This window comes from Aedes albopictus, chromosome 1, assembly GCF_035046485.1.
Source record: "Aedes albopictus strain Foshan chromosome 1, AalbF5, whole genome shotgun sequence".
Lineage (NCBI taxonomy): Eukaryota > Metazoa > Arthropoda > Insecta > Diptera > Culicidae > Aedes > Aedes albopictus.
In genome coordinates this window covers 61,038,922-61,109,867 of record NC_085136.1, presented here as the reverse complement: position 1 = coordinate 61,109,867, position 70,946 = coordinate 61,038,922, and the positions used below count along the sequence as shown (strand labels likewise).

The 70,946-nt window shown below is 42.6% G+C and overlaps 6 protein-coding genes across 6 annotated transcripts; 2 read left to right on the top strand and 4 right to left on the bottom strand.

Moving 5' to 3' along the window:
• Positions 1 to 614: 614 nt before the first annotated feature.
• On the bottom strand, positions 615 to 3,717 carry LOC109406867 (cell division cycle 5-like protein). The gene is made up of 2 exons (XM_019679869.3): positions 3,480 to 3,717; positions 615 to 3,399 (listed from the first exon to the last, which is right to left on the bottom strand). The coding sequence occupies exons 1-2, from the start codon at positions 3,522 to 3,524 to the stop codon at positions 730 to 732; spliced, it is 2,715 nt and encodes a 904-aa protein (XP_019535414.3). The 5' UTR covers positions 3,525 to 3,717; the 3' UTR covers positions 615 to 729.
• An 8,946-nt stretch (positions 3,718 to 12,663) lies between these two features.
• Positions 12,664 to 38,684, top strand: LOC115259454 (protein cramped). Its single transcript, XM_062844638.1, has 6 exons — positions 12,664 to 12,902; positions 28,478 to 29,118; positions 34,137 to 35,813; positions 35,874 to 35,981; positions 37,264 to 37,953; positions 38,061 to 38,684. The coding sequence occupies exons 2-6, from the start codon at positions 28,480 to 28,482 to the stop codon at positions 38,163 to 38,165; spliced, it is 3,219 nt and encodes a 1,072-aa protein (XP_062700622.1). The 5' UTR covers positions 12,664 to 12,902; positions 28,478 to 28,479; the 3' UTR covers positions 38,166 to 38,684.
• A 1,222-nt stretch (positions 38,685 to 39,906) lies between these two features.
• LOC115259485 (activating signal cointegrator 1 complex subunit 2-like) lies at positions 39,907 to 64,574 on the bottom strand. The gene is made up of 5 exons (XM_062844636.1): positions 64,383 to 64,574; positions 64,216 to 64,293; positions 64,002 to 64,159; positions 44,946 to 45,330; positions 39,907 to 41,495 (listed from the first exon to the last, which is right to left on the bottom strand). Exons 1-5 carry the CDS (start codon positions 64,401 to 64,403, stop codon positions 39,975 to 39,977), a joined length of 2,163 nt encoding a protein of 720 aa, XP_062700620.1. The 5' UTR covers positions 64,404 to 64,574; the 3' UTR covers positions 39,907 to 39,974.
• LOC115259486 (probable cytochrome P450 6d5) lies at positions 45,377 to 47,307 on the top strand. Its single transcript, XM_029860087.2, has 2 exons — positions 45,377 to 46,276; positions 46,347 to 47,307. The coding sequence occupies exons 1-2, from the start codon at positions 45,617 to 45,619 to the stop codon at positions 47,238 to 47,240; spliced, it is 1,554 nt and encodes a 517-aa protein (XP_029715947.2). The 5' UTR covers positions 45,377 to 45,616; the 3' UTR covers positions 47,241 to 47,307.
• Positions 48,052 to 49,812, bottom strand: LOC109406864 (probable cytochrome P450 6d5). Its single transcript, XM_062844637.1, has 2 exons — positions 49,070 to 49,812; positions 48,052 to 48,995 (listed from the first exon to the last, which is right to left on the bottom strand). The coding sequence occupies exons 1-2, from the start codon at positions 49,691 to 49,693 to the stop codon at positions 48,093 to 48,095; spliced, it is 1,527 nt and encodes a 508-aa protein (XP_062700621.1). The 5' UTR covers positions 49,694 to 49,812; the 3' UTR covers positions 48,052 to 48,092.
• On the bottom strand, positions 61,955 to 63,974 carry LOC109406865 (probable cytochrome P450 6d4). Its single transcript, XM_019679868.3, has one exon. The coding sequence runs from the start codon at positions 63,590 to 63,592 to the stop codon at positions 62,090 to 62,092; it is 1,503 nt and encodes a 500-aa protein (XP_019535413.3). The 5' UTR covers positions 63,593 to 63,974; the 3' UTR covers positions 61,955 to 62,089.
• Positions 64,575 to 70,946: the final 6,372 nt, after the last annotated feature.

Sequence of the window (70,946 nt, the reverse complement as noted above, 5' to 3'; positions counted from 1 at the left end):
CACAAGCAGCAGTGCGAGATAGATGTACCAAGTGCATCGATCCAGCTGCGAAAGGGCCCGCTGGTACGCAGATTGCCACGTACAAGCTCCCCGTAGGAGAGGCGAACAAGGCGATAGCAGTTGGCAAGATCAAGGTAGCTTAGTCAGTGTGCCCGCTCAGCTCATACGAGCCGCCAATGGCTAAAGTCCTGACTTCCACGGTGAGAACTTCTGACACGCCTGCGGCTTCGATGAACAGCTTCACCCGATAACACCAGTTCGGGAACTCGCTTTCATTCCCGCGGGACTGCTGAATTCCGTGCGCCAGCTCTTTCTGTGTGGTGCCCATAACCTATTGGGATTTCGTTACCGGGACTCGGGAAGAAAAACGGGAAAACTTCTAGAACTATCTAAGAGCTTTATTTAAACTCGACTATATAGCTATATGCTATATAGCACGAAGTGCAAACTTAAAGAGAGTGAAAAAATTCAAATTCAGTCGTGGCTTACTACGACGACCTTCTAAGGTTGGTTGCTAGGCAACGAGCTTCGCCGCCCAGAGCCAATTGCTACTTTGATCCCTGAAGAGCACAATTGTCTAAGAATATACGGGAGATTTCTCTGAAATGCACTCATTCACCATTATCCTAATGAAGATTTAATGTTCGTACAACTATTACAAAGTAATTATTACAATTAGTCGATAATTATAGATTTCAGCCGTAGACTGCCTCCACTTCACCGCCCTTACTATTGTTCCTCATCATCCCTTTGGCAGTCCATCGGTTCTCCATCCTCTTGAGGTTGCTCTTCCTGCTGCTCCGGTTGCTGCTCCCCCTCTTCTACCGGTTGTTCCCTCTCCTCAGCAGCTTCCTGCTGCACCACTTCCTCCTGCTGGGGCGGCTGCTCCTCCGCTACAACCTCCTCCTCCACCTCCGCCAACACTTCCTCCTTCCTACCGTTCTGCATCCTCGGGGGTTGCTGCTCGTGTCTCTGTCGGCGCTGGCGCTGCTGCGGTTGCGACTGCGGCTGCTGCACCTGCTGCGGTGGTCCCAACTCGTCCCTGAACAGCTCCCGGAATTCCTCGGTCAGCTGTGCGTAGCGCTTCTGGAGTGCCTTCTCACGCTCGGTTTGCCTCATCACGTCCTCGGTGAGCGACTCGAGGCGCTTGGGAATGGCCAGGTCCTCCTGGGACGCGAGAAATTTGAACGTGGACAGGGCCAGGTTGTTCTGCTCAATCTGCTCGTTGGTGTCCTGGAACTGCTTGACGAGGGCCTGGGCACGAGCTTGGTAGCCTCCGGTGAGGATTTTGAGCTTCTTTTCGATTTTGCCGCAACGTTTGGCCTCCTTGGCCATGTGCTTCCGGTTGATTTCGAGACGTTTCTCAGCGGATTCAATGCGATCCTTTTTGCTGGCCAAATTGGCACGGGTGTAGCGGTTCTGGCTGGGGAGATAGAGGACCTGGGAGAGACATTCCTGCCAGACTTGGGTGTAGCTTTCGAGCGAGAGATCACCGTGGGCCATTCCGCCCTTGACGACGCCCATTTCCTCTTTTAGGAGCTCTTTGGCGGCGTCCAGGTCCGATTCGTCAATGTCCTCATACGGATGTTGTTCCAGATAGGCCAGATGCTGGGTCAGGGGGTTCTTTTTGACGGGTGGAGCTTGTGGGTTGACCACCGGATTGCGGATGGCGTCATAGTTGAGAATTTTGACCATTTCCTGCTTGACCAGCTCTTCGGCGCGTTGGAGTTCGGTCAGGCCATGCATTTCGTTGGGAGGACGGAGGACGGTCATGTTGATTTCCAGGGGACGAGGAAGTTCCCGTTGAATGACCTGCGATCGCAAGGATAGTTCCTTGGCGTCCCGGGCGCGTTGCTCTTGTTTTCGAAGGGCGTCAACATCGGCTTGATCCGCCACCAATGGTTCCCCTCCGGTGCCATCATCCGCCAGCTCATCCGTTTCGTTGTCCGGGACTACGATTTCGTAGTCGTTCCTTGGAGTTGGCAGAGAAGCAAGTCCTTCTTTCAGAGATGACTTGAGCTGCTTTTGGTAGTTCTTGTAGGCAGCAGGAGTTTCTGTCACGGACATCGATTCCTCCGCGTTGATGTTCAACTTGTCCCGGACGAAATTGGGGGTCGCTCCCGGCTGCGCTGGAGTAGCTCCAACCGGAACCAATGCTCCGGAGCCCGGAGTTAGGAATCCTGCTGGGGTGGCAGCTCCATCTGGGCCACGAGTCGACCTGAAAGGCGTGGCCAGAACAGTATTGGGAGTGGCAACGACTAGGCTCTGGGGAAGTGCCCCGGAGAAATCCGATTGGGTCAAAGGTGTGTTAACCCCGCCCTTTAGGGGCGTGTCCACGTGTGTCAACGCCATCATATTTTGAGCTTCCTGCAAAATGCGATCCGTCACCGGAGCTGGAGTTCTGGGAGTAGCCGCCACCTGAGGAGTTATACTGTAATCTGCCAACAGGGCATCCGTCGTTTCCACTCCTGATTCTGAAGCCACTTCCTTGGCAATCTCACTGGCCCGGCCCAATTTCACGACCTGCTGCAGCTCCTGATCGGAAATCTGTGGTTCCGGCAGTACCAGCTTAGAGCGCTTCTTCGCCGGTTCCTGATTCTGCAGCATCGCCAACGGAACATCATTCTCCTTCTTCTGCTTCAGCTTCTCCTTATCTTTCTTGCGTTCTCTCGCTTCTTTCTCCGTCCTCAGCTCCCCGTCCAACTGCTGCTGCCTCAAGCTCGAGAAATCCGCCGCGATCGGAACCACAAATTCCTCCGAAGTGTCGTAAAATCCCGGCGCCGGAGTCTTCTCGAACGGAACCTCCGAGTTATAGTCAATCCCCTTCAACTTTCGTTTCCGGTTCCCCAGTCCAATACCCGCGGCTCTCAACTCCCTCCTCTTCTGCAGCGCGGCCAACCTCCTCGCCTCCTCCAGCTGCTTCTCCCGCGCCTTCCTTTTGGCCTTCTTACCCTGAGTATTGGCCAACCTAGCCCTCGCCTCCGAAAGCATCTCCAACTCGTCCTCGTCCATATCCTTCGGATCCGGTCGCGCCGGCTTCGTCTCCGGATTCGGATCGATCTCGCCCGGCTTCAGCTTCCTCGGATCATCCATCGACCCGTCCTCCCCTTCCTCCTTGCGCTGCGCCTGGTCCAACAAGTACTCATACCGCTCCAAGCACTGCGCCGCCGTCCGCCCGATGATCGGCGCAATCGTCCGCCACTGCGTCGGCATCAGCTTCGCCAGGTGCAGCAGCTTCTCGTCCTCCTCCCGGGACCACTCGGTCTTCTTGATGCTCGGATCCAACCACTCGTACCACCGCGCCTTGCACTGCTTGGCCGACTTCCGGTGCAGCAGCGAGGCAATTCGCGACCACTGATTCTTGCCATATTTCATCACCGCCGCCTTGAGGATTTCATCCTGTGGGAAGAAAAATCGATTTCCATCATGATGATCCGCATCCAAACGATTGCAAGTGGGAGTGCCGGCGGTTCACTTACCTCGGTGTTTCGCCAAACACCACCCTTTATCATAATTCGCGGCATGGTGCGGGTTGTTCAATCACTTTTGGCACTATTTCAAAATCAATTTCTTTACGTTTTCACCACTTTTTCCAGGAAAATTCAAGGAAATTTTCCTTCGCCCATACACGAGATGCGAGGAAAAACGCAAAAACACGATTTGTTTTGAGGATGGATCTGTCAAAAGTTCTCTTCGCCAGCAAGTGGTGTTGGATTGTGTGTGCCCGAGAGCGATATGTGCCCAAGCAGCGAGAAACGTCAACCGATGTTCATTTCCTTCCAGGATGAATCTTGCGATTTTCCGATGCTCGCACACTTGGCAAAGCTTAAGCTTAATTGAAATGACAAAAATAAAAATGGGAAAACCGCCATTTTACGAGACATTTTAGTACAGATCGAAGCTGCCGCGCCAACTGACTGTTTTGCTGAAAGGGATCGTCCATAAATTACGTCATGCTTTTGGGGGGAGGGAGGCTTCAGCAAAGTTTGACAACCCATACAAAAATTTCAGAGGTATCATACAAAAGGCACAGAGAACAGACATCCAAGTCCAGTTCCGAAACTGTGTAAGGAATTTAACGGCTATTTAAAATCGGCAACACAAGTGGCAATAGCGTGGCGCTGCAATCGGTTAATTTCCCATACTAATTAAATTCACAACTTGAAATCCCGCATAATCACAAACTGAAAGTGCAACGTTTCTCATACTGTAGACGACTATTAGCAATTGACATTCAACTATTTCTCAGACTGTCCGAGATAACAGTAAGATAACCATCCCATGTACAGATTCGCCAGTTTCACAAATGGTAATCCGCCAAATTACAGTATGTGCAATAGGCGGTTAAGATTGGTTACCATAAAAAATTGCTCGTTTTCTCGAACAAATTTTTCGCAATACAGTAAAGGATATGGTCAATATATTTTCCAGTTTTTCAGACAATTTACTGACTAGCAAATGGTTAGAGAACAGTTTAACAATAAATCTAGAAGAATAACGTTCACTGTATGAGATATTATTGAATTTTGGTATTCCATGGTAATTTAAGCTTATGTTAAATGGTTCTGCTATATTCGAACTGTTCAAAAATAAAAAAAAGGAGAAATGAATTCATCGGATTTTTATTCAACAAATTTAATGCCCCATGCTAGGCTCGGTAGCACCATGTAAATTAAATCTTACTGTAGACCTTCCTGCGGTGGGAGCGGGTTTCGAATCGCAAGGGACACCCGATTTTCGCCCGCAGCAGATCAAATTCTTCGCAATTTCCTTTTGCGGAATTCCTCGCAGTCACAACATCAGACCGGATCAGGATCCTCTAGCTGACTTCAGGTTCGCGAATTCTGTAAAATAATTTACATCCGTTGAGATAGAGCACAAAAAAACAAATTTATAATTCATGAAAAACTTACCCTTGTTCCACAGACAAACAGACGTAACACCTTGAACGATTTTCATGGAAATCCATCGTCCAGTTCACACTACCATCATCTGGTGGAAAAGTTGCACGAATCACTGTGTTGTGCAATATCGTCAACAGATGGCGCTAGTGTGAACCGTCAAACGCATAGAAAAACGATGCGCGCGCCACTGGTTGTGAAAGACACAACTATGAAAATTTAAAATGAACGTTAAAAGCGTGGTCAACGAAAATTTCGCAAGTGTTACGTCTGTTTGTCTGTGCTTGTTCCATCCAGACTGCTCCAAGCGAATCAAACCGCTTAACCGAGACAATTTTTCCATTTGTTGATGACTATCAGCTCGCGGGCGGAGATTGAGGTGGGACGTGAGGACGTGGGACGCGGACGTGAGGTGGGGTTGAAAATGAGTAATTTTTGCGTGACGTAATTTATGGACGCTCCCAAAACACGTGTCATTCATGTACTTAGGAAACCCTAGCTGATCTCGACGAAGCTGAGTAGCGCGCTGCCATGAAGGAGGAGATCAAGTCCCATATCGAGGACCGAGGTTGTAGCTGATAGAGCCGAGGATAGAGTAGCCTAGGAATACCAAGGGTTAACTAACACTCCAGGGCACTTGAGGAAATGCTACAATCAATTGAATTAAAAACATCGTTTTCCCAAACAAATTTCAAAGGTCTTGTGCAGTTTTAATTTTCAACCAAATCAGCTCAATTTTTGGGAGAAGGCTTAGAATGTGGTTACGAATCGAAAAAGCGGTGTGCTTAGCTTAGCTTAGACTGACTGCACATATCTATGGTTGCTACTCCGTGATTTACCCGAACCAATGACAGTTGCACAATGAATCAACTGAATAATTGACTGGGAGTGGTAAACATTCTCACTGTGCAACCTTCAGAGGCTCTCTATAACGGTACAATAACGGCACCGGCCACGTCCTTGCAGTCAGGTTGGAAGAGGGATGGAATGTTACTCACAACCTTTGCAGTGTGACGTTTACCGCACGTCTCCACCACCAAAGGCTGTAGGAAGGAGTGCCTGTTAATAGGGAAGGTATCGTTGGGTCGGGATTCATTTTGATAAGTAATATGACCTTTGATTCACAATGCCTACCGTAGTGCCGCGTTATTGTTCGCTTCACGCGGAAAGTAAACAATCGATCACCCACGATGGGTGGGTGCTCAATATTTACTACAAACGCCGTTACACAATTTACAACATGTCTCGCTATTGTTCGCTTCACGCGGTAAACAAACAATCGATCACCCACGTTAGGTGGACGCTTAATATCCGAAGATTCTCACGCACATACACCAATATTCTCGCGCAAACTCGGGATACATGTACAGCAACTAACAGCACAATACCAAACAGTAAACATCCACGCATCTATTGTTTTCGTTTCCGCGTGAGAATAATTACGAACGCAATCTATTATGCTGCGATACTCGTCCCATACAGGAGCGATGCATGCACAGCAAGAAACAACACAATTCTTTGCCGTCGCATAATTATAAAACGCGAAAAAAAACTAACACACGCGCACCGACTGGGTGGCTTTACGATACTGACTCGACTCCAGTTGGATAAGTGCCAAGGTACCGCCGGCACAGAATTATAAAATGCGGGAAAAACAGCAAATATACGCGCGCCGACCGGGTGCTTAACGAAACTCGACGAGTGTTACAGTGTTTGTTGAGTGAATACACAAAATATGAATACAGATATATAGCAAATAATAAAAGGCCAAAATATGTAATTGATTGTAAGTTTGCAAGGTGCAGTCTCAAAAATTGACATTCACAAAATAGGATGAAGAAAAAAAAATACAATAATAATAAGCCGAGACTCATGGTGACGAACAATCCATATCTGTTGGAAGAATACATAATAGATACATACACAAAATAGACGCAAATTATCTCTGGAGGATGACTGAGCTTATCCACTTATCCGCGAGCGGAAATGGCGGCGGCGGGCACAAATAACCGTTTCGAATTTTGACGTTTCGTGGGGATCGCAATCGGTTGGCGCCAACAAACGGTGGGTGAAGGGGTGAGGAGGGGAATGAAACTGTTTTGACTTTCACCCAAGAAACGTCAAAATCCGAACCTGTTGGACATGCCCGCCGCCGCCATTACAGCTCGCGAATGGATAGAAAAATGAAGATAACCGGAGTAACATTTGAAAAGAGCTTATAGAAAAATGAAGATAACTGGAGTAACATTTGAAAAGGGCATACAAGCATTGATAAACAATGACTTCACACATCGCTCCTGAGCCCCCCCTCGGCATATTCACACAAACTAAGCCCTTTATCAGATAGAGCAAACATCGATCTTTCCGATAAGGGTGTTCATCTGCGTGGGTGGGCTGCTGTTAGGCCCTACAAAGCGTTTTCGAAAAAAGACACAAGACCTCTTGGCAGGCTTGACAGAAACTCCCTCGCGAGAAAATGAGGAAGCGATTGCGGCGATTTTCTGAGGAGTGAAAATAAAACTCAGAAATCACAACGCAAATCCTCAACAGCAGCGAGCGCGAGCTTGCCGCGCAGCGAGGAGTTCGTTCAACACTCATAATTTCTTGTTGTGTTTCTCACGTCTACTCACACTCAAAAAGCTCTCGCGAGTTCCAATCCCATACAAAGAAAGACTCTCGAGGCGAAAATCGCACTCAAAAACCCGAAATAATCATCGGTTTTTTTTTTCGTTCCCCTCTTCCTCGCTCAATTTGTATTGCCTCTCTGTTTGGGGTTCGTTCGCTCCCTCGAGACGAGGCAAAAGCAAAACACCGCTCTAGAACATGTTGCAAAACTCTTTTGATTTCGAGGAGGATTATCAAGCCTGCCTCTTGGGCCCTTTTCAAATGTTGGCCCAGATAAGATCGACATACAAAACGAGAACAAGGAACAAACTCACCGGATGATCTCATTCAGCTGACTCTGCGTGGTCATCACCGACTACAGGACCAACACGTCCATTCAGTCAGTTACGAATGTTCAACCCAGGCCAAATTTCAATAGGTCCTATCTGCATTTGAGAGGCTCTCTTTGTTCACTTTCTCTTTAAATTATTGCAATGTAATAGTACACTTTTCAACTATTTTTGCAGTACAAATCAAAAGTCAATTGTTTTGATCATCGTCCAATGCAAGGAGACAATCAAAATACAAATAAGCAGCTGAGATATTAACGAAAGAGAGGGAAACCAAAGAGAGCCTCTCTTCTGCAGATAGGACCTTTAGACTTGTTTGGCTTGAAATATTCCCGCATAGTGAAATACAATTTGTATTACAGTCCACACAGTATGTCTCTCTTATCTGATACTGTTACTGTACCACGAACAGTTGCTTTTCTGTTGAAACTATAAAACTCAGAGCATTCGATCATAAAAAACGGTTTATGTAACCCATTTCAAGTTGTAACAGATTATCATATTGTGCAAAAATGGTCAAATAATATAAGAGCGAAAACTCGGAAGGCATGGTGGCAATATACAATGACCTTTTCTCAAACGGTTTGTGATTATTTTTGCGCAACACACTTACACTTGCGTATTTCACTGTATGCCACTTAAATTCGACAGTTTACCAAATAGTAGCTTGCATTGGTATCTGTACCAACTAAACTTTTTGCAGCTTTCAATTTTGTAAAAAAAGAAAAACAAAATCTTTCGCCCGCAAGTGGAGCGACAACAAACTGAAAATTGGCTCGGTAAACGGTTTCAAGCGCATGTAGCGGTCTGGATTTTTCTGGATGAAACAAAGGTAAGTTTTCAATAACTCCTAAATTTGTTTTTTTGTGCCATATATCATCGCATGTTAATTATTTTGCAGAATTCCCGAACTTGTGTGTCCGTCTTCGAGTGGTTCCCCAAAAGGTAGGAGAAAAGGGTTCGTCATGCTGCGAGCGAGAATTGTGTGTCATTTGAGACAAAAAATCTGCTTCTACCGGAGGAAGGTGCACAGTAAGTTTTAATCGCCGTAGGTGCTGCTGGGGTTAGGATGGAACACCGCGCAAGTCGGAGAATTCCAGCAGACTTCGACATCTCATTCGATCGGAATGACCCGAGACACAGGTTGCGCTGCTCGGTAGGGTGCGTGAAAGTCTTTCGACATAGTTTAAGCATTTTGGAGATGAATTCGAGGAGAATATTTAGTGAATAAAAAAACTTGTGATTATAATGCATAACCATCTTTTTTATTTTTAAACGGTTCAAATATAGCTCAACCATTTGCCATAAGCTTCAAATACCGATGAAGACCATAAACCAATAATAACACATACATTGTCCGTTTTTCTTCCAGATTTATTGTTAAACTGATCTCTAACCATTTGCTATGCAGTAGATTATCTCAAAAACTGGATTGTATATTGACCGTATCCTCTACTGTATTGCGAAAATTTTGTTCGAGAAAACGGGCGATTTTTTATGGTAACCTATCTTAACCGCCTATTCCACATACTGTAATTTGGCGGCTTACCATTTGTCAAACTGGCAAATCTGTACATGGAATGGTTATCTTACTGTTATCTCGGATAGTCTGTGAAATAGTTAAATGCCAATTACTAATAGTCATCTACAGTATAAGAAACATTGCATTTACAGTTAGCGATTATGCGGGTTATTAACATATGACTGGTTTTATTGTTCACAATAAAACACATAGTAGATAGATTGTTACTTTTCACGATAGAAATCAAGCCCATATAGTTCGTACAGTAAGTGAACATTAGCTTGACTAATTGATGCGATTGTTTTTCAATAGTTCTATAATAATTTAAAGTTATTATTGTATTTTTTACGAGTAATCAGACTTTGGCGACGAAATTGAACTCACCCTAATATGGTACTAACCTAACATTTCTGACATATTTTCGCCTTCTTTCCCCGATTCAGGCGAAGCCAGCTGATTTTGTTATGAAAACATAAACAGCTGGTAGCCGAGAACAATAAGGATGAACGTAAACATCGGTGAACCAGCTGGTTTTGTTGTGTAAACATGACCAGCTGGTGGACCGAGAACAAAAGAACTCAATGGTAAACATTACGACGGCTGGCGAAAACTGTCACATTATCGGGCGAGTTACAAAAACCCTGCGACTGAGATTGACAGCGAAATCGAAAGCGAAATATGAGTACGACGAAATTTATCGCATCAAAGTCTAAGTCGAAAAAAAAATCGCAATATCAGTAAAAATTAATTTAAGTTGTTTTTAAATAGTTGCAAAAGTGCCTGCAAAGTTCTCATGGACTTTTTTTTATTAAAAAAGAGTTTTTTTTTCAATTACACTTAAAAACAATTCGTAACAAATAAATAACAATAAACATTATTGTTGCTTGGATCATGTTTGTATAAACAAATACAAAATCACTTGACATATTTTTTTATAGTTTTCGTTTTAAATTTGAGTACAGTAGATGTTTCGGTTATCGAATGTTATTCGCTTAAACTTCAACGACTGACAGACGTCAAGTCGTGTTGGCAGAGGAAGGTCTCAATGAATAACTGAGGAAGTACTTATAGAAAACTAGCTGAAAAGCAGGTTTTAGCCAAGTGAGGACGTTACGACAAGAAAAAGATGAACAATGATTTTTCTAATGTTTTCCAATAAATTAAAGGAATCTAGTACATAGTGAACTACCATTGATAACAATACGAATACTATTTGTTTAATGGGGTCAATTGAACCGATGATAAAATAAACATGCAATAATATTTGTTGTTATGTAGACAGGTTACGAATCGAATAAGCGGTGTGGAGCAAAAACGATTTTTTGAACCACGTTTTGCCATGGTAAATTTGAAAACATTTCGATACTGATCATTACCGCAAGCCGTCTTGACACGCCAAACACGGTAGAGCACTTCTTGTGCGTCTGCCCGGCACTCGGGTTCCTCCGAGAAACCCATCAAATCTCCGATATGCCAAGCTCACTCTCCAATGACCAAGTCCGTGAGCGGCAAGTCATCAACTTTTTGAAAGAGGGTGGCCTGTACCACGAGATATAAGAAGTGCCAAACCGCTGGCGGGACCGGTGAGCACCTCGGACCTCTCGGACTTGCCGGGATCCGAGTGGTAAGGCCCACCCATCAACCAACTCCAACTCCAGCTCCAAGACTTCAAGGCTACAACGACCCTCAAGGTCGGACTCAGCAGCGGAAGGAGTTACAACGACTTTAAAGGTCGGATTCAGCAGCGGAAGGATTTTGAGACACACCAATAGCCACATCGACCCTCAAGGTCGGACATCTGTAGCGGTAGGAGAAAAAATCAGCGGACTACTCTCTGCAACCGTCGGGGCGCCGTCCAACCGGAAGCTGGTAGGGGATCGGCATGAATGGACCGACCTCGGCGCCGGCTGGACAACGGAATCAGCACCCGAGCAGGAATGAATAACTGACACATAACTGGAGCATACCAAAGTCAGGTATCATACCAAAACCAGGTATTGGTCGGTTGTCCAGGTATTGAAAATAACTTATTTTGGTATTTTGTAGGTATTGATAGAATACATCAACGAGTTATTATTTTGGTTTTGAGGACTGATTGAGGTATTATTCAATTATGGAAAAATCACTATTTGTATGGAAAAATCACCGCTTATTATTTAGGTATTACCATACCTGAAGTCATTATTCGCGTGTTATACACAGGAAACACATCAGTTATTATTTTAGGTATTTTACCTCTTATGCAGGGCTTCTTAATACCTCATTCAGGTTGTAGGTATTCGGTTTTCCATACCTGAGTTTGTTATTCTTCAGCTATTTTCTCCTGCTCGGGCAGGAACGACAACCAACATTACACCACAACGACCCTCCTGGTGGGCACCTCGGACCTCTCGGGCCTTCCCGGGATCCGAGCGGTAAGGCCTATCCCCAAGCCACAGATCAACACTCAGTTCCTTGAACCACCCGGTTCCGAGATTGCAGCGACCCTCAAGGTCGGCACAGCAACAGTCCAAGACTCTCTCGACCCTCAAGACCACAACGACCTTCAAGGTCGGATTCAGCAGCGGAAGGAGTATTGAAGCAAAGCAACAACCACATCGACCCTCAAGGTCGGACATTTGTAGCGGCAGGAGAAAGATCAGGGTCAGCCCTTCTGGCTCACCTTTCCCAAGAAAGAGACGAACCAGCCAAGGGCTGAAAGTCTCTCAAATAAAGATAAATCAATCAAATCAATCAGCAAGCCGTCTTTCAATGTTCTATCTGATTGAAAACCGAATAATAGTTCATAGTCTATAGACCAAAATAGCAGATCGTTTTCGATTATGCGAGTCAGCTTGAGAAAACTAGAGTTTCGCCCCTTCCTCCGAAAAATAATTATTTACACCTGATCCTTTTTTTTGCACGGGTCGTTTTTTTGCTACAACTCAGTCAATTTTGAACCAATTGACCTGATTTTTCGTACACAGATAGTGCCTACATGTCTACAAAATTTCATGAGAATCGGTTCAAAATTGACTGAGTTAGCAAAAACCTGACCCGTGCAAAAATAAATCGAATGAAAAAAACGTGAATTTTGACCAATTTATTCACAACCAACTGCAGAGTGCATCATACGTTCATCCTTCCAGTCGGACTGTGGGCGCACGTCGGAAATGTCCCGTTAGATGAAACGAGCGAGAGAATGAACTCCATCGCGTTGGAGCGACCGAAACGCCAACAACAACAAAGTCCATCCGCGGCGGCGCCGCCACCGCCGATGAATGACTTTTGTTGTTGTTTGCTGACAGTCGTCACGCACAGTGTGTCAAAGCGCAGTGCCCGTAGTGGAGTTGAGCGCGATTTATTTATCTCGCATCGTTCGTTCCGCAAGCAAAGAGGAGTGTCCGCCGCGAGTTTCCGTTCGTTCGTTCGTTGGTGGTGTGAATTTCTGTGTGGATTTTCTTCGGGAAACGGTTGAGGTACGTGCCAGGAAGTGTGCAAGCGAGTGCTCCAGCGCAGATTGCCAATCTGGATCCGGATTCGCAGGTGAGTGCGCGAAGATTTACGGGGATTTTTAAAAATAACTCCCGATGCATCCCGTTTCACTCTGGTGGTGGCCGAGGGCAAAAATGACGGGGCAAAGAACTTGGGTACCGCCATTTTAGTGAAAAAATTAGGTCGTAAATTTGAGATTTTCTGCGGGGAAATTTCCGTTCTTAAGGTGGTGGAAAGTGCGAATTTCCGTGGAAATTGGGAAAGTGTTTATGTGAGCGCAAAATTGCACCTAATTTGGTTTAATTCCACGGAGAAATAATTCGATATTATTGAAAGTGAAAAATTCCTATACAACAAACAGAGATAGCTGTACACTTTCCTTGCCTCAGAAAATAATTCGATTCATAAATGAAAATCCCTTAGATTATGTAAGATTTTGTACTGAAATTTTAACAGAATCATCGTTTTCTAAACTGTTTCAACGAAAAAGTTGTAAAAATCGACGGTTTTTAGGAAAAATAGACTAAAATCTCCGCTATGTCGTCGTAGCAATCTGAGCGAAATTTTTCAACAGCAGTAGGCTGCGATCTAGAGTCTTCCAGCTACCAAAAAGTGAATGCCTTCTTGGATTGGTACGTGATTTATTACCTACTTTGGAAGATAACTAGATCAGCCCTAATTGCATAATTCTTTCCCTCGTCGATCGCAACTCGTTTTGAACCGGGAAGTTTCATCTCAAGTTTCCGATCGTCGCCCATCATCATGTCCATCGTCCATAATTAATTTTAAACAAGTGGCGTAAAAGTGACCTGGAATGCACTTGCCACGACGACGGCCATTTTTCCTTATTGGGTCTGGTTTTTGAAATTTTTATGAAAGTCTAGCGACTAGACGGACTTCCGAGATCGATTAGAACGGACGTTCTTCCGACGGTGGGCGGGTGGGTGCGACCTCCGTATCAATGTGTGCAATTAACAACAATTCCATCGAATGGAGTCATGTCTCTTTGTTTGTTTGCTTCCAGGGGGCAATTAGCATTCTAAACAAGCAGGTAGCTAGCTAGCGTAGGTGCAGTTTTATGCAGGTTGCAGCTTAGGGAATGCTTTTGTTTAATAGTAAAAATGTGTAATTGGCTACCTGGCAGAGCTTGCATAATTAAAGGGTGCGCTTCTGGCGATTGACAAGCAAACTTATCGGAGGTCAATGTACTTTATGAGACAACTATTGAATTTTTAAGGGTGTGTCCAAAATTGCTATTGAATTATGATGTTACTTGTAATGTAATTGTTTAATTTATTCATAACGATAACATATTGGTTGTATCATCTATAAGGTCAAGGAACTTGCAGTTTGGAAGTTAAAACATTGCAGTAGTTATATTTAACAGGGAAAACCTGGAATACTTAGAGAACATCTGGGTACATTCCGTAGCGAATACTAGAAATTCGTTTTGAATTTTGAAATCAATTGTTATAATTTAATCAAACATTTTCAGTTTCTGAAAATAACCTGAATCTATCTCTGAAATATATTTTTTGGGGCTGAAATTATAGGGAACCATTCTGAATAAATTTCTTAACAAATCCTTAGAGAAATCGTGAAAAAAATTGGATCGCAGGATGATTTGGATTATTAAGTTGCACTGATCAGGAAAATACTGACTACGTAAAGCGTCAATCGCATTTTCAAGCGCTTCAAAAAGTAATACTGGAAAAAAAAATATTATACCATTACCAAAAATATTTCTGGCCAATCTTGAAGAAAAACAATTGTTTTTTTTTCAAAACAATTGGAATTGTGGTACCGTGGAGGGCCCATATTCTGCGCATCTAAGACTTTTTCAATTTCAATCAGCTGTAACAAATTCCAAATCGAACCGATTTGGCTGAATTTTTGACTGCAAATAGTTATTAGCTTTGGGGCTGTCCATTAATTACGTAAGGGTTTATGGGGGGAGGGGGGGTTTGAGAAATCTTACGCGCCATACAATAATATTTTGGTTCTCATACAAAAAATCTTACAAGGGGGGGTGGGGGTGTCGAAAAATCCCGAAAATTCCCTTACGTATTAAATGGACAGTCCCTTTGTAAATGAGAGAAAAATATAAATCTTATACAAAACACTCAATTTATATGTAAAATCATGAAAATTCTAAAGTGTGTATCTGTTCCTAATTCTACGCACCCTTTTTTGGAATGTTCCTTATTCTGCGCACTAATGTTCCTAATTCTGCGCACATGGGAAAAACTCTAAAATGATAACATATTGTAATGAGAACATGATTCACAGATGAAATTCAATTGAATTCTTCATTTTCAACTTTTATACGACATTACGACCATATTGGAACTTTGCATGTCCTCAACATTGATACTACCTACTTTGATTACTAAGCAAAGGAAATTTACATCATAATACACAAAAGGATTTTGTAGCATTATCGAATACTACTACGTAAAGCTTTTTAGTTATTCGCATATGCACATTTTAGTAAAATTTACTTTCATTTCTAAAGGCAATATAAACTTTTTCGCCATGACAAGATGGCACAATCTTTGTTTGCAAACTGAGACTTCTTTCTTGTCTAACTCCAGGGTTTCCACTGTTTAAGAAAATTCCATGTAAACTCACATCATATATCGCATTTGACGAATGCTTGCATGAATACATAAAATTTCCCCCGAAGTTGATAGCAAATGTTTAAAACAAGTGGTTAGTCCGGTCGAACTATCAGATCAAAAATTCAAAAATCGTAAATTAGCCTTCAAAGTTCATAAACTAACTTGTTGAGCCGTAATTACATTCACCGAATTGCTAGAAACATAGAATATCCTAGTTATAACTATGGTGGCATTTATATGATGTTTGTTTATTAATTATATGTTTGAACCTTAGTGTTGAAATGTCTGCGCAGAATTAGGACCACCATTTAATACCGGTTCCTAATTCTGCGCACCTAAGAAGAACAAGAAGATTAAAAAAAGAAGAAAAAACTCAATTGTTTTTTGCCGGTTCTGATTCCTCGAAGACAGCAGTACAGGATGCGCATGGCAAAGCAGACATTCTCTTCATTATTTATGTCGCAAAATGCTTCAGTTAATGAAGCAACTTTTTAGCAGTTTCGCTAACGGACACAGATTTCAGGCAATTTACAGTACTTGCAACATCATTATATTTTTTTACAAAATAATGATCGTTGATTTGAAAAAAAAATTCTTCGCAAACTTTTCCATTACTATTGAAGCAATATTCAAAAAATATATTTGAAGCTAATATTGAACTAGCGTCCGTGATTTTGTGGTATATTAGAGAAAGTGCGCCGAATTAGGGACTGCGCAGAATTAGGGCCGGTCACGGTACGCATCTCAAAGGAGTAACAGATGTAATTTGAGATCGTTTTGTAAAAATTCTGTTCTAAATCTGGAATGATTTGCTGCAGATTCGGCATTAGAATTTATTGACAATTCCTCAATATGTTTCTGATACAAATAATAATGATTTTTTAATTGATTCAAGAATATAGTAGCCTTGTGTTAGAAGTTCTTACACATTACACATTTTTAAAAACTTTTCAGTTAAAGTTGCTGTTGCAAATCATTTATCAGAAAAAAATCTAGGAGCCATTCTGATGGAGTTTATAATAGAATATTTAACGAATATACCAGTCATAATTTAGTAATTTTGTTTATAAAAACTGCTTATTGGATTTCTGAACAACTTTTATCTGATTTTTTCGAGCATTTAAATATTTTTCCTCTAAGGGTTTAATGAAAAAAAAACGCCAAATGCTACATTTGAAATTTCTAGCCATTATTTTTAAAGGATTCTGAAAATCATATTCCCTTATCAACTTCTTTATGTTTGTTTACGAGCTATCATACAAATCTCCCGTTAAATTTTAACCTAATTAATGAAAATTTGTTTGCATATTTCAAGAAAAGATCAATTTCTTATATGCATTGCTTCCAGGTATTTATATTTTATAAAATATAAACTGATTCACAAATTGGAAATATTACAAAACTTAAGTTTTGTTAAAACCTGGAAAACTTACAGAATTTCATTTTGTCTTATGAGTATGAGAAGATACCCTGGAGATGGTTTCCCAATTCTCCTGGGTTGGTTCCATAATCTTTCTGCGATGCTTTCAAATTTCTTATGGATTTCTTCCAGATTCGTTTTGGGATGCTTCCTGCTTCTTCCTGTGATGCTTTCAGATTTCTAAATGAGTGCTTCAAGAATCCTTGAAATCTTGAAGTGGCCCTTCCAGATTCCTTTTAGGATGCTTCCAGAATTCTTTTGGGATGATTCAAGATTAATTTCATGAATGTTTCTAGAATTCCAGATAGATTTTGGAAGCATACTAGATGGAATCTGGAAGCAACCTAGACCGTCTCTGGAAACATCTCATAAAGAATTTGTAGGCATCCTTGAAGCAACTTGAAAGCATCCCAGAAGGTTTCTGGAAGAATACTTGAAAGATTTTTGAAGCATTGAAAACGAAATTTGAAGAAGGCATTTTAATGGACTTTTGAAGCATCTTTGACGAATTTTAGAAGCATTCCAGAAGGAATCTAAAAGTATCCCAGAAGAACTCTGGGAGCATTCCAGAATCTGAAAGTATCACAAAAAAATCTGCAAGCAATTCTGAAGGCATCCCAGAATGATTCTGGAAGCTTCCCATTAGGAATTTGAAAACATCCCAGAGAGATTCCGAAAGCAATCCATGATTCTGGAAGTATCCCTGATATTATGTAATAGTAGGATTCTGGCAGCATACCTGAAGGACTTTAGAAGCATCCCAGAAAGATTTTGGAAGCTTCCAAAAAGGAGTTTAAAAGCAACCCAGAAAAATTTTGGAAGCAGCCAAGAACAATTCTGAAAGCATCTCATTAGAAATCTGGTGGCATCCTCGGCATCTCGGGATTCCTGAAGCAACGTATAAGTATTCTGAAAGTACCCCAGAATGATTCTGGAAGAATACCTAAAGTATTCTGAAAGCATTCCAGAAAGATTCTGGAAGCACCTTAGAACGAATCTGCAAACATCCTATAAGGAATTTAGAAGTATTCCAAAAGAAATCTGGAAGCATCCCAGAAGAATTTGGAAAGCATCCTAGAAGGAATCTGGAAGAATCGCAGAAAAACTCAGGAAGCATCCTTAAAAAACTGGAAGCATCCCAGAAAGATTCTAGAAGCAACCTAGAAGATATCTGGAAGCAACTCAGAAAGATTCTGGAAGTATCCCAGAAGGATTCTGGAATCTGGAAGCATCCCAGAAGAATTCTGAAATAATTCCCAAAAACATTTTGGAAACAACTCAGACAGAATCTGAGAGTATCTCTGAAGAACTTGGGAAGCATCTTTAAAAAAAATCTCGAAGCATCGTAGAAGTTTTCTGGAAGTATCCCAGAAGGATGTTAGAAACATCTTTGATGGATTATTAAAGCATGCCAGAAGAAATCTGGCAGTATCCTAGAAGAATTTTGGAAGCATCCCAGAAGGACTATGGAAACATTTTAGAAGAATTCGAGAACCATCTCGAAAGAAATCTGAAAGCATCCCTGGAAGATTTTGCGAGCAACCTCGAAGAATTAGAAAGCAACCCAGAAGGAATCTGGAAGCATCCCAGATGGTTTCAGGAAATATCCCTGAAGGATTATGTAAGTATCCCTGGTAGATTCTAGAACCATATCTGAAGAAATCTGCAAGCATCCCAGAAGGAATCTGGTAACATCCAAGAAAAACTCGGGAAGTGTCTCAAAAGAAATCTTGAAGCATACCATAAAGATTCTGAGAGCAACCTAGAAGAATTCTGAAAGCAACTCAGAAGCATCCGAGATGGAATCTGAAAGTGTCATGGAACAATTCTGGAAGTATCCCTGATGGATTCTGGAAGCATCTCAGAAGGATTCTTGTAATATTCCCGAAAATGGAAATATTTCAAAAGGAATCTGGAAGCATCCCAGATGGAATCTGGAAGTATCCCATAAGAACTTGGGAACCATCCTGAAGGAAAACTGAAAGCATCCTATAAGCATTCTGGAAGCATCCCAAAAGGATTCTGGAAGCATCCTTTAAGGAATATGGAAACATCTCAGAAGTATTTTGGAAGTACCTCAGAAGGATTCTTGACCAAACCTAGAAGAATTCTGGAAGCATCCCTAAGGGATTCCGGAAGCATTCCGGCTGCCGTTTAGTGGCCACCAATATAGTTTTGTTCAACCTGAATTGATTGTGAATTCTGTTTTATTTATTAGGCTGCATCATTTAGATATACATAGTATAGGTATTCAGAGGAACTCGGAATTATCAGTGGCCACATCTTGCCTTCTAACTGGCTAGTATTATCCAGAGAGTTAAAAATTCGAAAATTCAAGGTGAAAATTGACTCTCATTTTTTATTCGTGCTTCGCCACATTCATTGTCAGCTGAATGCCTCTCTATTTTCATTCATTCATGGTTTCCGAGATATTTGAAAAAAAAAATTGTAATATTTTGGTATCTAATTTTTGGGTTACGAATTTTTTTTCAAATATCTCTGAAACCAGTAGAGATATCGCAATTTTGAGCACAAATCTGGCCCTATAGGGTTCTAAAATCACCGATTTAGTCTAGAAAAATTATGTTTGAAAATTTGATTTGAAATGTTTTTTAAAGGTTTGCTCTAGAAAAAAATTTAAACCCTTTGTGCCACCCCTAAAGATCAACCAAAATCGCTCATTTTGTGCTGCTTACTTATTTCTAGTAGATCAATTTCCACTTGGGAAATCATATCCCAGAGAGTTTTTTTTTAAATTAGCTCCACCCTAATGTTCCGGGTTGTCCCGGATTGTTCCGGAACCACTATTGGACCATAAAATGCAACTGATACTATCCGGAGTTGACTTCTGATTTGCGGTTTCAGAATTAATATCGGGTGCGAAAGTATTTTTGGATGACAATGATTTTGCTTTCCGTAGGGAACTGGGTTGATTCCGGCCCTCTAGCTGGCCAGGGTGAGGCCTCCGGCCAATGAGACCCCCACCAATCGATTCAGCACACTTTTTTCAAGCGAAAATGGTCTCAGCCGTTGGCAGAACCCGTTACCCAGCTGAGAAAATGAATCTAGTCGTGTTTTGGGTTCAATTTTTCCCACTGTGATTGGGGCAGAGTAATAAACTAACAGTTACTTTTTACTATAAATTGTGCAGTATATAAAACTTAATTATTTTTGATGTCTTTCAACACAACTTGTGACACAGTTGCGCAGCTTACATTTTACAGTTTTAACTGACACCGACTAAAAAAATTCACCGTATTTTTATGACTCCGGGGTGGATCTGGGAATTTAAGAAACTTAAATTCATATATCTTTTTTTTGTCTGTATTAACGAGATTTTTAACCCTAGGCTAGTTCATCTCGGGACCCACGCTTTACTTCCCTTCCGAAGGAAGAACTCACATTTTACAAGTTTATCGGGACTCATATATCTGTCTATTTCCGTTGAACTCAAGATTGCCGCATTATTTCGGCACACGTCCTGAAATGATCACAGGAATCAATCTCTCGTAATGCGGTTTTGATATTTTAACAAAGAATAATATGTTTCCTTCCTTCCGGAAGGCATTCCTCCATGAAAACATTCTGAGATTCCTTCACAGATTCCTATTGAAATTTCTGTATGATCTGTCTTCAGAGTGCGAGCGAAAAGCTCGACTGATTCCGTTTAACGGAAACGAGATGTCTGTGTATGAGGCGGTTATGATGAAAAGGCGAATAAAGCCAAGACGAGTCAGTTCTAGTTGAAATCTTATAGCGTACAGTGGTGTGATATTCCAATCTGCGAAGCGTGCTTAAAACAGAATAATTTCTTACGGGATACTTTTGGAAATATTGAAGAAATTCTGGGATTTCTTTAGGTTATCTGCTTGGTTAGCTCATGGAACTCGATAAAAATTTGTCGCAAAAAGATTGATTGACCCATGGGGTTCTTTCAGGAGTTTCTTCTAGGATTTACCCAGATGTCCCTTTTCAAATTTCTTCGGGAATTCTTTTAGGAATTCTACCAGGAATCGGAAGATTACATCCTTTTGAAATTCATCTAAGTGTTGTCTCAAAAATTTTCAAATATTTCCACTCTGGAGTTCGGGCTTGGTGGTCTAGTGGCTGCCGCTTCTGATTCATGCAGAATGTCCTGGGTTCAATCCCTTTCCTCCTACTTTGTAGCTTTCTCCGAACGGTTGAACATGCCGTTTCCCTTCCCTCAACTTTCACAGCACGCATTGTGAGAACGCAGAGTGCTCTCGGTCTCTAGAAGCAACAAACATCACACTCTAACATTCCTTTCCCTTCCCAACTGGCTGTATGGACTTGGCCGGCGCTGGTATTGATCCCAAGATTGATAAAAAATGTATGAGCTGCTTGAATTGTACTTTAAGTGGTGTGTCCCAGTCCCTTATTCAGTTGAATTTCAATGCAATTCATACCAGTTCAGCAGATCAGTCAGGCGCTGTCCATGTCATTTTTGACCATCTCAGACCTCCCTTTCCATTTCGTAGACTTTTGTCCATACAAAATTTTCGAAATTTGAATGGACCGTAGACTTTGGCCAGAACCCTCCTCCCCCTGAGACTAGACTACGTAGTTAATGGACAGGCCCTTACGGAGTAGCAACCATTGGCATGTGCAGTCATTCTAAGCTAAGCTAAGCTGACATTCATCCAGGGGTTACTCCAGAATTTGTTTCTTAGATTCCTTAAAAAGTTTTCTAGGGCTTCATTAGAAGTTCCTTCTGGGATTCTTCAAAGAATTTCTTCAGAGTATTGTTCCAGGCATTCCTTTTTACTGCATTTCCTAGAAATTCTCCAATAAATCCTTTTGAGAAACCTTCAGGATTGTTGGAATTCCTTTAGAAGTTCTTTTTGGGAACCCTGCAGGAGTTCCTGAAGAAATCCGTAGATCGAACTTCTGAAATTCACATTACACTCCTGTTCCCTTAATGATCTGATTCTTAGCAGACTAAACTTCTATATTCCCTAAAGAAATTTCTGAAAATATTTCTTGGATAAATTTTTAGAAAAAAAAATCATTAATGAGTTTGCAGGAAACCACAGAAGCCAGAAGGCAAACAAAGTGGAATGTTTAATAAGGATTACTGAAGGAGTCCAAGATTGCAGTTTTTGAGTAACAGAAAGAATCGCGGATATAAATCTGTTAGAATCTCCAAAAGTAAAATTCAGATGGACATCCTAAGGTGTATCGTAAATTAGTTGAAAATACAAGCTAGAGCAACTGAAACAATCGGATGTAACCTAAGTATACGCGTACAATCTCGAGGCAGCATTGCCAGACGAGGGCGAACTCGATGTGACCCCCTTTAGAGAACTGCTGAAAAACAGTAAAATCAGCAATCAACGACGCAGCCGAGAGCACCATCGGGTACGTGGAAAGGAGTCGATGAAACGAGTGGTTCGACGAGGAGTGCAGAGCGATTCTGGAGAAGAAAAACGCAGCACGGTGGATAATGCTGCAGCAAGGAACCCGACAGAACGTGGTACGTTATAAACAGTAGCGAAAACAGCAGACCCGGCTCTTTCGGGGGTAACAGCGCCGCCTGGAAGAAGCGGAGTGCGAAGAAATGGAACTGCTGTACCGTTCTCAAGAAACACGGAAATTCTACCAGAAGCTCAACGCATCCCGCAACGGCTTCCTGTCGCGAGCCCGATAAGAACGGAGGCTTCTTGACGGACGGACGTAAGGTGATCGAAAGGTGGAAGCAGAACGTCGACGAGCACCTGAATGGCGTGGAGGACGTAGGCACGGGAGACCACGACAACAAAAGGAACGACTACGTCAACGCAGCTGAGGACGGGAATGAGCCAACTTCCACGCTGAGGGAAGTTAAGGATGCCATTCATCAGCTCAAAACCAACAAAGCAGCTGGTAAGGATGGTATCGCAGCTGAACTCATCAAGATGGGCCCAGAAAAGTTGGCCACCTGTCTGCATCGGCTGATAATCAGGATCTGGGAAACCGAACAGCTACCGGAGGAGTGGAAGGAAGGGGTAATCAGCCTCAATCACAAGAAAGGCGACCATTTGGAATGTGAGAACTTTAGAGCGATCACCATTTTGAATGCCGCCTACAAAGTCGACCTAGATCGTCTTCCGTTGTCTGGCACCTAAAACGAACAAGTTCGTGGAAAGTTATCAAGCCGGCTTTATCGACGGCCGGTCGACAACGGACCAGATCATCTGTTTATCGACTGGCACAAAGTGGCATGCGACAGTATCGACCGCTGATCTTTTACCCCCTCTGGAACGCGCATGTACAAATTTTCTTGAAGAACCATTAAGGAAAACGTCCTTTTGGTGAACCTTCAGATACCGATAGGTCACGACAGCCAGATTCCTCCAAATACTTGAAAGTTTTGCTACAGAGGCGATTGACTTTTCATAATCAACATGCTTCCACTATACGTATCCTTTTGCAGACTTGTACTGCTCAGAGCTCTTGTCAGCATCCGTTATAAGCGTAAATACCCATTTCGAGCCATTTAAGTCGTCTGGCATGGATGGAATATTCCCAGCGTTGATCCAAAAAGAGGAGAAAACATTGGTTCCGCCCTTGGTAGAGATTTTCAGGGCGAGTCTGATTTTGGGGCACCTAACGAATGGCGTCAAATCAGGGCTGTCTTCATTCCGAAGGCAGGAAAGAGAGATAAAACCAACCCCAAAGCATCCAAGCCGATAAGTTTATCTTCTGTAATGCCTAAAATTATGGAAAAGGGACTATGCGAGTATGTACATTAGGTTGTCCCAAAATTGGACATGGTCAAAAAGCTTGGGGGCTCACTCTGCAAATGATAGCTAAGGGTGTTAGAAACAAACTTTTGTATGACGGTAACTTTCAGAAATGACGTTTAGAGGTCGCCCCGGCGAGATTTTTGAAAAATGGCCTTTTCTCGTAAAAAAATTCATACAAATATTTTTTACCGTATAAAAATTGGCAATACCCACTACTTTTATAATTTTTACAGCTTGATATGGATCCAAACTTCTTGGGAAAAATAATTAACGACATGTTTTGCAGGTAACTTTTTGATACTGATTTTTTGAATTTACTAAAATTTGTCATTTTTTGATATACTGTGCATTTTACCCATCATAAAAAGTATCTGAACCTAATGTTAATTTAAAACAATTTCCATAAAAAGATAGGAAATTTTATGAGGAAAAACTTAGCCGAAGACATCATTGCGTTTTTTCTATCCGTTTTAGAGTTATTCACGATTTACTATTTGGTGAAATTTGAATTTTTAGGTATTTTTCTAAAAATGTCACATAAGAACTTCTTAAAAACACACACAAAGTAAAAAAATCACGTATGCTCAACAAGTTTTTGTCTTGATTGTGTTTAGGAATTATGGTGGCATCATTTGTTGAATTTTTGTTTCCGTTGACGAATCCATTTTCTTTGATATAGAAAGGTACTAGCGAGAAACTTTATCATTAGGTACCATATTGAGATGCCTCAGTAGGTCATGGCATTTTTAACGGTGATGTACTGACAATGGTTTATACGAGCATAATACACAATCAAACGCACGGCACATTTTCCACATCATCTAGAAGGTGATACATTCCGCAAAACATGCCGATTTTGTTTTCAATGATGTTGTTCAAATCGTTCAAAGACTTGAATAAAACTTTCTAGTAGTCCCTATCATTTTGATCAACATATAGGATGATAAAAATGACGTCACTTTTTTACGTCCAAAATTGTTGTTTACCAATAACAGCCTACCTTGTCGTATTATATGCCGCGTGTGTGTAATGGTAATCAAATTCTAACCTTGGATAACATTACGTTAACTCGCTGATTCATCTCATCCCACCCGTTTCAATTTGACTCGGTGTATCTTATTTTCGATGTTGATAAGATAGTTCAAGTCAGTAAATGTAAAAAAGACATGCTTTGCTTTTTAGAATGTCTTGAATTGGAACTTAGTATCTAAAAATTGGTATTTTTACGTAAGAAGTTCGTAATCGCAATTCGTATGCGCCTTTATTCACTTTGCCACTGTTTCCTGGACTGTTTCACTGGTCCAGGACTCATACGTCTTCGTATAGAAAAATAATTGAGAATATCGACAGGAAAGTAAGATAAACGCGAAAATATGGCTCAACATTTTGTGGAGAATATCTTTAAAAAATCAATAGGCAGTACTAAGCTTGTCAAGTCAAGAGTGCTAAGTTTTTAAGAAATCTTTGCTATATAATTTCTATATGAAGGGATTGAATAACAAAAAATAAAAACCAATTAATGGTGTCACCATAATTCCATAACACAATCAAGACAAAAACTTGTTGAGCATACGTGATTTTTTTACTTTGTGTGTGTTTTTAAGAAGTTCTTATGTGACATTTTTAGAAAAATACCTAAAAATTCAAATTTCACCAAATAGTAAATCGTGAATAACTCTAAAACGGATAGAAAAAACGCAATGATGTCTTCGGCAAAGTTTTTCCTCATAAAATTTCCTATCTTTTTATGGAAATTGTTTTAAATTAACATTAGGTTCAGATACTTTTTATGATGGGTAAAATGCACAGTATATCAAAAATGACAAATTTTAGTAAATTCAAAAAATCAGTATCAAAAAGTTACCTGCAAAACATGTCGTTAGTTATTTTTCCCAAGAAGTTTGGATTCATATCAAGCTGTAAAAAATATAAAAAAGTGGGTATTGCCAATTTTTGTACGGTAAAAAATATTTGTATGAATTTTTTTACGAAAAATTGCCATTTTTCAAAAATCTCGCCGGGGCGACCTCTAAACGTCATTTCTGAAAGTTGCCGTCATACAAAAGTTTGTTTCTAACACCCTTAGCTATCATTTGCAGGGTGAGCCCCCAAGCTTTTCGACCATGTCCAATTTTGGGACAACCTAATGTACATACACCACAAAGTTATGAAAGCAATGCCTTTATCAATCACCGTCTATCACCGATTGCAAGAGAGTTCGTGGGGCAATACCAGGCTGGATTTATGGGTGAACGCGCTACAACGGACCAGATGTTCGCCATCCGCCAGGTGTTGCAGAAATGCCGCGAATACAACGTGCCCACACATCACTTGTTTATCGATTTCAAATCGGCGTATGATACAATCGATCGATAACAGCTATGGCAGATTATGCACGAATACGGATTCCCGGATAAACTGATACGATTGATCAAGGCGACGATGGATCGAGTGATATGCGTACACAGCTAATCGCGTTCGGTATTTTTAACCGAAATTTCAACTGCTGAGCGTTCGGTAATGTATTTTAAACGAAATTCTGTGAAAAATTACCAAATTTCGGTAAAATTTTATCGTTTATCTGTCAAACTCTAACGAGTTTCGGTAAAAGTTGCTACCTTTTCCGATTTTTTCCTGTAAAGCAAACTTAACGGTTGAGATTTCGGTGAAACATTACCGAAGTCGGTGATTTTTTCTAACTGTGTAGTTCGAGTATCGGGACAGTCTCGAGTCTCTTCGAATCTCGCAGAGAGTTACGGCAAGGTGATGGTCTTTCGTGCTTGTTGTTCAACATGGCTTTAGAGGGTGTAATTAGGAGAGCGGGATAAACACGAGTGGAACGATTTTCACGTAGTCCGTTCAGCTGCTTGGTTTCGCTGATGATATTGATATTATTGCTCGTGAATTTGAGACGATGGCGGAAACGTACATCCGACTAAAGAGTGAAGCCAGGCGAATCGGATTTGTGTCGAAGACAAAGTACATAATGGCAAAGGGCTCCAGGGAGGAATCACCGCGCCCGCCACCCTGAATTCATATCGACGGTGATAAAATCGAGGCGGTTGAAGAATTCGTGTACTTGGGCTCATTGGTGACCGCCGACAACGACACCAGCAGAGAAATTCAGAGGCGCATTGTGGCAGGAAATCGTTCTTATTTTGGACTCCGCAGAACTCTAAGATCGAATAAAGTTCGCCGTAACACGAAGTTGACTATCTACAAAACGCTAATAGACCACCTCACGGCGAAATTCTATCTCTTTTGCTCCTTCAGAGAGTTTGAAAACAACAGGACCAGTACCTGTCAAATTTGACAGGTGTTGGTCCTGTTGTTTTCTAATTTCCCGTAGGAGAGAAAGAGAGCGATTTCTTGATGACGTCACCGTGCAATGGGCAATTAGACCGGTCGTCCTCTATTCTTCATTACACCAACGAACCTAACCTAAAAATGACTGACAATTCTCATGTCATTTTGACAGATGTAACATGAGCATGAAAAGGACGAAAACAAGATCGATAAAGTAGAATATATGATCCTTTTTTTCGTGCATGTATGTGGTCTGTCAAAATGATCTGAGAATTGTCAAACATTTTCATGGCTTGCTTTGTTGGTGTAATGAAGAATGGGCACGAAACATGGACCCTACGTGCAGAGGACCAACGCGCCCTTGGAGTTTTCGAACGGAAGGTGTTGCGTACCATCTACGGCGGAGTGCAGATGGAAGATGGGACTTGGAGAAGGCGAATGAACCACGAGCTGCATCAGCTGCTGAGAGAACTAATCATCGTCCATACCGCGAAAATCGGGAGGCTACGGTGGGCGGGTCACGTCATCAGGATGTCGGATAGCAACCCGACTAAAATGGTTCTCGAGAGTCATTCGACCGGTACAAGAAGACGTGGAGCGCAGCGAGCTAGGTGGGTCGATCAAATGGAGGACGATCTGCGGTCCTGCGAACCCTTCGCAGAGTGCGGAACTGGAGACACACAGCCATGGACTGAGTAGAATGTAGAGGTTGTGCTACTTTTCCCCGAATGTCGTTTCCCCGAACGCCGATTCCCCGAACGCCGATCCCCCAAATGGTACTTTTCCCCGAATGACCCATTTCCCCGAATCACACCCTTCATTATTTTATAGGCGGTTCTTTCAAGTTCTATTGCTCCTCAGACCTGCTGAAATCCTGCTGAATGAAGAATGGTAATACGCTCCTTCTTTCCATTGCTGCTCGTTCTTTCTAGAACCAAATTGATTCCAACGACCTGTCTAACTATGGATAAGGAGAGTTCGACTGTTACGATCTATAGAGCTACTTCGGCACTGCAGTCTTGGGGAATTAAAACGATAGTTTTAGATTTTTCCCAACGTTTCGACTCGTATTGGAGTCTTCTTCAGGGGATAATTCTGATTAATCGTTTTTCGTTTGGGTTGACATAGAACTGTCGGTGTCTAAACTATTGAACATTGGATGTAGGATATTAAGTGAAACGTAGTGAGTTTTGTTAATTTCACTTAATGAAGCAATTTGTGGAGCCTCGTAGCCGTGCGGTTAGGGTCACCAAGCTTATAATCGCACCATGCTATGGGGTGAGGGTTCGATTCCCGCTTCGTGCGTTGAAACTTTTCGTGAGAATAGTTTCTTCCCCGTTTCCACTGCTGCATGCTCCGTTGTCCGTTGTCTAATGTTAAGTTTAAAACAGTCTGTACAGCCGAAAGCTGAAGACGTTGTCCATATCTTTTTAAAAACTAAATTCTTCGCACTTAAGCGATGATAATTGATAATATTAAAAAAAAATAATTAGGTTTAAAACTATTCATTCTTTTTGTTTCTTGTAATTTCAGAAATGGACAATTATGTTGCGATTGCCAGCGCTAACAACATCATCAACACCAACCACAAAAATGACTCAAAAATAATAAATGTCGAATCGAAACCTCCGCCCATCGTAGAACCGTCTCCGGGTGATCCAGAGGATCACCAACCCCCACTTCCTTCATGCTCCACCGAAACGCACCCCACTCCAACCCCCAAGCCGCACTGCCCCGCGGCATCGAAACCACCCCTCCCGCACAAACTGACCGATCCCAGCCTGCAGCAGATCCCGACGGAGGAACTGCTCGGATCGGTGACCACATTCTACCCGAGCGGCGACGCCGAGTGCGGCCATGCGCTGCGAACCAGCGCCCGGGTCATCCACAAGATGCGAATGGATTCCATCCGGGGCACGACGCCACCCCCACCGGACAGGAAGGATGGCTCGGGCGGGCCGACGGGTGGTGGTAAAGGGGGAACCGGAGGCGGGGCCGGATGCCAGTCGAAAACGCCCAACCAGCAGAAACCGGTCCGGGTGGTTTGGGGCAACCAGGACAAGAATCTGTTCTTCGAGGCACTGAACGAGTGCGGAAAGGATTTCGAAGGGATTGTGAACTACCTGAACACGAAGAAGCGCCGGAAGGAGGGAAACAACGATATGGTGTTCAAGGTGAGTAAAGGGTTATCTATGTTGCTTTGGTGATTTTTAGACTTGAGTCCACGTACAAACGCCCAGTTATCGAGCGAATGCTGTCGCTTAGTTCGCGAGAACAGGTTTTGTTCATAAGGTTTGAGATGGAACCAAATGATTTCCTGGAGGTTTCAGAAGGCCTAAAAGGAGAGGTACGAGAGCGTTTCACAGCATTACTAAAGGTTTCAGAAAGTCTCAGAGAAGTTAAATATGATTTCAGGAGTCCTAAGGCCCTTTCAGTGGCTTTTAAAGATGGAAATTCAAGGAGTTTAAGAGGGATTGCATGGGTGCCAGAAATATTTGAAAGCGTTTCAGGGCATTTAAGGGAGTTCCAGACGCATTTTAAAGAGTCACTGACGGTTTCATGGGGGTTTCAGAGCGATTCAGCGTGTTAAAAATAGGTTTCAGGAGTTTCAGATTGGTTCCAGTGGATTTCAGGGGCGTTCAATAGGCTCCATCGCCGTTTCATGAATTCCTTGTTTTGATATTTCACGGGCCTCTAGAGCCCCTTACAACTCCTTGAGATCTTTTGACACGCTCCTGAAACTCATGAGGCCTTCTGGAATGCTACTGTAACTTCTGAAATATCCCTAACAGTTTTCATGAATCCTCTTGAAACGGTCCTGCACCTCCTAGGAATAACCTCGAAATCCTGCTGAACCACATACAATCCCAAGAAACGCATCTGAAATATTCCTGAAACCACCTGATACATCCCTGAAACCCTTTCGAAACCCCTGGAAGCTTCTTAAGACCCCCTGAAACACCTTTGAAACCATCTGTATTCTCTTGAAACGCTTTTAAGACCCCAGGAAACTTCTTACTGACCCCCTGAGATTCCTTTGAAATGGCTAATCCCCTGACCCCGAGCGTTTGGCTCCAGGAAACCTACCCAAATAGCCTTTGAAACTTTCTTAAATCCCCCGAAACTCATTAGAAACCCTTCCTGAGACCCTCTATTGATCCCCCTTCTAACCTCCTAATTCGCACATTTGGTCCTCCCCGCATAGATGTTCTGGAGGTCTCCTTATTTGCTGTCCCTCTTCTAAAACCCCAATATACCCCAAGAAATGCACTCGTAACCCCTTGAAAACCCCTGATACGTTCCTGAAATCCTCTGAAAGCTTAAGACTTCTGGAATACCTCTGAAACTATCTGGATTCTCCTGAACCGCTTCTGAAACTTCGTGACCTCTTAGACTCTCTTCGAAATCCCTGACGCCCCTGTAAGTCCCATAATTTCTCCGAAAACCCTTGTAATATCTCCTGAACTTCCCCATGGGATTCCTCCACCAGCTCCTCTTGGTTTTCCTCTAGCAATTCCAACTGGGATCCCTCAAGCAATTTCTCCTGTGGTTCCTCCAGCGCTTTGTGCTACGGCTCCTTCAGAAATTCTAACTGTGGTACCTCCAGAAATTCTTCAGGGGATATCCTAATGATTTCACCTAGCATTCTTGCTTGGATTCTTCCAGAAATTCCTTTGGTAATTCTTCTGGAGATTTCTCCAAAGACTTATCCAGGAATTCCTTTAGAAATTTTATCCAAAAGATTCCTTCAGAAAATCCCAAGGAAAATTCTCATGGGATTCTTCCAAGAACTCCTGCGGGCCTTGCTCCAGGGCTTCCAGCTGGGATTCCTCAAGCAATTCCTCTTGCGATTCTTCTAGCAATTTCTCCTAGGAAACCTTCAAAAACTAACTTCAGGAATACTTCTAGAGATTTCTCCTGGCATTATTGCTGGAATTCTTCCGATAAACATTTACCGGATTCCTCCAAAATTCCTCCAACGATACCTTCAGTGATCCTTCCATGAATATCTGTACTAGTCATTTAAAGAATTTCTTTAAATATTCCTTCAAATATTTCTTCATATATCTCCCTATAATTCTTCTAGGGTGTCCTGCGGGTATATTTAGGGATTCCTTTACGAATCTTCCTGTCATTATTCAAGGAAATCATTCTGGCGTTGTATCACGAGTTCCTTAAGAGATTTTATTCAGAAATTCCGCCAAAAATTCCTCATGGGACTCCTCCAGGAAATCCTCCTGCTCTTCCTCTAGAAATTCTAGCTGTGATTTCTCAAGCAATTTCTGCTCTGATTCTACCAGCAATTCTTACTGAAATACCTCCAGAAATTCTTCTAAGGATATCTGCAAGGATTTCTTAAGGAATTCTTGCTGGGATTATTCAAGGCAATCTTTCTGAAATTCTTCCAGAAGTTCATCTGGTGATCCAGGAATTCTTTCAGAGCTTTCATTCAAAAATTTCTCCAGAAATTTCTCTTGGGATTCCTCCAGGAGCTTCTCTTGGTATTCCTCCAGGAATTCCAACTGGGATCCTTCAAGCAATTCGTCCTGCAGTTCTTCCAGTATTTCTTGCTAGAACCCTTCTAGAAATTTAAACTGTGATACTTCCAGGAATACTTTTAGGAATTCTTCTAGAGATTTCCCCTACCATTATTGCTGGAATTCTTCCAGGCAATCTTCCTAGGATTTCTCTAGAAAATCCTCCTGCAATCCCTTTAGGAACTCTTCTACCAATTCTTCCAGGGATTTCTTTAGGTATTTTTTCAATGAGCTTCTTTCAGGATTCCACCAGGCATTCCTAGTTCAGATTCTCCAGAATCTTCTGTAGAGATTCCTCAAGCAATTCCTTCTAGTATTTCACTAGAAAATCGTGCTATGATACCTCCTCAAATTCTTCCTAGGAATTACTCCAAGGATTTGCTGGGATTCCTTCAGGAATTCTTGCTGGAATGATTGAAGGAAATCTTCAGAAGAAGTTTCTTCAGAAATTTTATCCAGGAATTTCTCCAGAAATTCCTCATGGGATTCCTCCAGGAACTTTTCTTGATCTTCCTCCAGGAATTCCAGCTGGAATTCTGCAAGCAATTCCTCCTGCAGTTTTTCCAGCATTTCTTGCTAGGACTTCTCCAGAAACTTAAACATTGGTACTCCCAGTAATAATTCTAGGGATTTTTCCAGAGATTTTTCCTGACATTATTGCTGGAATTCTTCCAGACAATCTTCCTTAGATTTCTTTAAGTATTTCTTCAAGGAGCTTCTTTAAGGATTCCGCCAGGCATTTCTAGTTTAGTTTCTCTAGAAACTCCTGTAGATTCTTCTTCAAATTCTTCTTAGGGATTACTCCAGGGATTTTCTGGGATTCCTTCAGGAATTCTGGCTCGAATTATTCAAGGAAATCTTTCTGGGATTTCTCTAGAAGTGTCTCCTGCGATTCCTTCAAGGACTCCTCTACGAATTCTTCCAGGGATTTCTTTAAGGATTCCACCAGGCATTCCTAGTTTGGTTTCTTTAGAAACTCCTGTAGAGATTCCTTAAGCAATTCCTTCTAGGATACTTCCCCATATTCTTCCTAGGGATTCCTCCAGGACTTCCAGCTGAGATTTCTCAAGCAATTCCTGCTGTGGTGCTACCTCCTCCTAGGACTCATCCCGAAATTCTTACTGTAATACCTCCAGGAATTCTTCTAGGAATTCCTTCAGAAACTCTTGCTGGAATTATTCAAGGAAATCTTCCTGGGATTCTTCCAGAAGTTCTTCCAGGGATTCCTCCAGGAATGAAGCTTCAGAAACTTTATCCAGGGATTCCTTCAGTAGCTTTTCTTGACCTTTCTCCAGTAATTCCAGCGGGGATTTCTCAAGCAACTCCTCCTGCAGTTCTTCCAGTAATTCCAGGAATTCTTCTAGTTGTTCATCTAATCTAGACATTTCTTCTGAAAATCTTGCTGGAATTCCTTCGGCGATTCTTCCATAGGATTTCTCTTATAGGACTTATCCAAGAATTCAACCAGGAATTTCTCCTGAAACTTCTTATGAAATCCCTCCAGCCTGTTCTCTTCTGCTGGCCTTCCTCCAGGAGTTCTATAGAAGAGCTATAGCTTAAAGAATTCTAGAAAAATTATCTATAGGAATCCCTGGAAGATCCCGAGAGATATCAAGAGAAATGCTTAGAAAAAATGTTGGAGGAAGCTCTGTATGAATTTCTGGAGAAATCCCATCATTATTGCCTGAAGGAATTCATAGAGAAGTTACATAAGAAATATCTGAAGGAAACCATAGAGGAATATCTAGAAAAAACCCTAGAAGATACGATAGAGGTATTGCTGGAGGAATCCGCGGAGGAGTCCCTGAAGAAATCGCAAGAGGAAGTGTTTTGGATATTGAAAATGGAGGTGTCGCGTGATTGATACCGAAAGGGTTAAAAAGATTCCAGGAGGTTTCAGAAAGATTACGAACGGTTTCAAGGGCTTTCAATGTTTTAGGAGCGTTTAAGGGGTTTCAGAGGAATTCAACGGGTTTCGGGGATGTTTTACAGGATTCCAGGAAGATTTCAGAGGGTTTCAAACTGTTGTAGGGACATGTAAAAGGGGCTCGAGTGGATTCCAGACGCGTTCCGTAAGGTTACCGGAGATTTCCAGAAATTTCAGGGGTTTCAATGGCGTTTCAAGGAGTTTCAGGGCCATTTCATAACAGTTTTACAACCTCACAGGAACGTCCTCAAGTCCTGAAACCCTTGAGGTACCTTCGGAAACTGGCTGACATGCCTCAGAAACTCCAGAAACCACATGAAACGTTTATATAATTCCCTCAATCAGAATCACTCTAAAATCCCCCGAAACACCTCTCAAAACCTTTTGAAACACCCATAAACACCCATGAAAACCCCTTTGTAATCACCTTAATCCTCCTGAAACGCCTTTGCTACTTCCTGAAACGTCTTTGTAACCCCATGATACCCCGAGACTCCTGATACTTTTTAAAACATCTCTGTAAGTCCTCTCTTTGATACTCTTTGGAATCTCTCCGGAACCCATTGAAAATCCTTCCTGTGACCCCCTTGAGACCCCCCAATATGCTCATTTGCCTTTCATTCCCCTTACTTTTCCTTATGTATGCATGGCTTAAAAAGTTGCATAATCTGGATCTGCAAGAGATTTTAGAGTAATGTTGTACACCTTATTTCCCACACTCGCCCAGGTAAAAGACGTCCGGCATCTGTACTACCAGTTCAACCAGAAGGTCAGCAAGTATCTGCACTTCTCGGACGAGGTCAAGAAGGAAGCCCAGGAGCTCTACGGACTGATAAACTACGGCGAGATGCGCAAGAAGGTCCCCTTTCAGAACAAAAAATACTTCCACAAACTGAAGGACTTGGTCTACAAGGGAACGGTTATCATTCGGGAGAAGGGTCGGAACATTAGGATTAAGACTCCTTCGTGCCGGGCGCTAAGGAAGCTGAATCAACTGGAAGAGTGGCAGGAGGAAATTCGGTTACCTCCGCGGGTGGACGTGTTCATGAAACCGGCCACGGTCGGAGCGTGGGGTCGGGTGCAGACGTTAGCGCAGAATCCTCGAGTGAGAATCTCCGTAACACTGCAGAAGAGGGTGTCGACGTTGTTGCAACTGTTGCAAGCGAAGTGGCGCCATCAGGACGTTCGACTGATGGAGCGAGTGTCGAGCCTGAAGACCACCAATATGGTGGCTTCGTCGAAGATAGCCCGGCAGAAGGCGGGCCATGAACTGGAGCTGTGCACTAGGATGGCGGTTGAAACGGCCGACGACGAAGGATTGAAGATTATGCGGTTGACGCCGTCGAAGGACGCCGTTATTCATAGGCCCATGGTGAATCTGACGGAGTTTCTTAGCAGTTACAGTATCTGCTTGAACTCGTACGAACAGAGGATCGGAGCGAAGGTCCGAGGGGAAGCGTTGTGCGCGGAAAAGCTGAACAGTGTCAAGGAGAAGATGGCGGCGAACTCGAAGAGGCAACGGCATGACAGCAATTCGGAGAAGCACAGCCCAGACGGAAAGAAGGTAAAGAGTGAGATGAAGGAGATTAAAGACGAGAAGGCATTGGATGGTGGTGTGGTTACTAGTTTGTCGGAAGCGCTGAAATCGCCCAACGCCTCCTGCGAATTGATGGAGACTTCCAAAGAAATCGATGGAAGTGACTGCGAAAGTCATCCGTTGGTCGCCGAAGCTCCCGATTTGAAGAGTTCGGAATCAGACGACAGTATCAAACTGACAGGGGTTTGTAGAATCAAGCAGGAGCAGGATTCTGGACACGGAGACAATTCGAACGACGGGATCCTCTCGGAATCCGAACAACCAAAGCAAGTGAAGGTAGAAGAACAAGCGGGTGGCATGGAATCTTCAACGAATCACGAAGATCTAATCAAAACGACGGTGAAACGAAAAGAACCAAGAGAGAAATGTGGCAAGCGAAAGGACTCGAAAGCGGGCGCCGCCGGAGCAATGAATAATTTGCACTTCCGACCGATGATCTCCGAGGAGACGATCCAAAAGATCCGCGAAGGCTGGACCGTTCAGAGCGTAGGGGACATTACGGTGGGTGATTTGTACATAATGTTTGGAGAGGAGAACAAACTACATCTGGAGTATATGTGGGAGATGCCTAAGGAACCGAAAGTCGAGGTGGCGATCGCGACGGAGAATACCGATACCGTGGATGGAGTACAGCCCGTGGATCAGGCGCAGTATGGAACCGAGGGAGGTTTGGCAACCGTGCTGAGCAACAACTTCGTGATGAACCTGAGCGGTCGCCTGAGGCAGCTGCTTCAGCTCGCACACCTGAACGAAAAGACTGGCAAACGGCGGTGCCCTTGTGGGCACGTTTGCGATCGACGGAATAAGGTAAGTTGTGCGAGATGAAGACTTTGAAGAATGATCCACTGAACTTCTTTTCTTTCGTAGATCGCCGATTCGTTGAACAGTGCTGCCATCTTGAACGATCAGCTGCTGTTTAAGCAACCGATGGTACCAACCCGGACAAATCCAGGAGCCACTCTGGCAAACTGTAACGTAAGTTTCAATGGGGCGGCCTGGAGGGCGATTCTCAGGATGATTCTCAGTTGTTAAAGGGTGATACGGTCAAAATTTGGTCACACATTTTTTTTCATAACTTTAGACTGCGTACACCAAAACAGCTGAATTTTGGACCAGTAATGCTACATTATATGTAGCTTATACCATAAAATTTTCATCAAAATCGATTGAGTATTGGTTGATATATAGACAAAACCATCGACCTACCTTTTTAAAATTTTGTACAAAGGCGCTCCATAGTAAATTTTCGGAAATTTAAGGTCAATGAAGCACAATTTTGATTATAGAACTACCAATACTGCTCCGATTTTTATCAAAATTTTACAGCATAGTACTATTATGAAAATACGTTCTTAGTAAAATTTTGAGCCATTTTGTATGAATACTTTCAAAGTTGTAGCAGTTTGAATATGAAAAAAACTGACCGGGTGCCACTTAAGCAAATATAACTTTGTAACGGCTGGATCAAATAGAATGAAATTTTTACACAACATTTTGATGTGCATACTACACATGCAGAAAAATTTTCATTTAAATCGGTTAAGTATCTCTGGCTCTATAAATAAAACAGTAAAAATGTATGAATTCTCTTCGCACAAAATTTTAAAATTGCGGATCTCAGGGTTCAACAATATCTCCGCAAATACTAGACCGATTTTGATGAAAATTTTATGGTACAAGCTACATATAATGTACCATTACTGATCCAAAAATCAGCTGTTTTGGTGTACGCAATCTAAAGTTATGAAAAAAATTGTGTGACCAAAATTTGACTTGACTCGACAAAATTTGACAAAATTTGACCACCTAAACAAATATAAATTTGTAACGGCTGAATCAAATTGAATGAAATTTTTACATAACATTTTGATATGTATGCTTTACACACAGGAAAATTTTCATTGAAATTGGTTCAGTATTTCTGGCTCTATAAAAAAAAGAGTAAAAATGTGTTCTTATTTTTTAATCCACTTTGTACAAAATTTTAAAATTGCAGTTTTTAGGATTCACAAAATCTCCGCAAATACTAAACCGATTTTGATGAAAATTTTATGGTATAAGCTACATATAATGTACCAATACTGGTCCAAAAATCAGCTGTTTTGGTGTACGCAGTCTCAAGTTATGAAACAAATTGTGTGACCAAATTTTGACCGTATCACCCTTTATTGAAGAGCTTATGCTCTACTAATTCCAATTATAAGACGTCATAAAAGAGTGTTATATTGTTGTTTCTCGAAACGGCCATCACTTTCAGGTTCTCCCATCCCCACACATGCGCTACAAACAATCCCGCTGGTGGCGCATGCGCGTCAACCGCCACCAGCTACCCTCGCAAAGACTGATGCTCTCGAACGGTACCCCACCATATCTACAGCAGAATCGACTGAACCTCAACAACAATGTGTACGCCAACGCTTCCAAAACAACCAACGGAAGTCACCCACCAGCCACAGTTTCTCCGTCATCTCAGTCTCGTGCGTCTTCCTCTTCCTCCGCTACTGCCAACAGTGGTAGTAGCAGTGCCTCCAAAGGTGCCACCGTCTCCGCCGACGACGATCAACTCACCCAACTGCTGGAGGATAAAATCACCAGGATCAGCGGTTCTGGTTCCACTTCCAGTTTGTCCAAATCCACGCCCTCGGACGCAACCAGCGTGCCACCGATCGACGACGGCAGCTGTCTGAGTCTGTTTGACATTTCGTTGCCTTCGACGTCGTCTACTATGATGGCCGATCTGATGATGGGTAGTGGGGCGTCGTCCTCGGCCACAACGGTCGGTGAGAACAACAGTCTTTCGGCCAGCCGAATCTTGAGGGAATCTCCGGTGGATGGAAAGTTGATCGAGACCGACATCAACGACATTTCGTTGAGCAGCTTTTTGGGACACTTGGACGCGGTGTACGAAAGCCAGACGCCAGACTCCACGAGGAAACGAGCATCCGATGTGAGTATAATCATTTTGGGTGGAAATGACCCATTTCTGTCAGATCTGACGAAACATTTGTACATCGGGTAATATAAAACTAAAGTTCCATTCCTTCTGACCCACAGCAAATGAACATCAGTATTATCAGCGAATCGAGCGTGGACTACATCGCCCGGTTCGAAGACATCGCTGCCGAACTGCGAGCCCAGCAGGAACAAGACTCCGCATAGGAGCCTTCCTTCTCTACAGGGATTTTCGGGATCCAACCCAGTATATCGTAAACACACACACACACATATTTACTCTTATACACCCACACACGAGTTAGGGACGCCCAGTCTTACGCGTACACGCAGATTGAGGCGCATATATACGTAGCAGCAGTAATGTTAACGCTTCCAGTTTTATTATCCTTATTATACCTTGCCGAAGAAGGAGGTTTTCCTTTTTTTCGAACACACTTTGATTATGCTGTACTTCGTTATTTATATATACCTAGGTAACCCAGCACAAATATTGTCTCGAACTGAAATTATTTTAGTTGGACGGACGAAAGTCGCGTTGTTCAACGCAAAGCTTTATGACGATTCTTGTTCTCCTTATCGTTAGGATACGTAACGTCTCTCATTCGCGATACATTAGGTTTACCACACTTGATATTAGATGGAGAGTGATTATTTAACGTTGATACGATTTTTTTGACTCGAAAATATATATTATAATCTCGTTTCGCTATAGTGGACACTGAAGATGGTGTACGTTCTATTGATGGTAGCTGGTAATTTCACATTTCCACAGTTAGTTTCTTATCTTGAAAAGAAAACTAACTCAGCAGTCTGTGCTAGAATAATATAATTATAACAGGCGTTCAGACCGAACGCCAATCGTAGTAGCCTAGATTGAAATTTAAATAAAATTTTCACTTCTGTTTCTACCACTGCACAGAGTAGTTCGTTTTATACCTCTGCTACTCTTATAGGTTAATGGCCCAAATATTTTTTTCAAAAGAAGATTACAGGAAGCAGTTAGAATATGTCTCTCGGAGCTGGTGACCACCGGGCAGAACGGGTTCCGCAACAGATCCAGAACCTTTCAAGCCTTCCCCCTATCGAGCCGCTGAACGGTCGCGAGAATTGACCCACGTGGAAATTTGCGGTAGAAACGTATCTGGTGACGCATACATAAATTTGGTTCACTGTTATAGTTGACCACTTCGGGTGGGACACCCGGAACAGGTTTCGGAACACTACCGGTTCAGATATGATCTGAGACTATTTTCCTGCTTCACGTTCATCCGGTTATCGAAAAAGCCGCGGTTTGAGGTGTCGCATGCATGGGTTTGGTTCACTTTTATATTTGGCCACTTCCGGTGAGACACCCGGAACAAGTTTCGAAACTCTAGCGGTTCAGTTATGGTCGAAGACTATTTCCCCGCTTTCCGTCCATCATGATATTGAAAAAGCCGCAGTTTGATGTATCGCAATTTGGAGAATTTCCATATCTGGCCCCTTCCTTGGGTACCGTTCCTGAACACCTAAATGACCGTAACTCCGGAACGGCTGAACCGACTCGAACCATTTTCAATAGGAAGCAATGAGACCAGATCGCGCATCGAATGAACCATCGGTCATTAAAATCGGTTGAAGTTTACTGTCAAAAAGTGACGTGAGTTTTTTGTACATATACATACACACACACAGACATCACCTCACTTCGTCGAGTTGAGTTGATTTGTATATAAGACTCGACCCTCCGGGCCTTCTATTAGAAAGGCATTTTTGGAGTGAACATATAGACTTTCCAGTACACTTAGTGTACAAGAAAGGCAAAAATAACGAAGGCATCTGCTGCGTATCTGTACGCTTACCGTATCGACCAAATTGTCCAAACCACGAATTGATATAATTGGTGAGTAGACCCTAAAAATGCTTTCTTTTCCGTTCATGGAATTGATCTGTTCCAAATCACACATTATGATAAATACCCACATTCATGTATTAATGATACTTATCTTAACGATCCTCCAATCCGCAGCCGCCTTAGCTCGGGATCATCCCTTTGTTCCTCTTGAACGTCGCTCCCTGCTTCCTGTTGTGGTTGGCCCTACTGGACTTGTTCTCGTTCTTATGCTTGCGATTGATCAGCACATCCTTCTCCTGACCCTGTCCCTTGGCCTTGCCCACAACATCCCTGTTCTGCCCGCTAGGTGGACCGCCGCCACCGCCTCCCCTAGCCTGATGCTTACTTCGCCACCTCTCCTCGGCACGCTGACGAAGCACCTCCGGATTTTCGCAGAAATCAAGCGGCTTCTTCCCACCTCCACTGACCGCCGGTCCTCCTCGCTGCACCGCCTCGTCCTCTTCCTCGTCTTCGTCATCATCCAGCTCGTCCACCAGCGCGTTTCTCATCTGCGCCGACAGTCGAATCGTCTTCGATTCGCTATCAGCCATCGCATCGTAGCTGTCGTCGTACTCGTCATCGTACTCATCGCATACATTCGAATACTCCTGATAGCGATCCTTCATCTCCTTCACGTGACTCTTATCGTCCAGCAGCTCCTTCAAGTTCTTCGGCTGACCGGGCATTCCCTTGCCCTTCTTCATTACACCCTTGATCTTGTCGTGAACCAGCACGTCGAACTCGTCCCCATCGTAAATGTTCAACCGCTCGATGCCCGTCTCCAGGTAGAAGTTGTCCAGCTTGTCCGGCGGAATGTACGGCTCAGTGGGATCTGCTTCGGCCAAATCCGGTGGAAGATTCCCCTCCAAAACGGCGGCGATTGCCTGTTCCACATCCTCGTATCGAGCCAGGATCTTTCGCACGTAGCCATCGCCCAGATCCGGTAGGATATCCAGGACCTTCCGAACGTTGGCTTCGATTTGCTGCTCCGGGGTCAGTTCCAGTTTGGCGGATGCTCCGCTGGGACCCGGTTCCACTTCTTCCGCGACTCCTCCGACCGCTTCCCCGAAACTGTCGTCCTCCTCAGGGAATTCACCGCTACCGTCATGACCATTGGTCATCCCGTTCTCTCCACTGCAGTAGGCATTCTGAACGAAGTCCAGTTTGAAGCTGTCCACGCCTTGACAGGCCTGCTTGAGGATATCCAGGTCCCGTTCCACCGGATAGTGTCGTTGGTAGTCGCGCACAAAAACCGGATCCGACAGGCACTCGGTCAGTATGCAGAGGAACTTATCGGCCGGCAGAAGGCTCGCCTCCGGCTTCTCGAGGATAGTTTCCAGCTGAAGGTTGACGATGCCACGGAACGCGGCCAGCAGTTCCATGCGGGCTGCATTCAAGTGGACGAGGTACGGCGAATCGTTGTCCATGGCGAAGATGTTCTTGTACAGCAGGACCAGGGTGTTGTCGTAGAAGTTGGAGATGGATTGCTCGAGGCCAAGGTCGGTGCAGGTTGCGCGAACTTCGGGATAGACTTCGACCAGCAGGGAGAGAGAGCTGCAGCAGTCCAGGACGTAGATGGCCAGATCGTTGAGGGTGCTGGAGGTGGTTGCGTTGCCATCGATGCGATCCGTTTCGATACGCTGCTGGATGATTTTTAATGTCTGGAATGGGAGAGGTAAGGGAGACATTCTGTTTAGGTTAGACGTCAAAGTTCATCAGATGAACTCAGTTAGTTTCATTAGTTCAAACTTCTTAAGAATTCATTCGAAGGAGACCTACTTTCAACGAAAGTATCGACAATGTTTGCAAGTGATTATCCAGCAGTATCCGTCAAGATAGCGTATGGTCGATAAAATTTCCGGAAGCCGAGTTGTTTACATGACAGAACCTCAGATATTCTTTCAAACACTATCTCATGAATCTCTAGATCCTCTGCAATGGCAGCTGAACGGACTGAAAATCCTTTCCACTCAAGCGTACGGCTCAAGCTGACATCCTATCTTTTAACTCAGCAGCATAATTTTAATGCTGGGTAAGAAAACAAGAAGACCATAACATTCCCCTGGTTTATCCCCGCTCTTCTAATTACACCCTCTAGAGCAATGTTGAACAGAAAGCACGAAAGACCATCACCTGGCCGTAACTCTCTGCGAGATTCGAAGGGACTCGAGAGTGTCCCTGATACTCGAACTACGCACATAACTCGATCCATCGTTGCTTATGGTTTAATTTCAACAATCCTTCGAACGGTTCTGATTAAATTTCAACAGTCCTTCGAACGCTTCTGGTCCAATTTCAACAATCCTTCGAACGTTTCTGGTTCAATTTCAACAACCCTTCTATCGCTTCTGGTTCAATTTCAACAATCCTTCAAACATTTCTGGTTCAATTCCGACAATCCTTCGAACGCTTCTGGTTCAATTTCAATAATCTTTCGAATGCTTTTGATTTAATTTCGACAATCTTTCGAACTCTTCTGGTTCAATTTCAACAATCCTTCGAACGCCTCTGGTTCAATTTCAATAATCCTTCGAACGCTTTTGGTTCAATTTCAACAATCCTTCGAACGCTTCTGGTCCGATTTCAACAATCCTTCGAACGTTTCTGGTTTAATTTCAACTATCCTTCGAATGCCTTTGGTCCAATTTCAACAATCCATCGAACGCTTCTGGTCCAATTTCAACAATCTTTCGAATGCTTCTGATTCAATTTCAGCAATCCTTCGAACGCATCTGGTTTAATGTCAACAATCTCTCGGACGCTTTTGGTTAAATTTCAGCAATCTTTCGAACGCTTCTGGTCCAATTTCGACAATCATTCGAACGTTTCTGGTCCAACTTCCACAATCTTTCAAACGCTTCTGGTTCAATTCCAACAATCCGTCGAACGCTTTTCATTTAATTTCGATAATCCTTCGAACGCTTCTTGTTCAATTTCAACAATATCTCGAACGCTTTTGGATAATTTTCAACAATCCTTCGAACGCTTCTGGTTCAATTTCAACAATCTCTCAAAAGCTTTTGGTTAAATTTCAACAATCCTTCGAACGCTTCTGGTCCAATTTCAACAATCCTTCGAACGCTTCTGATTCAATTTCAACAATCCTTCGAACGCTTGTGGTTGGAATTCAACAATCCTTCGAACGCTTCTGGTACAATTTCAATAATCCTTCGAACGCTTCTGATTCAATTTCAACAATCCTTTGAACGCTTCTGATTCAATTTCAACAGTCCTTCGAACGCTTCTGGTTCAATTTCAATAATCCTTCAAACGCTTTTGGTTCAATTTAAACAATCCTTCGAACGCTTTTGGTTCGATTTCAACGATCCTTCGAAAGCTTGTGATTCAATTTCAACAATCCTCCGAACGCTTCTGGTTCAATTTCAACAGTCCTTCGAACGCTTCTGGCTCAATTTCAACAATCCTTTGAACGCTTTTGGTTCGATTTCAACGATCCTTTGAAAGCTTCTGATTCAATTTCAACAATCCGTCGAACGCTTCTGATTCAATTTCAACATTTCTTCGAACGCTTCTGATTCAATTTAAACAAACATTCTAACGCTTCTCGTTCAATTTCAACAATCCTTCGAACGCTTCTGGTCCAATTTCAACAATCCTTCGAATGCTTCTGGTTCAATTTCAACAATCTCTCAAAAGCTTTTGGTTAAATTTCAACAATCCTTCGAACGCTTCTGGTCCAATTTCAACAATCTTCCGGATGCTTCTGGTTCAATTTCAACAATCCTTCGAACGCTTCTGATTCAATTTAAACAAACATTCTAACGCTTCTCGTTCAATTTCAACAATCCTTCGAACGCTTCTGGTTCAATTTCAACAATCCTTTGAACGCTTCTGGTCCAATTCCAACAATCCTTCGGTTCGATCGCTTCTGGTGCAATTTCAACAGTCCTTCAAACGCTTTTGGTTCGATTTCAACAATCCTTCGAACGCTTCTGATTTAATTTTAACAATCCTTCGAACGCTTCTAATTCAATTTCAACAATCCTTCGAACGCTATTTGTTCAATATCAACAGTCCTTTGAACGCTTCGGATTCAATTTCAACAATCCTTCGAACGTTTCTGGTTCAATTTCAACAATCCTTCGAACGCTTCTAATTCAATTACAACAATACTTCGAACGCTTTTGGTTTAGTTTCAACAATTTTTCGAACGCTTCTGGTCCGATTTCAACAGTCCTTCAAACGCTTCTGATTCAATTTCAACAATCCTTCGAACGCTTCTGGTTCAATTTCAACAATCCTTCGAACGCTTCCAGTCCAATTCCAACAATCTTTCGAACGCTTTTGGTTCAATTTCAACAATCCTTCGAATGCTTCTAATTCAATTACAACAATCCTTCGCACGCTTTTGGTTTAGTTTCAACAATTTTTCGAACGCTTCTGGTCCGATTTCAACAGTCCTTCAAACGCTTCTGATTGAATTTCAACAATCCTTCGAACGCTTCTGGTTCAATTTCAACAATCCTTCGAATGCTTCTGGTTCAATTAAACAATCCTTCGAACGCTTTTGGTTCAATTTCAACAATCCTTCAAACGCTTCTGGTTCAGTTTCAACAATCCTTCGAATGCTTCTGGTCCAATTTCAATAATCCTTCGAACGCTTCTGGTCTAATTTCAACAATCCTTCGAACGCTTCTGGTTCAATTTCAACAATCATTCGAACGCTTCTTGTTCAATTTCAACAATCCTTCGAACGCTTCTTGTTCAATTTCAACAATCCTTCGAACGCTTCTGGTCCAATTTCAACAATCCTTCGAACGCTTCTGATTCAAAATCAAATCCTTCGAACGCTTCCGGTCAACTTCCGGTTCAATTTCAACAATCTTTCGATCGCTTCTGGTTAAATTTCAACAATCCTCCGAACGCTTCGGGTCTAATTTAAACAATCCTTTGAACGTTTCTGATTCAATTTCAACAATCCTTCGGACGCTTCTGATTCAATTTTAATAATCCTTCGAACACTTCTGGTTCTATTTCAACAGCTCTTCGAACGCTTCTGGTTCAATTAGGTGTTCTGGTAGGTGGAATCGTGTTAAGTAGATGGTAGGAGATAGAGAGTGTTAAGTAGCGCAAAACAGAAGTATACTTACACTCTGCAAGTACTGCAGACCGACCCGCAGGTCCTGCTGGAACTTCGGCTGCAGCTTGAAGATCGTCTGGAGCATCAACCCGAGCACGGCCTTATTGTCCCGACCGTAGATCGGCAGCAGATCGAAGATCAACGGAATCGACACGAGGAAGTGCTTGTACAGAAGCTCTCCCAGGAACTCTCGACCGATCCAGCAGCGGTCGGATTCTCGCTGGGTTATCATCCGGCAGATGACCTGCAGGGTGCAACGATGCGCGGCCGAATACAGAGGGAACACCTTGGCCGACGAGCGGACCACCCCGATCAGGTAGTACGGAACGGCATTTTGCGTGAACGAGATGACGGCCTCGACGACACCCGGGTTGTGAATCAGGGTGGACCAGAATCTGAAATGGAATTGGGATGTTTAGGTATTGGAGAGTTATTGTATTTCGTAAACTTCTGGATATTCCAAAAGTTGTTTTGAACGATTATTCAATCGCAAACAATCATGACCATTGACTATTTTTTATGTAGATACAACATACATTAGGCGGTTACGACCGGCATAACACTTGTTTACACGGAAATTTTATCGCCACCTTCCGTTATCTGAGGAATGATTTTCAACTATTTTATCTTCGCGCCGAAACCCATTCATCGTGATTAGGTTAAAATTTCGGTTCCTTTATCATGATCCGCGATTGGAGTTTAGCTATCAGTACTAAAATGACACCGCTTTCGATAGGAGTGGCACTGCTGTGCGTGGCCGCATACGTGCTCTTGAACTACATCTTCGGCTACTGGAAACGCCGAGGAGTTCGACAGCTGACTCCGTACTTCCCGTTCGGGAACTTCACGGGCGTCTTCCTCGGCAAGGCGTCCTTCCCGAAAGTCTGCGAGAACCTCTACGAACGCAGCAAACAATGGCGCCTGCTCGGTGGATACGTCCTGCTGCGACCTGTGATATTGGTTAACGACCCACAGCTAGTCAAGGACATCATGGTGAAGGACTTCCAGCACTTCCACGATCGTGGACCGCATGTGGACGAAGTCAACGACCCCCTGAGTGGACATCTCTTTTCGCTGGCAGGCGAGAAGTGGAAGATCCTCCGGGCCAAGTTGACTCCGACGTTCACCAGCGGACGTCTGAAGGGCATGTTCCAGACCCTGGTCGATACGGGCGTAGTCCTGCAGAACTACATCCAAAAGTATGCCGAGGGCGAAGACGTCGTGGAAATCCGGGAAATTCTAGCCCGCTACAATACGGATAATATTGCGTCGGTGGCATTCGGCATCAAGATCGATTCGATTAACAATCCCAACGAACCGTTCCGCCAGATTGGGCGTAAGGTATGTAGACGTGCGACTGATAACAGTCTAGGTTGATTCTAATTCGTTATCTAACTCGGACATTTTTAAGGTTTTCGAGCCGAACTTCCGAAACAACATGCGCGGACTGATAACTTTCATGACGCCGAAGCTCAACCAGTACTTGAAAATTAAGTCCGTTGACGACGATGTGGAGCGCTTCATCATGCGAGTCGTCCAAGAAACTTTGGAAGCCCGCGAGAAGAACAACATCGTACGCAAGGACATGATGCAGCTGCTGCTACAGCTGCGCAACACTGGTACCGTATCGGTCGACGAACGCTGGGATGTGGAAACAACCGCCAAGTTGAAGAAGCTCTCAATCGGAGAGGTCGCCGCGCAAGCGCACGTATTCTTCCTGGCCGGATTCGAGACATCCTCAACGACCATGTCGTTCTGCCTGTATGAACTGGCCAAGCATCCGGACATCCAACGCAAGGTTCAGGCAGAAATCGACTCAGTCACTGGTCTCCACGATGGTAAACTGAGCTACGACAACATCAACGAGATGCGCTACCTGGAGTGCTGTATCGACGAAACCCTCCGCAAGTACCCTCCCGTTCCGGTGCTGAACCGCGAGTGCACCCAGGACTACAAGGTCCCCGGCATGGACTTCACTATCGAAAAGGGAACGGCCGTCATACTCCAGATTGCCGGGTTGCAACACGATCCGCAGTACTATCCGGACCCGATGCAGTTCAAACCGGAACGGTTCCAGGATCCGGAGATCCGGAACAAACCGTACGCTCCGTTCGGTGACGGGCCCAGGGTTTGCATCGGGATGCGAATGGGTAAGATACAGACCAAGGTGGGTCTGTCACTGCTGTTGTCGAAGTTTAACTTCGAGCTGTTTGGCCACGAGGAAGAGGAACTGGTGATGGATCCGAACAATTTCGTTCTGACGCCAGTGGATGGCATTAATTTGAAGGTTAGCTGTCGCGAGTAGTCGGGAGCGGAGCTCGAATGTTTTTAGAATAATTGAATAAAATACATATTGACAGTATTACACAATAGTTCTCAATATTTCGATATGATTCTTGAAGACGTCACATCCCACGATACTAGAAAGATACTGTATGCCTTACATCTACATAGATCATGCCTTGTTGATTTTAAAGCTACTTCAATAAATATGACGGCTCAGAAGTCTAAACCACAAAATTTATTCAATAAAAAACTATGGAAAAATAAATACACCATTCCCTTTGCATGGGTCCCTTCACATTGCTCGAACCCGGGTAATGAGAAAGCGGACTCTCTGGCTAAGGTGGATGCTAGGGGTCCCATACTGGGTAGATTTGTTCTGTATCTTCAAGTTGAACAATAAACACCTTTATTTGCAATCAAACTGAAGTACAACTGTTGGCAACAAGTAACTACGAATTCATCGCTTTGGAGTTTCAAGATCCAAGGTGGAGAAACTGCACTAGCAGTTGTAGTATTCTGGCTTTCAAGAGAGTGGCTCCATTCGGAGCAACCCGGAATTCATCATAGAATCTCTGCACTCAACACTAAGAAATTTGTCTACGATCCCGAGAATGGTCATGTTTTCGAGCGCTGGTACAGGAAATACGAAGACCTCTTCCTCAAGGACGGAGCATATTAGGACGATACGAATAAAGTTCGGTTGCTGTTACGAAGCCTCCATTCTCAGGTTTTCTCTCGAATCAATCAAATCCAGGGTCAATCGATTGACCATTGTTCTATTGAATAAAATACCGGAAGTCATGCTTCAAAAGTTACTAAAAACCTTTTTTACATACATTTATTTTATTTCCTGTACATATATATTTCCTACCTAAAACTCCGACTTCCGACAACTAACCTTCAAATTGATACCGTCCACGGGCGTTTGCAAGAAACTGTTCGGACTCATCACCAGTTCGGGCTCCTCGTGGCCAGACAGTTCAAAGTTGAACTTCATCAGCATCAACGACAGCCCGACCTTGGTCTGTATCTTACCCATCCGCAGTCCAATGCAAATTCTCGGCCCATCGCCGAACGGAGCGTACGGTTTGCTCTTCATTTCCGGATCGAGGAACCGGTCCGGATCGAACCGCATCGGATCCGGGTAGTACTGCGGGTCGTGATGCATCGCCGAGATCTGCAGTATGACGGCCGTTCCCTTTTCGATAGTGATGTCGGAATCGGGGACCTTGTACTCTTGGGTGCACTCGCGGTTCAGAACTGGGACCGGAGGGTACTTGCGGAGGGTTTCATCGATACAGCACTCCAGGTAGCGCATATCGTTGATGCTGTCGTAGGTCAGTTTGCCGTCGTGCAATGCGGTTACGGAGTCGATTTCTGCCTGAACCTTGCGTTGGATTTCCGGATTCTTGGCCAGTTCGTACAGACAGAAGGACATTGTCGATGATGAAGTCTCGAAACCGGCCAAAAAGAACACGTGCGCTTGCGCGGCAACCTCTCCAATCGACAGTTTCTTATACTTGGTGGTTGTTTCCACATCCCAGCGTTCGTCAACCGATACGGTTCCAGTGTTGCGCAACTGTATTAAGAGCTGCATCATGTCCTTCCGCACAACTCCGTTCTTCTCGCGGTATTCCAGCGTCTCTCGAGCCATACCTAAGATAAACTGCTCCACTTCGGCGTCCACGGATTTAATCTTCAAGTACTTGCTCAGCTTCGGTACCATGAACGTCATCATTAGGCGCATATTGTTTCGGAAGTTTGATTCAAAAAACTAAAAATATGACTGTTTTAGAGATAACGGTTCGTAATCAGCTGAGCTGAGACACTTATCAGTCGCACACCTACCTTTCGTCCAATCTGGCGGAACGGTTCGTTGGGATTGTTAATCGAATCGATCTTAATACCGAACGCCACCGACGCAATGTTGTCCGTATTGTATCGAGCCAGAACATCACGGATCTCCACAACTTCTTCATTTTTGGCACACTTCAGCATGTAGTCCTGCAGGACTTCACCCGTATCGACCAAGGTCTGGAACATGCCCTTCAGACGTCCACTGGTGAACGTCGGAGTCAATTTCGCACGAAGGTGCTTCCACTTTTCTCCGGCCAGCGAAAACAGATGTCCACTCAGGGGGTCGTTATCTTCGTCCACGTGAGTACCACGGTCGTGGAAATGCTGGAAGTCTCGTACCATGATGTCCTTGGCCAGCTGTGGATCGTTAACCATCAGAACGGGCCTCAGTAGAATGTATCCTCCAAGTAGACGCCATTGCTTGGTGCGTTCGTACAGAGTTTCGCACACCTTCGGAAATGATGCCTTGGCGAGAAAGAGGTCCGAAAAGTTCCCGAACGGGAAGTAGGGAGTCAGCTGGGGTACACCACGCCGATTCCAGTAGCCGAAGATGTACTGCAGGAACGCGAACGCACCCAGGCAGAAGAGGGCCAGTCCTATCGAGAGCGGTGTCATTTTGATACTGGTAGATTGACCCTCTTCGTTGATGCAGATAACGCTGGCCAAAAATGGTTCGACGGAGATAAAGTGTTCTGCAAATCATGGTTCAGATAACGGGGCCACTTTTTTTGGGTACAGTATTGATCAGCGGCGTAGTTACTAATCAAATTTAGTACATCAGAAGAAAGTGACGGCTTCTTTGTTGTTCTTGAAGGTTTTTATGTTAGTTGTTCATCAAGTCGGTGGATGAAGTTTTGACTGATGAATCTTACCGATAAAGGTGAACAATGGGTTCGACTCCCAATACGGTACTGGTCCTTTCTCGACTTTTCTAAGAATTAAGTTTTTTCATACCTGTCTAAGGACACTTACCTTTCTGTAGTAGTGTACAGTAAAGCCCCCCGAACGTTCAGGGTTTTTAGGTTGTTTCCGACATTCGTACTACGTCACCAGTCTATTAAAGTCTGACGTATTTCATACGTTTCACAATATTCGTAATGAAGAAACGGAATCTCACTTGTCCACCATCGTACACAAACATGCTTTCAATAATGTTGTCCGGATTAATATTTCTACCGCATATCTCCTTCATACTCGACCTTTGCTTGACGAAGCGTAAATATTCTCAGACCACGGGCTCCGCAGTACCGTCAAAATTTGTGCACTCGGAAGTTTATGCAAATGTCGCCTAAAAAACCCATGGCTGGCCCGACAGAAATTGTGACAGGCGGCGATGTTTTAACTCCTCTTCCTTTTCTCGGTGTCGTAGAGGAGCACTCGGTTCTGGAAGTAGATCTCCAGCATCCGCCATTGGCTATCCGGGACACCTAGGTGATGAGTGGCCTTCTTGTTGGCGGCCTAGTTGCGCGGAGTCTTGCGATTTCTGGTCCGCGCACATACATGGGTAGGGATCGCCATGTCATTGCCACGTCGCACGTGCGGCTTAGGATTCCGACTAGGTCGTTGCTAGACAGATCGTTGATGTTTCCCTCCACGGGCAATCGGTGCACAAATACCGGCTTATCGAAGCGCGAGGTCAGCCGACCTTGATAGCCATCTATGACCCTCGACTGTGATCATCTTCCTCCATGTTCAACCTTGTACCAAATCGCCGATGCGAGTACCCATCGTCGAATCTCCAACCTAAGTTATAGTTTAAACCCCGGACTCCAAAAGGTCACATCGATGATGGACTCTGCACCATTATCACTGTAGAAATTATTGTCGCCTATGTTCGTGACATCTATGGTCAATCTGGCCATAGATTCCAGTAATTTTGACGGCTGTTCGAGTCCGTATGAAGTTGATCATCAATATTGACTTCTTTTCTCGATCAGCCTAGATAGCTGTGTAGTGTCGGTAGCGATTGTCTCAATTGGCTAAGAATAACACTACGGACCGCCTGTTCCGGTGGTAAGAATCCACCAACAGATGACCCCTAATTCATGGTGTGATGCGGCTTTATGCTTACCGTGTCTACACGGTAAAAATTCTGCACGCTCATATAAACTGATTGGCACTTGGATTCGCACTACTGTTCAATACATTTGATATCAATTGAATATCAGTTGGAAAAGAACATCCAATGCCTCTTCAATATTAATAAAATTTCACTTCAATTCGTTGTTGAGAATGTTTTGATTACCGTAATCCGGGGTAACATTGATCAGAATTCTCGATCTTTCTTGAATAATTCTCTTGTTAAAGCAAACGATACATGTTATATATTTTTAAAACAAGTACTGGCCCTCTGAGTATGTGTTAAGCTACTCGAAAGCTACTTGTGAAACTTTAAAACATGTTTAAATAAACTTTTTAATCTAATTTTTGATTTTGTTGATTTGGGGTAACATTGATCACCTAAGTAAACAATGTTAGTTTGTGTAGAAGATACCCTTACTTACTAAATTTGGGGTCTCTGATTTCAAATATGTTGTCCAAATTCTCACAAGTTATATACTTTTTGAGATATTTTAAGATAAAAATCTCCTAAACCGAGAATAACGCCTAAAGGTAGGCAATGACTTAACAAAATCATAGCCTTATTTAAATAAATCGTATATTTTATAAAAAAAGAGCATTTTCATACAAGTTTCGTTTATTGAATCAAACTCTAGGATATCATATTAAAGGTATACAGTGATTTCTAACCTCATATCCTATCTAGTATGCATACTATGCATGAATGTATGACTACCCGAATAAAAAATACAGTAGAAAAACCGAACGTTGTATTGTAACAGTACTATTTAGAACCATATTTTTACAATAGACCAGGGTTGTTAACGTTAATCAACGATTAACGCCGTTAACGTTAACTTTTATCCAAATCAACGTCAACGCCGGTGCGTTAATTTTCTTGGCAATTAACGTTAACGTTAACGGGTTGCGTTGAATCAACGTCAACGGAAGCCGTCGATTTTATCGTTGAAAACCGTGCGATTTATGTTGCTGTGTATTATATTCAGGGGCCCACATAGCCGATGCCGTAAACGCGCGGGTATTCAGCACGACCATGCTGTGGGTGACAGATACGATTACCCGTAGGTCCAGGAACTTTTCGTAATAAAAGTTTCCTTGGCTTTTTTAGGCATAGAGTATCTTCGTGCCTGCTACCAGGCTTGTAAACATTCGACACTTTTCACTACCTTCGTTTCGTTGCCGCGGTCAGGTGTCAGCTTGCTTTGTTTCTTTCGAGCGCGACCGCTACCTCTTACACACAACACGAGCGGCAGAACGAAGATCAATAAACAAAAAAGTGGATCAAATCATCGTCGTCTGACACGGTGACATTTGTCTAATTCCAGGTTTTCGCAAGATTTCAGCCAATTTTGATTAAGATTGGTGTTATATTAGTTTATTCGTGTGTGATAAATCGATTACGACACATACATTTATACAAAACAGCTCTCTTTATGGGAAAGACAGGAATAACAAAAACCAAACCATCTCCCGAAGACGCAATCGTGGTCAAGCGCATTCATTCGACATTTTTGTTCTGGACAGTAGTTTGATCGCTTGTGTTGCGAATGTTGGAGACAAAGGCAGCCGAATATCGACAAAAAGCTGTCAAAGACTGTGATCGCTAACAAGACTGCCTGCTACACGATACACGAATGAAAAACGGGTAGGGAAGTAATAAATTAATCAATTATGGGATGAACACAAGGATGAACAAAAAAAAATTTAGGCAAGATGCCATCACGAGTTTTTGTACGATTCGCAATGCGTCTTTTGGTTTTCACAATTTCTGAATGCTGATGGGGATTTCTTCTACTGTACCGTCTTTTTAGTCGAGCAGGATCGATACAGATATTTTACTGGTATCAGAAGTTCAGCAGGACATCAACGATCAGGCTGCCATACATACCTACTAGCTAACTACCGATCTCTCACTGATTATCATTGCATCGCATGGTCCACTACACGAATTTAGGCTGGCCTGTTTGCTCTCACAGAACATTTGACGTTTGAGAGGTGCCGGCACCGCTTAAACGTCAGATTTTCTGTAAGAGTAAGCAGTGGACCATTGCCACCGATTAACCCGTGGCCACGTGTAACCTACGACTTACTGTCAATCACAGCAGGCATGCATATGTCAAATGCCAGTGTCGTTTAAAGCAATTTTTCCATCAAATCTACCTGAGTAAATTAATTTGGTCAGGTCAAAAAATCAAGAAATTCATTCATGATCTTTTTGAATTTTGGAAATTTCTTGATTACAGAAGACATTTCAGATTCTCAAGAGCTCAAGACTTAATTATTGAAAGATCTGGGACTTCAAGCAGAACCAAAATGCTGAAAAATGATCGAGAGCTGAATAGTCAAGCTCCGAAATTTTACTTGTCACCGGCTTAACCTCCAAGGTAGGTACCTCCTACGACAATTTTTATGGAAAAACCTCTGCATTGTTGATCTGTTAGGTGAAATCTAGGAAGATAATTTTAGCAAGTTTTTTTTTTATATTCTAGGGGTGACTTCAATCGTAAAGGTCTACTTTTTCTGCAGAACGATGTATTTATTTATTGTTAATCTTTACGCAAAACCTCAACGATTGGTGAATTGGCCGAAAATAGAATGAAATATCAGTCGAAGTCATCATCTTACATTTTAAGTTATTTTTTTTTTTCATTTTGAGTTCATTCAACTTGACTCATAGGAAGTCTTATATGCTTCATAAACGACTAAATGCCTCGTTACCCAACAAAAGGCGCCCATATTAGTGGACTAATAACTCTTCGCGCACTAGGCAAGGTTCCAATACGTCGCTTAAAGAGTTGCCACATATAATTTTGGGTTAGCTAATGAAACACGGGAGATGTGGTTTGGTCAAAATGGATGCATTATTTGACAAATCCCATCAAGTCAATTTAGAATGGCAGAAATTATGAAGTTAATCTTGCATTTTTCCCTTGATTTTTCCCTTTTGGCTCAATGCTAGCAACTGACGGTAGTTTAAAAGCTTGAGAAGATTAAACTAAAACCTAATTTAGAGTTATTCCTGATACTCATACACATAATTAACGCACAATTAACGCAGTCGTTGACGTTGAATCAACGCTCTGCGTTAACGTTAACGTTGATCAACGTGCCTGAAAAATCAACGTAAAATTCGTTAATCGTTACAATTAACGTTAACGAATTAACGAAACGGCGTTAATCGTTGATTAACGTTAACAACCCTGCAATAGACACCACTGTAAAAATAAAAATACAAAAACAATAAGATGTAATGTAGACACCCATACCGTGAATTGTAAATAAGATTTTTACAATATATTATACAGGTTGTTAAGTATCGTAACAATATAAAAAATTATTTTTCCTCATATATATTTTTTTTGCAAAACCATACATTTTATTGTTAATGAATTGTTCAAAATACTGATACGTGGGTTTAAATATACCATACATTGTATGGTACATGAATGGTTTCAAACAATAAAATGTATTGTAAATAAATTGTTTTTAATTGTAATTTCACTACTGGTTATACATTTAATCAAATGGTTTTGGAATGGTTCTCTTTTATTATGTTGTATTGTTTTACATTACATAAGCCATATATAGTTATATTATCTTGTCATTTTCCTTCTCTTAATGGCATCTTAGGCTTACTAGATTTATTAGAATGCGCTTTGGGAATTCTCCAGAGTGTTTTGGATAACCCTTCATATATAGGATCGCCCACGTCTAAGTCTGAGTAATCTCTGATTGCATTAACAGTTGAAGCTTAGGCTCCCTTTGCCCCACCAGCCAGATAACCGGGTTTTGCAAACTAAGCATTATTTGTGGCAACACTTTGAGCGGCATGATGGAACTATGCCGAGCGCGCTAAGTGTTATTAGACCACTAATGTAGTTGCATGAAGTGGGTGACGAGGTACATAAGTATCATTACAGCGTGCTTAACCGTTATTGCAATATTGAGGCACCAGTTTGACTAAAGTTTGAAATACATAACAACTCATGAGAAAACTGTCAAGTTCGATTCAAATATAAGTTAGGTTAAAAAGCGAACCCGCAGACGAACCTATATTAGAAGTCATTCCAGTGTTCAGTCCAGTCCATGTTAAAGATGGCTCTACGTCAAAGATAAAGTTTGTCAACCGCATTTGATTCGATTGTGGTCGAAGGCAAGTTCACATGAGAGAAGAGGAGAAAACTCCCCTAAATGCAAATACAGAAAGAATAGTGTTGAACTCATCCACTGATTTACGGTAATCTGACCTGCATCTTTCCGGGTTGGCCTACATCCGTATTTCTCTCATCGCACTCTACACACCTAGCCCGCCATATCTCTTGGACCCCTGCTTGGACCTGCAGTTTATTTATTAATAAATTATTAATTTAATTATTAATTAAATTATTAATAAATTTTATTTATTTGATCTACATCAACAGGCTTACTAGAGCCCCAATGATGGTTAAAAAAAAAATAATGACAATAATTATGATAACAATAATATTAGAAAACAAATTCAAAGGTCAAACACAAACAAATTGGAACATAATAGCGCAGTCAAGGTATTGAAACTTAAACTAAGGTACATAACAATGAATTCGTCAGTTATTTCTGTTGCTAAAAAAAGACATAAAACTACGACAGTTCTTAGGACATCTGGTTTACCACTGATTTAAACATTTTATTGACCTTAAATTGATGTTTATACTTATTCACTTTTTTCTGTTTCCTTTCCTTTGCATCAAAAAAGTCATAAACATCAACAAAACAAAGCACGGAAAAAATCTTAAACTGAATAAATAATTAAAAATTCACGGAAAACTAATGTTTCGGAAAAGTGAATGGCTTAAACGTAAGAAAAACAGTAAAATATATTGTTACATAAAAATCCAATGTAAATGTATAGTATAGCGAACCATTTCATTACAATACACTTTATTGTAGCTGGTACACTGTATGGTGCAGGAATGGTTTTCACCAAACACCCTATGGTTAGTTTTTATCCGGGTATGTATCTCATTACGTTACAAAACACAGATATGGAAAAATCGAGTTATTTCAATGTTTATGAAATTCAATTTTCATAAATTACATGCCATTGAATAGCCAAATAATAGCAAATTACGAAAAACCATTCAAGAGCAGAAACTGATTCGATGACAAATGCTTGTATGAACATTTCATGAGGTCGGTAATGCCGATCAATGTTACCCCGCTGATCAATGATACTCCGTTTTACGGTACCAATCAAGTATTGCCCCCGCACCAAGATTCGATACCAGGACCTTGAGAATCATGATCATCTGTTCTACCACTACACTACTTCATATCTGCTAGAGAGGTGCGAATCAAAGCAAAACACTTTCTACCACCTGTCATCTACTATATTTAACTTCATGGCCAATGCACTCATCATCAAATCAACAGTTTTTCACTTTGGACCGTACTGCTTTTTACAGTAGTGCAAATCGAAGTGATTTTTAGTTGATTTTCCTGGTGGGTTTGTTTTGGTTCTCAAGTCAACACTGACAGCTTTGTGAATTCAAAGGAAAAGCATTTTCGATCATGTTGATTGGGATGTTGAATAGTTGTTGAGGGATTTTCCCCTTGAATCGAGCGTGCAGAATTTTTACCGTGTAGGAATGAATGGCTAGGGGGGTCTAATAAAAACCTAACCGCTAACGAAGCCTGTGGAGTACCAGGGCGCCTTCCACAGTATGTAGCCGTTACTGCGCTAACCGGAGCAATGGTGCAGTGGACCTTGTGTTTCTCCGAGACAATCAGCTGTCCTTCTTTAGTCTCACTTGAGGCTAAATAAGAGCGGGATTATGAAGATGTTGTTAATTAGTTTAAATTTTCACCTATATGGTTTCGCATTATGCGATTTACACAGTGTATTCTGTGTATCCTCGCCTTTGGCATTTTCCAATCGATACCAATTTGGTTTTATTGTTGCTGTTCTTTGTTGTGCTGTTGTTGCGGAGAGTTTAATCTTAGGGTAGTGGCTACGGTTAGGGTAGCTCAGATCAATCTTCAGCACAAAAGAACAGCAACGATCAATCTTTGCACTTATGCAAAATGGTACAGCCCAAGTGGCCTTAGTACAAGAACCTTACTTCCGTAAGGGAAATTTCTATCTAGGAAACCTTGTGAACCCGGGTTTTGCTACTTTCAGTAAACATGAAATGGCAAACTCGCGTGTCATGCCTCGAGCCTGTGTGCTTGTCAACAACGCAATAGTTGCTACACTCATCTCTGAACTAACCACCAGAGATGTATGTGCTATCACAATTGATGTATCTGTTGGAAACCTCAACAGGAAATACGTCTATTGTTCTGTGTATTTACCGCATGATGAACCATTCTCTACGGATGCTTTCAAACAAGTCATCGCATACTGCACTTCAAAAGGCCTTCCGCTAATTGTTGGCAGTGATGCTAATGCTCACCATATCATCTGGGGCAGCTCAGACATTAACTTGAGAGGCTCCAGTTTGATGGAGTACTTAAGTAGTACAGATCTTGCATTACTTAACATAGGCAACCGCCCAACCTTCATGGTATCTGCTAGAGAGGAAGTGTTAGATATAACGCTTTGCTCTAGCAGAATTAGTCACGAGCTGACCAATTGGCATGTGTCAGATAAAGAATCTTTATCTGACCATCGTTATATCTTTTTTGAACATTTAAATGTTACTTCGCAAACATTGCGTTTCAGGAATACGCGGTCAACAAACTAGGATCTTTTTACTGATTTGGTTGCGACCAAATTTCATGGATACTCACCATCCATTGACACTCCAAGTGATTTTGATGATGCCGTTGATACTACCTACAACGACCTTCATCATGGAAGCTTTTGAAGAAGCATGCCCTCTACGGTCTGTGAAGATCACAAGAGGAACCCCTTGGTGGAACTCTGATCTGGCGAAACTCAGGAAACAATGTAGAAAGAGTTGGAACAGACGACGTTCGGCTGGTTCGGAGGCTTTCAGGTCGGCTCGCAAGGCCTACAGGAAAGCTCTCCGGTCTGCTGAACGATCCGGCTGGAAAAACCTTCGTACAAATGTTTCCAGCTTGAGTGAAGTCAGTCGGTAAAACGAAATCCTTACGAAATCTAAGGATTTCCAAGTGAACGAACTTCGTTTGCCAAATGGCGATCTGACTTCCTTCTTCTTCTTCTTGGCGTAACGTCCTCACTGGGACAAAGCCTGCTTCTCAGCAGTGTTCTATGAGCACTTCCACAGTTTTTAACTGAGAGCTTCCTCTGCCAATGACCATTTTGCATGTGTATATCGTGTGGCAGGCACGAAGATACTCTTTGCCCAAGGAAGTCAAGGAAATTTCCTTTACGAAAAGATCCTGGACCGACCGGGAATCGAACCCGTCACCCTCAGCATGGTCATGCTGAATACCCGTGCGTTTACCGCCTCGGCTATATGGGCCCTCGATCTGACTTCCTCTGATGAGGAAGTTCTGAAATGCTTATTCAGCACACACTTCCCTGGATGTGTGGATATTACATCTTCGGATGAACCTGATGTCTTTTCTTGTAGTTATGATTCTTTAGCTTTGTCTCGGAGTATTGTAACTATAGAATCGATTGAGTGGGCTCTTAATAGCTTTGCTCCTTTCAAATCTCCTGGGCTAGATGGGATTTATCCTATTTTGCTTCAGAAAGGATTTGATTATTTCAAACATGTTTTGAAAAAAACTACTTGTTTGCAGTTTTGCTACAGGGTATATTCCCAAATCCTGGCGGGATATTACTGTGAAGTTTATTCCGAAAGTGGGTCGTACGTCGTATGAAGAAACAAAGAGTTTCAGACCTATCAGTTTCACCTCTTTTCTTCTGAAATGCTTAGAACGCATTGTGGATCATCACATCCGTGATGTTCATCTGGCCAACGTGCCTCTGCATGTGAACCAACATGCCTAGGGGCTGTCCATAAACCACGTGGTCATTTTTTTGAGACTTTTCAACCCCCCCCCCCTTCCGCGTGGTCATTAGTCCATACAAAAAATTTTATTTGTCCACACAAAATGGTCATTGGCCGAACCCCCCCTAATGACCACGTGGTTTATGGACAGCCCCCTACCAATCTGGTAAGTCCACTGTGATTCTTTTACACAAAGGTGTTTACGATATCGAGAAGGCATTCGCTTAAAAGCAATCCTGCTTGGGTGTTTTCTTAGATATCGACGGTGCCTTTGACAACGTGCCTTACGATGCCATATTGGAAGCCGCACGGGGTTATGGTATATCTCCAATGATTTCCAATTGGATTCACCAAATGCTCAAAAACCGACATCTCTTCTCGATATTGCGTCTAGCAGGGATTAGGAAATTGAGTGTTTGTGGATGCCTCCAAGAGTCCAAGGGGGATTCTTGTCATCGCTTTTGTGGAATCTCGTGGCAGATACGCTATTTAGGCAGCTCAATAATAGCGGTTTCCCTACTTATGGTTTTGCCGACGACTACCTAACATTGTTAGTCGGTATGTGCATCAGCACCCTTATCTACCTGACGCAAAACGCTCTTAAGGTAGTTGAGGGTTGGGGTCGCCAATATGGCCTTTCGGTTAATCCGAGTAAAACATCTATTGTTCTTTTTACGGAAAGGCGAAACCGTAATGGCGTTCGACCTTTGCGTCTCTTTGATTCTGGAATCGATGTGACTGAACAGGTAAAGTACGTTGGAGTCATTCTTGATTCCAAGCTTTCTTGGACACCTCACATTGAGTTCAGAATCAAGAAAGCTTGTATGGCCTTCGGGTAATGCCGGCGAACCTTTGGTACAACTTGGGGTCTTAAACCCAAGTATATCAAATGCATCTCACAACTGTTGTACGTCCAATATTGGCTTATGGATGTCTTGTGTGGTGGCAAAAGGGCGAAGTGAGAACGATCCAATCAAAATTAGGCCATCTCCACAGGATGTGCTTAATGGCGATGTCTGGAGCGTTTTCATCAACTCCTACGGCAGCGCTCGAAGTTCTCGTTGACGTTGCCCCACTACACATCCATCTCAAAAAAAGAAGCACTTTCTTGCACTTACCGTCTATGGGTTTATTAGAGGAAACTCCTGTGAACCGCAGTTCAACACACACCTCGTTGTTTCCACTTTTGGTGAATTGGGACAAAGTTGTCCTTGTGCTAAGTGATCTTACAATTGCTTGTAATTTTTCATATAGGACATTTTCCACGAAATTCCCTTCCCGGGAAGAGTGAACATCTGGAGAGAAGTATTTCAGACGGCATCGTATGTTACACTGATGGCTCCCTTCTCGAAGGTCGAGCAGGTGCTGGTGTTTATTCTCGTGAGCTAAGGCTGCATCAGTCTTATTCACTTGGTAGACACTGCACCGTTTTTCAGACCGAAATCTTTGCTCTTATGTGCGGAGTGCAATCAGCACTTCAGCAGCACGTAATGGGCAAGGTAATATACTTCTGTTCAGTTAGCCAGGCTGCTATTAAAGCACTTGCTTTCGAAGATAGTTATCGCTTGTCGAACTCAAATCAAGGAGCTGAATTCAGCAAACGCTGTTCACCTTGTATGGGTACCTGGCCATTCTTCCATCGCTGGAAATGAATTGGCTGATGAGTTAGCTCGCACTGTAGCATCACATGACTTCATTGGCCCTGAGTCAGCTATTCCGGTATCCAAGTGTTGGGTAAAGCTTCAGATTGACACCTGGCCTGCCACTCAGCACAAACAATACTGGAATAGTTTGGAGTCGTGTCGTCAAACAAAATTGTATTGCACTGAGCCATCTCCAAAGGTGGCGAAGTATCTAACAAATCTGTCTAAGCATAATTGCAGCATGCTGGTCAAAGCGTTGACTTACCACTGCCAACTCAGTTATCACATGGCGAATATTCAGCAAACTGATTTATTTGTATGTGATAGCTGTGAATTCGATTATGGAACTTCGTATCATTTGATATGTAACTGTCCAGTTTTTGCGCAACTGCGTTTCCGAGTACTCGGAAAACACTTATTAAGTGAAACTGACTTCAGAAACCTGAATCTTCAGGACGTTCTGCTGTTCTTGACCCGCTGTGGTAAAGAGCTATAGGCTTTCTTTACGCTTTATGCGTTATTACAGTGCCCTTCTCAGGGCGCTGTTTGAACCCATTGTGGTATGCTTTTGCGTGTATGACCAGGCCCGGATTAAGGATTGTGGGGGCCCGGGGCCCGAGCGGATGTGGAGGCCCCTCGGAGAGATGACCAAAAATGTTTTTTCTTATTTTCGAACAGTACTTGAGCAATATGCAAAATTATGCTGATGTTAGCAACCAAAACAGGTTTTTGTGGGGGCCCCTAAAATATGGGGGCCCGGGGCCCGGGCCCCCCCGGCCCCCCCTTAGATCCGGCCCTGTGTATGACGATCCTATTCCCTTACCTGTCCTTTCCCCTGTCCTATCATTTTTCCTTCCTTTCTCCGTCAGGTAAATGATGAATAGGCGATGGCACAAATTTCCCAAATGGAGGAGAACGTGCCTCTAGAGCCGACCTACTGATACCTGATTTGTGGCTTTTCAGTCCGATTGTGACATAAAAAACAACCTACAGGCTACATAAATTCAGGTCGACCAAGCGTTGACTGGGACCCAGTAGGACATTATGGCAGAGGCAGGGTTTCATTGCGGCGCAGCCTCATTTAAGACGCACGAGAAGTCGATGCTGATTCAACCTGACACATGTTAAGGCGATAGCGTATAATCGCCTTAGATGCGGATCTTTTACGTCAACCCTCGTCACCACCGAATCTTGGAAGTAAGCAAGTTATAAATTAGAGACTAGTTACAGTTAAAGCAAGTTATAGTCCATATACAGTATACAGCAATGACATTCCTTTATTTCGCTCTAAACAATTAAGTAATTAAAGAACAGCTCCTTTATTCTGATGCGGTGATCGACTTATCGGACACTTCTTGCGTTATTCAATCGCTCCGACCCCTATATCTAACGTTCATGTTGAAACTTCCCTGCGGAGAGATGGTGAAATGCATGGGATCGATCGGCGCCTCTCGATGCTGGTCCTCGGGGTCCGATAGGGTAAAGTTGAACATCGAGAGTAGATGAACCAGCGCTATCTTGACGTTCATTTTGCCCATCCGTTGTCCGATGCAGGAACGGGGTCCTTCGCCGAAGGGGAAGTAAGGCGTCCGACGGATGTCGTCCGGATCGTTGAAGCGTTCAGGGATGAATGCGTTTGGATGCGGGAAGAACTCCGGATCTCGCTGGAGGGCGTAGATTGGAATAAGGACGAGGGTTCCTTTCTTGATGGTGACCTGGGAGCTCGGGACCAAGTAGTCTTCGGTGCAAATTCGATGGAGGTATGCGAGGGCTGGAAATTTGCGCATGGTTTCGTTTACGCAGTTGTCCAGGTATTTCATACTGAGCAGACTGTCGTAAGTGATGGAACCGTTATGAAGATGGAGAGATTCGTCGATTTCCTGTTGAAGCCGGCGTTGAATATCCTTATTTTTGGCAAGTTCATAAAGACAGAAGGCAGCCGATGAAGAGCTAGTTTCCATTCCGGCCAAGAGAAATGTAAAGACCGTGACTGCCAAATCGGTCATGGTGAACTTCTGGGAGTCATCATGGTTTTCGTTGTTTACGATTTTAAGCAACGACTGAAGGACATCTCTTCGTGAAAAACCGGTGTTTTCTCGAAACTCTACGGTCTGACGAACAACATCCATGAAAAAGTCCTGTACAATCTGATCTACCAGTCGAGTCCGGGTGTATTTCAGAACGCTTGGAACCAAAAATCCGCCCGTCCACCGAAGTACATTCTTGGCGCTGGATTCCACAGTGCTGCAGGCTACCCTGTAGAATTGTTCCTCCAGGTGGTTCACGGAATCTAACTCCATTCCGAACGCCACCGAAGCAATCATGTCAACCGAATACCTCAGAAACAAACTGGCCATGTCCACCGACTCCCCACCGTCTGCGTACTGTTTTATATGGTCCTGGAGCTTCAATCCACCAGCCAGCTGCGTCAGGAAGATTTCCTTCAGTTTCAACGGCGTAAAAGCGGGAGCTATTTGATGTCGCACCTGATGCCACCGTTCCCCATCCAGTGCAAACAGGTGACCGCTGAAAGGATCCCGCTTCTCGTCCACATAGATGCCCCTATCGGCAAAGTGGTGAAAGTCCCTGGACAAGATGTCTCGCGCCACAACGAAGTCGTTCACCAGCAGAGCCGGGCGGAATAGGATGTACAGGCCCAGCAGTGGGTGGTCCTTTTTCGTTCGCTCGTAGACATCCTGCAGGTGGTTGACGAATTTGGCGCGACCTCGCAGAACCGGACCGAAATCTCCGAAGGCGAACGATGGACTCCGTTGTGGAATACCGCGGCGTTTCCAGTACCGGTAGTGGTGGTGCAACAAAAGATAAGCCAAGGTGATGAACACCAGGACGAGTAGAAGCAACAGCATGATGGATCGCCTTTGTAACGACTTCTGTCTTGGTCAAGATGAGAAATGCAACTGCAACGGTGCAACGAAAGCTTTGACCGCGAATGTAGAGAACCTCAGTGTTGCGAATCTTCTTCAGCTGATAAGGACAAATATAGTTGAACATTTCATTGATAACAGTGAAAGTGGGTTACTCATAATATATGCGTTGAATTGAATGGTGTTCAGTGAACTCAGTGAGTTCAAGCGATTCTAGCACAATATTTCTTAAGTAACTCCAACTATCTTCGATAGATTACACGGGTCTATTACATTTGTCAGTCTTTCTTTTTCGCGGATTTTCCGGACAATTAATTAGAATTACCCTGATATAGGCAATCGGCCAAGCTTAAAGCTATATGATAGAGCAAGAATTGTTAGGCGTACTCACCGGAAATGTTCCAGCCCGAGCAGCCACTCCATATCCTTGACGAACCACTCGGTTTCGCTGACCCACTGATCCAAAGGAGCACCCTCCTCAACCAACCCGTTCCGCATAGGGAAGGCTGCGTACCGGGTGAAGCAACGCGATTCCTTCCATTTCTCGTGCTAGAAAAAGGTGTGGATTAGAATTAAACTCCCAGCGGAATACAGAAAATACCAACCAAAGCGGGAAGCTTCCGCTTCACTCCGTCTTCGTCAAACGATAGCAGCAGCTCATTCAACGGGAGGTTCTTTTCGTTCTGTGCGTGAAACAAACGAAGGGTTTGCACCATAATGCGTAAGTAAACATTGCCCGTACCGATGGAAGATTTTTTCGATTATGACTTACCTCAAATGTTACGAACACCATGGCGAATTCTTTCTGCCTTTCAACAAATTTTCAACTTTCACAGTCTACTGCATTGAACTGCGTATCAAAACTAAACCGATATTACCGACTTTTCATGAAAATTGCACTGAAAATGTGGAAAAATCACTCGCAAGCGGTTTTCGCTGCGAAAAATATGAATTTTGTCAACATCAGCAATCAGCTGTTCTGGTCTGAGAACTGTCAACCACTACACGATAAACGCCGAACGGATCAAAAGCGAGTAAAAATCAAACTTTTACTTTTGCCTTCGCGGAGTCCTTCTCTTTTGCACCGGGACAGCAACGAGGGGTTCATCAACCGAAATCAGCAAAATATATATCACAAAAAAGACGAAAACAAAAGTTTTATTTTTGGAATATTTTGGCCAGAAAAATCTTGTGTACCCCCCCATGCGTATATAATGCTAACATGTTCAGTCAGTGTTGCCACAGGTACAGATTATTCTGTAAAAGTACAGATTTTTTTCAACTTTTTGGTACAGATTCTGTTACAGATTTTCAGCAAAAAGTACAGAATGGTACAGATTTTTTGAAATTGAAAAAAATCATTAAAATTCAAATTTAAAACATATTTTATACTCATATTTTTGTTTTTAGTGTTAAGAAATTGGTAACAGTATACTCAAATATAACGATCAACGATCAAATCTGACTATACATGTCAATGGTTGCTACTCCGTTATTGATCTGAGCTGGTACCAATTGCACTGAGATCCAAATGAATAAGGGCTGGGACACTCCACTAATTCTCAAAGTGCAATTCTAGCAGCTCATACATTTTGGATCAATACCGGCGCCGGCCACGTCCCTATAGTCAGTTGGGAAGGGAAAGGAATGTTAGAGTGTGCTGGTTGTTGCTACTAAAGACCGAGATCACCTCTGCATCCCCACATCCAGCACGGACTGGGGTATTTGTTAGACGGAAAGGATGGGAGATCTGGGAGTCACCGTTGGGTCGGTGATGCGATCCATGGATAAGGGGTTATTTATAGTATTCGTAAGGTGATAGATTTTGTGGTGAATAAGGTGAATAAGGTCAAGCGGCACAGCACGCTTTGGTTGCATAACTTGTAGGCGTTATATACACTGTGCTGCAGAGATGCATTTTGAACGCTCATGATCTGTGAGCGTGCAAAAATTGTTCCCTCAAAGCTCTCAAGAGCATGTTCAAAATTTTGAACACGATCTAGATTACTAGATTGAACACCGAGCGGTGTTCAAAATTGACAGGTCAGATGCGTTTTGTTTGGATTGGGAAGGAGTTTTCTATCGATGAGAAAGCAACATTGCAATGGTTCCGAGCCCTCAGCTATCGTTAGGTATCGTATGCCATTCTCGTTACACTAGGCCAGATGAGCTCTTCGATTCCGTTCCAACGATATTATGGCGTGCTCTTGGGCGTACTTTCCAGCCCGGTAAAGACCATCCGTCGGTTGTCCCCGCAGTGTGGGGCCCACGCATTATGCCATAATTGCTCGGATGTCTTCCAAATAGATTACTAAAATAAAAGATTGTGACATTCAATAACTTGACCCACCACTTAATTGACATATCATTTAAGTCACGGTGTATGCCGTGATTTAATTTTCCCTTCGAAATCCCATTTTGCAGTTTGGTACTAGGTGTAAGACATATACGGTACTGGTAGCAATTTGTTGCTATCAGTTGCTACTAGCTACGAAGAGCACTGTGATCAGGCGCCCGAAATGTTTGAACATGAACACGGCTCACGTGAGCACAGCTCTTGAACAGAACATGATCAGAACGCGTTCAAATGCATCTCTGCTGTGCTGTAAGTGGAAGTTGGAAGGGAGGGAAGCGATTTTTTCAAATCGTTTCTGGTTCTAGCGATGGCTATGAACATATGAATATACATGAGTTGTATTGTTACGGGTATAAATATTTGTTACAATAATAAGACAGAATAATTGTTTAATGTGTTCAAAGTTTAATATTCTTGCGTCCTTTGTGTTATATGTTGGATTTTAACTTGTAAATATTCCCCTAGTATTAATTAACATTTATAGGGTTTTAGCAGAATAGATGCCCGATTAGGATTAGTTTTCCTAGACAAAACCAAGCTATGAACACAATAACAACTACTGTGAACTAAAAGGCATACTGCCAACTAAAATACAATTCCAGGATGACTGATGGTCCAAAACCAATAAAAGAAACCTCGTCATCCTGTGATCGGAAAGTGTTATCCATTTGGATAACAGGGCACATTTATGTTCTGTGTTGTGTTGCGTCAACTTGTGATGTCTCTTATTTGTGCATTTATAAGGTTCCACGTATCGTGATGTGTTAATCCTTTGGAAATAATTTATTTTCTTTTATTTTTGTAACATGTTTTTTTTTTTTTTTTTTTTTTTTTTTTTTTTTTTTTTTTTTTTTTTTTTTTTTTTTTTTGTAACAAATATTTATACCCGTAACACAATCCAACGTTTGAGCAGGAATTTTTCGTGAATCGTTCACCGATACACGAAAAATTCAGCTCCCATATGCTTCATATCCTTCATAACAATAGTGTTAAGGCCATAACTTAACACTACGATAAAGATAAGTAACTTAACCTAAACTCAAAACAAAACCAAAACAAGAGCAAATTTTCAATACGTCCTAAGTAACAAAATAAACAAAAATTAGATTTTTGCCCCATATGGTAGCTTAGAATCTGCTTAGTGTATGCTGCAATAATTTTTGAAAAATAATATCACAATATTTGCATATTTCATATTGCAATATTTACCTAACTGAAAATTAATTCGATAGTAGATTTTTTAGCGTTGCGTCGTTTTACCGGCATAATGACTTATGTAACGCGAATAACGCCCAGCTGTTTCGTCAAAAAAAAATTGGAACGTCCTAAGTAACAAAACTTATCGAAACATCTTTCTTGGTGTTTAAGCCAAATGTAAACAAGTCGAAACAAAACTAATTACGCAACTCGGAGAAAGGTAAATAATTAAATTAATCTAAAATCTATTATCTAATAGCAATATTGCGCATAATATCCCACAGGAATATCTGCAAACTAAACCTATACACGTTATCTTTGGACTGCAACCTCAACCTGGATTCGCAAAAGAAAGGTGGTCATTTTTACATGCAGAACCTAGTGCAGAACACCTTCCAGCACGGTCTCACTCTGGTAGAAGTGAGTTGGACAAATACGGGTAGCACCTATCGCCAGGCTCGGACTCGTATGTACGCTTCGCAGAACTTCCATCGGATATTTGTGGGCATTGAGCAGAACTAGGTACGACCCGATGCGAATCGACGGCAACTCGGTTTCGGCCCGGCAAAAATTCAGCATCTGCGGGAGGTGAGCACCAATGATGGAGTATTGAACGTGATCTGGCTGCAGAGGAGGAAGTACTTTGAGAAGAACTGGTCCTGATTGGCGACCGTGAGGAAGATGAACATTGGCCTCATGCCAGCCCAAATTTAGAGGGCAGATTCAATCCCGATTCTGGAGGCTAAATCGTTGGTTGATTGGGTACATTTAGCTGGAAAAGGGGCGATTCCGACGGTACAGCGACTGGAGGATTGATTGATGAAGAAGAAGCATCGCATGGTTCAGTTCGAGCCGGTTATAACGCTTAAACACGCAGAGTTATTTCAGTGCGTGGTGGACCCAGGGGTGGAAAATCCTCTGTGCGAAAGCTACTATGGAGATCTGTTAGCGGGCAACAAGTTGATTGCCTTGCAGGCGAGACTTCCTATCGGAAGGGGGATTTCAATCCGTATACTTGAAACTCGACTTTAACAACCTGGATCTGAAGAAGGACATCGTGGACAGTATGGGGATCAACGTGGTGTGTCCAAACTGAGGAAACACGATGCAGCTATCATCATGGAACAATTGCAGCAGAACTGCTTTCTAGGTTTTGAAGAACACTGATGTGATAAGCGGGATTAATAAATAAGGATATACAAATGAACAATAAGCATCAGTTAAATGCCACGTTAATAATAAATGAGGGCCTCCTTATAAATGGATAAAAATGATTTTGAACAAGAAAAATGCCTTGGGTATGTTGGAGATAGGCTTCTACTAGAGAAAAGATAGGTATCGTGAGGTCGCCATTCACCGCTCGTTTCATATCATTTATACTCAAATCGAATGAACGAGTCATAAATGGAGCTCGAGCGGTCAATGGCGACCTCACGGTACATGGCGTACTTCAACTTGTATATAGAAAAGACTTGAATGAAGTGACTCCTTGTTTCATTCGTATAGCAAATTACTTTCACATTTATCCTTGATTAAGCCCAGTTCTGTATTGAAAAAGAATCGATCAAGATACTTCTTGATAATTTCCTTGCAGAAAGTTTCCACGGCGAGTACTCTTCGAGATGATAACAATAACTTCTCAACAGTGTACTGCAAATCAAAGAAAATGTTTTTCATTTATGTGCTGTAAATGGGAATACGGTTTGCACGGAATGCCTGCTGGGATTCCCTAGAAACATCTGCTTGGATTGCAGGATTTCTCCTGTGATTTCTCCATTTCTTTCTCCTGTGATTCGTTCAGGGATGTCTCCAAGAATTTCTTCATGAATTCTTCCTGGGATTTTGCTGAAAATTCCCGCAATAATTCCTCTAATGATTTATCCAAGGATACTTTCAGAAATACCTCAGGAATGTCTGCAGAAATTCCTCTAGAAATTCATGTAATTTATTCATGGATTTCTTCAGAAATTTTGTATTCCTACTGGAAATCCTATTTAGATAATATTAGATTATTTAAGGAGTTACTGCTGGAATTTCTCCAGGAGTGCTCCAGGAATTTCTGAAGTAATCATTGCAGGAATCCTGGAGAATTTCTGGAGCGATCCACAGAGAAGTTACAACAGGGATTGTTATATCAATCCCATCAAGAATAATTGGAGGAATCTCAGTAAAATTTTCTAGAGGTAACCGCAGAGAAATTCTTGAAAAAATTCCAAGCAAGCTGGATGAATCCTTGGGAAAATCTCTGGAGGAAACCCAGCAGGCAATCTTGGGGAAGTTCCAAGAGAAATCTAAAAAAAAGCCCGTAGATATCTCAAAAGGAACTCCTGCAGGAATCCCAGTGAGCATTCCTAGAGGATTTCTTCTTAAGTAATTCTTGGAGAAATCCGCGGAGAAATGCCAAGAGGAATCCAGAAGATTTTCCAAGGATTCCTATACAAATCCTTCCTATACAAAGTAATTCCTCCAAGGATTCCTACAGGAATTTCTCTAGAGATTTCAACAAAGATTCCCTTAGGAATTTCTTTTGGAGTACCAGCAGAAATTCATACCTTTTGAATATACAGCTTCCGCTCGATAACTGGGCTTTGTCGACAGTCCAGTAAGCGAACGCCGCTCGATAACTGGACTGAGCTTCCGGAGCCGGAGGCTATTGTTATATTTTGTTTTGTTTATCGATTTGTAAAATGTGAGGTTATATTTCGCTTATTTTTGACAGATAACTGCTTTTTAACTCGACTTTGCTCCAGTTATCGAGCGCCCAGTTAAAAAGCAGTCCAGTTAAAGAGCAGTCAGTTATCGAGCGGATGCTGTAAATCATATGAAATGAACGGTGAGTGAAGCATGAGTGGTGAATGGCGACCTCACGATACGTAGACGTATTTTGCGTCACATCGCGGCATTACCAATTGTAATTCACAAAACATTGGAATCATCTTAGCTTGAACGCCTTCCGGTCACAATCTGACATCAACTTTGATGTGTTAAGAAGTCTTTGTCAGAGCTTTCTCGGATTTTGTTTTTATAAAGCCCCAGAAGTCTTGGTCAGACGAATTTCGGATTTCGGATACCACTACTCTTTGTTATTTTCTTCACCTTCTTATTGAAAAATATATGTATTACAAACTCTCATGATAATTTTAATAGATAAATGAATCAAGAGCTGTGACACTTGTGATGACACCGATACGGAACCTATCATGCATTGCCGGCTTGTATATGAGCGAGAACTTCCCTTGGTACGGCCAAAAAATACAAGCTGGAAGTTGATCAGACTGAAGATTTTAACGATGTGATTTTGGACGATCAAGACGATTTTCTCTAGTAGGTTGGCCATTCTTCTAAGACTTGCACAACTTCTTGATTATAGTCATTGGATCATTGCGGGTTTCACGATGTTGGTGGCGCTTGGCACACCTGAGCGTCAACTCCATCCACAGATACTGATCTATGCCAGCATTTGGTCAAGATCTATTCCAAGGTAGGTGATCTTACGGCTTACGTTAGCAGTGACAGACGTACGTTTATGTTCGGGATCGCCAAGCACAGCAGCAAATCCTTTGCAATTTAGTCCAAGCTGGCGAGATCGTTACAGTACCTATGTTTGAAAATAAAATATGGATAATATGCATTAGCAGGAAATAGAAAATTAATTTGTCTTACTTGTTCCAACGTCCAAACAAAGTTGTTCGGTCTCTAGCTCTCACCTCACCAAAAATGTCGACCACAAAGTACCACCAGACCACCAGAAGTACCGTGGAACAGCGTAGAACTAGGCTTTCC

What these genes read in the sequence shown, in the direction of transcription:
- LOC115259486 (XM_029860087.2), top strand. Translation starts at nt 45,617, where the DNA reads ATGATCCGCGATTGGAGTTTAGCTATCAGTACTAAAATGACACCGCTT. An exon ending in TCCGCCAGATTGGGCGTAAG is followed by an intron (nt 46,277 to 46,346) that starts GTATGTAGACGT and finishes GACATTTTTAAG; the next exon opens with GTTTTCGAGCCGAACTTCCG.
- LOC109406865 (XM_019679868.3), bottom strand. Translation starts at nt 63,592, where the DNA reads ATGCTGTTGCTTCTACTCGTCCTGGTGTTCATCACCTTGGCTTATCTT.
- LOC109406864 (XM_062844637.1), bottom strand. Translation starts at nt 49,693, where the DNA reads ATGACACCGCTCTCGATAGGACTGGCCCTCTTCTGCCTGGGTGCGTTC. An exon ending in TCCGCCAGATTGGACGAAAG is followed by an intron (nt 48,996 to 49,069) that starts GTAGGTGTGCGA and finishes TCATATTTTTAG; the next exon opens with TTTTTTGAATCAAACTTCCG.
- LOC115259485 (XM_062844636.1), bottom strand. Translation starts at nt 64,403, where the DNA reads ATGGTGTTCGTAACATTTGAG. An exon ending in AGCGGAAGCTTCCCGCTTTG is followed by an intron (nt 64,160 to 64,215) that starts GTTGGTATTTTC and finishes ACCTTTTTCTAG; the next exon opens with CACGAGAAATGGAAGGAATC. An exon ending in GTCTGCAGTACTTGCAGAGT is followed by an intron (nt 41,496 to 44,945) that starts GTAAGTATACTT and finishes CTCCCATTCCAG; the next exon opens with ACATTAAAAATCATCCAGCA.
- LOC109406867 (XM_019679869.3), bottom strand. Translation starts at nt 3,524, where the DNA reads ATGCCGCGAATTATGATAAAGGGTGGTGTTTGGCGAAACACCGAG. An exon ending in GTGTTTGGCGAAACACCGAG is followed by an intron (nt 3,400 to 3,479) that starts GTAAGTGAACCG and finishes TTCTTCCCACAG; the next exon opens with GATGAAATCCTCAAGGCGGC.
- LOC115259454 (XM_062844638.1), top strand. Translation starts at nt 28,480, where the DNA reads ATGGACAATTATGTTGCGATTGCCAGCGCTAACAACATCATCAACACC. An exon ending in ACAACGATATGGTGTTCAAG is followed by an intron (nt 29,119 to 34,136) that starts GTGAGTAAAGGG and finishes ACACTCGCCCAG; the next exon opens with GTAAAAGACGTCCGGCATCT. An exon ending in CCACTCTGGCAAACTGTAAC is followed by an intron (nt 35,982 to 37,263) that starts GTAAGTTTCAAT and finishes CATCACTTTCAG; the next exon opens with GTTCTCCCATCCCCACACAT.